General features: G+C 36.1%; 10 protein-coding genes across 14 annotated transcripts in view; 4 read left to right on the forward strand and 6 right to left on the reverse strand.

Annotated features, from left to right (window-relative positions):
• Positions 1-739, forward strand: part of LOC147539175 (uncharacterized) — a 3,610-nt gene extending 2,871 nt beyond the window's left edge. Inside the window, exons 3-4 of one of the 2 annotated variants that reach the window (XR_015225180.1) lie at positions 1-581; positions 711-739. The exon at positions 1-581 is cut by the window's left edge and continues 753 nt beyond it. Coding sequence is in view for 1 of the 2 variants with exons in the window: in XM_086640321.1 (XP_086496447.1) it covers positions 1-508 (508 nt within the window). In the remaining variant the exon portion in view is untranslated. The other variant, XM_086640321.1, reaches the window with a different exon arrangement.
• A 3,857-nt stretch (positions 740-4,596) lies between these two features.
• LOC147539176 (BTB/POZ domain and ankyrin repeat-containing protein NPR1-like) lies at positions 4,597-8,609 on the forward strand. 2 transcript variants are annotated; one of them, XM_086640322.1, is made up of 4 exons: positions 4,597-5,663; positions 6,429-7,176; positions 7,403-7,582; positions 8,131-8,609. In XM_086640322.1, the coding sequence occupies exons 1-4, from the start codon at positions 5,112-5,114 to the stop codon at positions 8,403-8,405; spliced, it is 1,755 nt and encodes a 584-aa protein (XP_086496448.1). In that variant the 5' UTR covers positions 4,597-5,111; the 3' UTR covers positions 8,406-8,609. The 2 variants fall into 2 exon arrangements, with proteins under 2 accessions (XP_086496448.1, XP_086496449.1); XM_086640323.1 differs by having other exon boundaries at positions 4,765-5,663; positions 7,862-8,609.
• A 790-nt stretch (positions 8,610-9,399) lies between these two features.
• On the reverse strand, positions 9,400-12,168 carry LOC147539177 (heat stress transcription factor A-7a-like). Its single transcript, XM_086640324.1, has 3 exons — positions 11,626-12,168; positions 9,821-10,606; positions 9,400-9,640 (listed from the first exon to the last, which is right to left on the reverse strand). The coding sequence occupies exons 1-2, from the start codon at positions 11,947-11,949 to the stop codon at positions 9,884-9,886; spliced, it is 1,047 nt and encodes a 348-aa protein (XP_086496450.1). The 5' UTR covers positions 11,950-12,168; the 3' UTR covers positions 9,400-9,640; positions 9,821-9,883.
• A 3,316-nt stretch (positions 12,169-15,484) lies between these two features.
• Positions 15,485-18,903, reverse strand: LOC147539178 (uncharacterized). Its single transcript, XM_086643631.1, has 3 exons — positions 18,527-18,903; positions 16,115-16,214; positions 15,485-15,881 (listed from the first exon to the last, which is right to left on the reverse strand). The coding sequence occupies exons 1-3, from the start codon at positions 18,780-18,782 to the stop codon at positions 15,809-15,811; spliced, it is 429 nt and encodes a 142-aa protein (XP_086499757.1). The 5' UTR covers positions 18,783-18,903; the 3' UTR covers positions 15,485-15,808.
• Positions 18,904-26,067: 7,164 nt separating this feature from the next.
• On the forward strand, positions 26,068-26,385 carry LOC147539179 (glutaredoxin-C6-like). Its single transcript, XM_086643079.1, has one exon. The coding sequence runs from the start codon at positions 26,068-26,070 to the stop codon at positions 26,383-26,385; it is 318 nt and encodes a 105-aa protein (XP_086499205.1).
• A 3,296-nt stretch (positions 26,386-29,681) lies between these two features.
• On the forward strand, positions 29,682-36,886 carry LOC147539180 (uncharacterized). The gene is made up of 4 exons (XM_086643080.1): positions 29,682-29,734; positions 34,748-34,994; positions 35,452-35,756; positions 36,340-36,886. The coding sequence occupies exons 1-4, from the start codon at positions 29,682-29,684 to the stop codon at positions 36,884-36,886; spliced, it is 1,152 nt and encodes a 383-aa protein (XP_086499206.1).
• Positions 36,887-37,894: 1,008 nt separating this feature from the next.
• Positions 37,895-40,387, reverse strand: LOC147539181 (transcription factor MYB26-like). Its single transcript, XM_086644839.1, has 3 exons — positions 39,768-40,387; positions 39,296-39,425; positions 37,895-38,915 (listed from the first exon to the last, which is right to left on the reverse strand). Exons 1-3 carry the CDS (start codon positions 39,898-39,900, stop codon positions 38,192-38,194), a joined length of 987 nt encoding a protein of 328 aa, XP_086500965.1. The 5' UTR covers positions 39,901-40,387; the 3' UTR covers positions 37,895-38,191.
• Positions 40,388-43,854: 3,467 nt separating this feature from the next.
• IQD6 (IQ-domain 6) lies at positions 43,855-46,795 on the reverse strand. Its single transcript, XM_086641913.1, has 5 exons — positions 46,448-46,795; positions 46,099-46,359; positions 45,535-45,762; positions 44,869-44,982; positions 43,855-44,774 (listed from the first exon to the last, which is right to left on the reverse strand). Exons 1-5 carry the CDS (start codon positions 46,511-46,513, stop codon positions 44,049-44,051), a joined length of 1,395 nt encoding a protein of 464 aa, XP_086498039.1. The 5' UTR covers positions 46,514-46,795; the 3' UTR covers positions 43,855-44,048.
• A 9,766-nt stretch (positions 46,796-56,561) lies between these two features.
• On the reverse strand, positions 56,562-60,774 carry LOC147539183 (IQ domain-containing protein IQM1-like). 2 transcript variants are annotated; one of them, XM_086640564.1, is made up of 9 exons: positions 60,215-60,774; positions 59,000-59,545; positions 58,771-58,885; positions 58,616-58,681; positions 58,420-58,508; positions 58,225-58,312; positions 57,595-57,825; positions 57,405-57,506; positions 56,562-57,251 (listed from the first exon to the last, which is right to left on the reverse strand). In XM_086640564.1, exons 2-9 carry the CDS (start codon positions 59,494-59,496, stop codon positions 56,841-56,843), a joined length of 1,599 nt encoding a protein of 532 aa, XP_086496690.1. In that variant the 5' UTR covers positions 59,497-59,545; positions 60,215-60,774; the 3' UTR covers positions 56,562-56,840. The 2 variants fall into 2 exon arrangements, with proteins under 2 accessions (XP_086496690.1, XP_086496689.1); XM_086640563.1 differs by having other exon boundaries at positions 60,017-60,593.
• A 3,963-nt stretch (positions 60,775-64,737) lies between these two features.
• Positions 64,738-69,498, reverse strand: part of LOC147539184 (Mitochondrial substrate carrier family protein) — a 6,314-nt gene continuing 1,553 nt past the window's right edge. The window contains exons 2-8 of one of the 2 annotated variants that reach the window (XR_015225627.1): positions 69,036-69,121; positions 68,731-68,938; positions 67,055-67,187; positions 66,680-66,864; positions 66,173-66,304; positions 65,638-65,994; positions 64,738-65,207 (exon numbers count right to left, since the gene is read on the reverse strand). Coding sequence is in view for 1 of the 2 variants with exons in the window: in XM_086641764.1 (XP_086497890.1) it covers positions 65,893-65,994; positions 66,173-66,304; positions 66,680-66,864; positions 67,055-67,187; positions 68,731-68,938; positions 69,036-69,121 (846 nt within the window). In the remaining variant the exon portion in view is untranslated. Of the gene's footprint in view, positions 65,208-65,521; positions 65,995-66,172; positions 66,305-66,679; positions 66,865-67,054; positions 67,188-68,730; positions 68,939-69,035; positions 69,122-69,498 lie in introns of those variants that run through there. The other variant, XM_086641764.1, reaches the window with a different exon arrangement.

A 69,498-nucleotide genomic window follows, 5' to 3' on the forward strand; every position in this document is an offset into this window, starting at 1 on the left:
ATTTTATGATGGTGCATTTTATTGCCTTGATTATAATGGAACTTTAGGAGTTTTTAATACACTTGATGACATGAAGTGGAAAATTCTTGCCAAGCCCCAAAAATGCTTTGATTCAAAATATCCTTCTTTCTTGGTGGAGTGTGAAGGGAAGCTTTTACTAGTGGATTTAGGGCATATCGGGAAGTCAGTTCAGGTTTTTAGACTAGATTCCTCCAAGAAGATTTGGCATAAAGTTGAAAGTTTGGGAAAACATGTATTGTTCATCAGCTATACCTCATGTTTTTCTTTAGTCGCTCCTAATAGAAGCATGGAGAACAGAATCTACTTCCCTAGATTATATGGTGAAAGAATCTTGTTCTATTCTCTTGATACAGATAGGCATCACTTCGATGGGATTGAAAGTTCTACTAACGATTTTTACGGCACAAGAGAGCAGTTAAACTGTAGTTGGATTGAACCTAATTGGTCGAAAACCTCAGTTGACGAGCTTCACTGGCCTAGAATATAGCTTCATGTCTTTACATTGATGGTCTATTATCATCCGATACTAGCTAGTTTTGTTATCTCTTCATTGAAATAAGGTGCAATTTTCTATATTTTTTTTTATGTTCTCGTCGTCAAGGAATGAAATTTCGTTCCTTTTAAATAAAAAAAATGTAAGGGGTGTTTTGATAATGTTACCTTCTGAAACTTTGAATTTTTGGATATAGGTGGTTCATTAAAAGATTATTTCGTAAAATCAGCTACGAGTTTCCCTTCAAAAGGTATTCCTTAGTTGTGTAGGTTATGAGGACCGAAGGTACTGAACTTCATAAGAGCTACACTCAAACTTTAGAATACTCAAACTGAAGGTTTATTCTCTTATGCTGCTTTTATCTTGAATCTTGTACGGGTATTATTCATTTTGAGCTAGATATGTCCAACTTCTTCGACCTCATCATTCCTATATTTTTGTGCATTATAATACTAAAGAACGATTAATCGTATCCTTAGAAGGATTCTTGGGCCTGAAAGTTAGCAGATGGTGTACTTTCAATATGAATCTTCAGAAAAAGCAACACAATAAAGCATTCATTTTGTTGTGAAGGAGAAATACCACCACTGTCCGGTGGCTCAAACCTGTGTTCAAGGCCCTTGATTACGCAGCGCGACGAGTTCGTCCAACAGATGACCAGCGGCAGATCTTGAAACGAAAAGTGCAGGTCTATGGATGATCTTAATACAGGATTTTCAGCAACCCAGTGAAGGAGCTCAGCCAAAAATTGGCGAAGGTGAGTTCTTGCTAGAAACTACTTCACTCTCTATATAGCAACACAGAACTGTTCTGCTTTTAATTATATAACACCTCCCTTAGCAGATTGGGGTTGATGGCTAGACGTGAGACACCTGGGTTCGAGCACTGGTAGACTTAGATTTTTCACTTTTTTTTTTGTTCGGCCCCCCTTGACTACTACTCCTAGTTCCGTCCCTGCAATTTTGTATATTACATTATACATGGGTTCTCTTGCGAAAGTCTGAATTTTGGTTGTATGACCATGAAAGTCCGAAACTCTCTTCTAAGACGAAGGGATTCCCTTTGACTAAGTTTATTCCTCAAGGACTCTTTTAGGTGCCCCAAAGTCGCAGCTTTTAAAAACCAATAAGTGGAACACATAGGTTTTGAAGTAAATTAGGGGCTGACATAAATAAATAAAGGGAGAGTTTGATACTGAACCCCACTTTTATATCTATATTAAGACTACAACCCTGTGTTTTTAAAACTTTTGATTTACACCCCCACTTACACGGAAAACGTTAACTTCTAGTTAAATGTAAATGTTGATTGACTAAAAATAAAGATCATCGTAAGTCAATCTTGATTGACTAAGTTTATTCCTCAAGGACTCTTTTAGGTGCCCCAAAGTCGCAGCTTTTAAAAACCAATAAGTGGAACACATAGGTTTTGAAGTAAATTGGGGGCTGACATAAATAAATAAAGGGAGATTTTGATACTGAACCCCACTTTTATATCTATATTAAGACTACAACCCTGTGTTTTTAAAATTTTTGATTTACACCCCCACTTACACGGAAAACGTTAACTTCTAGTTAAATGTAAATGTCAGTTGTGCGAATCTCACATGTGAATCAGGAAAAAAATATCCTTATTTATGATTTTGACATTGACCCTCACTTTATATAGGTATTAGGACTACGCCCTCGCTTTTAAAAGGGGAAACAATGATCCACTAATTGAACCAAATTAAGTTTGATAAGAGAAATTACGATTAACCAAAATAACAAAATCAGAACGAAACCGAGGGGAAAAAGCAAAGAAAACAAGAGCAAATGTAGATGAAGATGAAATCAGGAGAAGACTTGGGTTAAATAAGAAATCAAGAGAAAGTAAAGTAATCAAAGGCGCATTCATAGGGATGGACTAAAAAAGAAATTTTTGGGAGAGGAAGAGAAAGAAGTCAGTAAAGAAAATGTTGGGAGAGAGAGAGTCAATGAAAAGAGTGTTCGGAGAAAGAGAAAGTTGTAGGGAGAAAGAGAGAGTCAATGAAGAGATAGAATAAGGAAGAAACTAGAACTGAAAGAGTGTGCGGAAAAAGATAGAGTAGATGAATAAAGCATTGGAAGGGAGAAAGAGAGAGTCAGTGAAGACATGGGAAAAGGAAGAAACTGGAAATAAAAGGGTTAATTCCATTTTAGCCCCTAAAGAGAACCGACTCACCAAAATAACCACCCTAAAGATGACCAGATTCCAAAATAGTCATTTTTAGAAATTTTCCATCCACTTCTCTGTTACGCATTAATTACCCTCTACTTTCAATACCATATTTACCCTTGGTAATGATTAGTTTTTCTTATTTTTTTATATGAGAGGATAGTTATTGGGAATAACAAAAGTTATTGGAGGGAGAGAAAGAGAGAGAGAGTTTGAATATGAGAGAGGTGAGTTATATGAGAGAGAAGAGGTCACAGGACAGAGAAACATCATGGTTCAACATCACCAAATTTTCACCGGCGTAATTGTCATTTTCATCTGTCATTGTTAGCCGGTGAGGCTTTCTGGATGTAGCCTAAGCCTGCCCATATAGGCGGCCCAAACTATGCCACTACCGGGCACAGGTTTCAGGCAACGCTTTTGCCCACCGAACGAGTTGTTCCAGGCCAGGCTTCAGACTTCTGACTTAATTCCCACCCTTATAGCATCTTCAATGCAAAACTAAAAAAACTCGAATTGTCCTATGTATTAAGTCTCAGTTGAGATTATCTTTCGTAGATGTTACTAATGAGATCTTCAATTCATAAAAACAACTTCGTCGCAACACTCTAAAAACTTAGAAAGTACTTAAGCGACTGATAGAGATGAATGGCAGCAACAACCACAAAGGTGTATCGGAGGCGTCAAATGAAAGATTCTAAGGCCCAAATTCTGATTTGGCATGTCTTAGATGAAGGGCCCATTTGGAATCTTGAATAATGTGGGCCTAATCCAAAATGGTTCCACCTTGTTTAATGTTTTAATGCCTTTTAGTGTCTCTTTAATGTCTTATAGTGTCTCTTTAATGTCTTAAATGTCCTTTATAATGTCTTTTACTGCTCTAGGAGTTTAGAAGTTCAATAGTCTACAAGTAAAGATGACAAAGGTGGGTTTTAGGCCTATATAAGGTATGTAATTTTGTTGTTTGGGACAGACAGAGAGTATTCCAGCAGCTAGTTAAGCTTTATGTGTTTGTGTGATGCAAATACCCCAAAGGTGTGATGCCTAAGGGCTCTAGGAGTGATTCCTAGTTTGTACTGGTGTGATACTAGTGCGTTATTTCTTATATCTATAATATAATCAAGTTAGTTTCTTCCTTAATTCCAGTTTCCCATTTTGTCCTACATCAGCGTCATTCCTTAAATTGATAGTGTTACTTTTAATATTGAGTGGACAATTGAGAATCTGAGATCATTAAAAGAAATCTCAAATATTAAGTTTGGGTTATTTAGACATTGACATCAGTATTTAGCTATATCAGAATTACACCGTTCAAAGTAAAGATATGGCTGAGATTAACACACCTATCTTAACATTATATGGCGTCACATCATGTAAGACTCAAATTAATGTGCCCACTTGTTAAGGCAAACTTGCTAAAGGGAATCGATAAAATGGTTAAAGGCATTGTGTGTATAGGAGGCAATGACTCAGTCAATATTTGACCTAACAGCACAATTGACGCCATTTGGTTGTCACCCGCCACCAACCTTCACGCATTAAAAAAGAAAAGAAACGTTCATTCTTTTTTGCTTTTCTTCTCTTCTCTAGTAAAAATGAATTTAGAGAGAAAGAGAGAGAGAGACATAGAAGAGAAGAAGGAAAATAAATCGTCGGTCGGAGTTATCCGCTGAACTCCAGTTGTCGAGTCTTTGTCGAAAGAAGACAAAAAGATAAGGTGGGTGATAAACACCCTCAAATTCAAACATTGCCTCTATCCGTAATTGGTCAACTTGTTTTGACCAGAGTAAAAAACACATGCCTTTAATATGTTTGGGCATTCCCTATAAAACTTCCCAACTAATTTATGCATAAGAAAAAACTCTTTTGTTGCGAAGCAACCTCACATGGATAGTGAGACGGAGTGTGGTGCTCTTCTTAAAGAGAAGCACCCTTTCCTGGTGAAATTTTTTAAAACCGTGACCGTGAGGTCTAGGTGTGCTAAAGCGGACAATATTATTAGCAAACTAGAAGCTGGTCCGCGTCATCTATAACCTTTTTTTTTTTGTGTGTTCAAAGATCACAAAAAAGAACTCAAGAAGTCCTAGATATCTTCAAATGGAGATGCTCTTAGAAGAGATGCACCAAAATCCACTTGCTGGTCTTTTTTTTTTTAAATCGTAGATGAAAACAGATTTTTTGTTTAATAGTCGCCATCCATGTCTGTGGCTTACGGAAGCTTCACTTTCTCTCTCTACTCTCTTCTCTCTTCTCTCTCTTTCTCTCCCCCTTGACTTTCCATGAACTTTATTGAAGACTTCTCCATTCCAATTTCTTCCTCTCTTTTCTCTTCTGCAAATTCATGGAGGTTCCTCTCAATTAAAATCCCACTTTCTCTCTCTACTACTATTACTATTACACCATGAATTCTCAATCAATTTTCTCAGATTCAAATGATAACAGTGGAAGTAGCAGCATCTGTAACATCTCAAATCACGATACTCCTCCATCACCAGAAAATTCAAAAACCCCTGAACTCACAGCCCTTAAACGTCTCTCAGATAACCTAGAATCCATCTTTGATTCATCTGAGTACGATTTCTGTAGTGATGCTAAGCTCGTTCTTTCTAATTCTCGTGAAATCCCAATTCATAGATGTATTTTAGCTGCTAGAAGTCCTTTCTTTAAAAAGAAATTTGCTAATCCATCTGATGAAGAAGAAAAAGGGGGGAAATTTCAATTGAAGAATTTGACTAAGGAATTCGAAATGGGTTTGGAAATAGGGTTTGATTCTTTAGGTTCTGTTTTGGCTTATTTGTATAGTGGAAAGGTGAAACCTTTACCAAGAGGTATTTGTGTTTGTGTTGATGAAGAATGTTTACATGTTGGGTGTAGACCTGCTGTTGATTTCATGGTGGAAGTACTTTATGCCTCATGTATCTTTGAGATTTCAGAATTGGTTACCCTTTTTCAGGTAATAAGAAGGAAACCCTAATCTCCTATTTTCTTCATTCATTTGTGCCAAGTTACTAGATTAAGTAAGATTGTCAGTTCCTATTATTGGATTGGACTACTATGCTAAAGATACCCAATTGTATTGAACACCCAAGAACTGCAAATTCTTCTAATTGAAATTTAGATCTAGGATAACTTAAGCTGGAATTAAGAGTAATTTGACCCATTGATTAAGCTTCATGAGAGTGCTTGATCTCCTAGATTATTTTGCAAGTAGTTAACTGATTAGTTTGAAATACAGTTGGTACTATAGCAGTTCTGTCCTCTAGGAATTTTAGGAATCACCAATGATCTAGTAATGGAAGTTGTGTTTAGAATTTATTGTTGAACATTTCGTATCGTTAACATTTGTCTCTTATACTCAGTATTGTATACCTCAAACATGATATCACGTTTATTCCTAAATATTTCGATTAGGAAATCAGGACTACCCCTTGTAACGTAAATGAATATTAACCTAGGAAAACTAGCTGCAACCAAATGTGAGAGTACCAAACAGATACCAGTCTTTGCTATTCTATCCAGTTAGTCTGCGCTTATCCATGTTCCAGTGCAAGAAGGGAAACTTCATCGAATCAATAGTTGCATGAATTTCATTTGATTCCGTTACTGCTAGACAATTTCTCTTTATAATCCCAAATTAACATGGGTGAATCTTTTACTTCTGCTTTCTTTTAGTTAAAAGGAAAAGATCACTGTACTGAATTATTTCCTCTTGTTCCAGCGTCGTCTACTTGACGTTCTTGACAAGGTAGCAGCAGATGATATATTAGTGATTTTAGCTGTAGCATATGTGTGTCGAAAAGCTTGTGAGAGACTAGTTACGGAGTGCATTGATGTTGTTACCAAATCCGATATTGATCCTACATCTCTCGAGAAGTCATTGCCCCATGATGTTGCAAAACAAATTATCGACACACGTGCAAAACAAGGCTTGGGCGATCTTGAACCTTACACTCTTCCGAATAAACATATAAAGAGAATGCACAGAGCCTTGGATTCAGATGATGTTGAGTTAGTCGGGATGCTGCTCAAAGAAGGGCATACTTCTCTTGATGAAGCTTGTGCACTGCATTATGCAGTGGCGTATTGCAATGTAAAAACTACTAAGGAGCTTCTTGATCTTGCACTTGCTGATATTAATCATAAGAATGCAAGAGGATACACCGTGCTACATATCGCTGCGATGAGAAAGGAACCCACGATAATAGTGTCTCTTCTTACAAAGGGCGCCCGACCAACTGATCTTACAGCAGATGGAAGAAAAGCACTTCACATTGCTATGAGACTAACCAAATCTGTGGATTATATTCGGTCTACCGAAAAAGGGCAAGCTTCTCCCAATGATCGTTTGTGCATAGAGATATTGGAGCAAGCGGAAAGAAGGGATCCACTACCAGGAGAAGCTTCTCTTTCTCTTGCAGTGGCCGGAGATGATCAACGTCTAAGATTGTTGTACCTGGAAAATAGAGGTGGGGTTTCTCATTTGAAGTCCAGTTTTTGTTTTTCTATCCTATATGTGGTTGTTTTCCTTGCTTTTTGTGGATTAGAGGACTTGGGATTTTGTGATACTTCTTTTTTGAAGCCTGATTGCATTAGTTATTAAAATTCCTGTTGCTCTTTCTTGGATAAATTTTCTTCCTTTTCTATTCATTGGAAACACCTGAGGGTTTCTTATGATGATTGTTATTCCTGCAGTTTGTATGGCAAAGCTTCTGTTTCCAAGGGAAGCACAAGTTGCGATGGACATTGCAAAAGTAGCTGGAACCCTGGAATTCTCGTCATCTACTTGTTCAAGGAAGTTGCAGAACTTAAATGAAGCACCTTTTGTTATGGAACAGTCGCATCTTGATAGGATGACCGCACTTTCAAAAACTGGTAACTTTAATCTACTCCTCAGTTTCCTATTTATATAATTCTAATTGGAACTTTGGAAGTGATATAATCAAAGGAATTATGTCAAAATACCACTCGCATCGGTCCCAATTCAGGCATATCCAGGCCCATTTGTCTAAGTTCTACATGGTCCCGGGCTTTTCTTGCACAGGTCTCCGCTAAACTATCCAGGCATCCCCGCCTAACCAGCATTAACCTGACCCCAAGCCCACTCAAAAGGCCTAGCCAATATGTAATAGAAGTTCTACCTTATGCACATAGGTGTCGGAGATCTTCCTACGTGATGTGAGACCAAAAAAAGCCTTCCAACTCGCATTAAAAGGAGTCCAAGAAAGTCTTAAATATGGATGTCAATATGGCCTGAGCGGCTGAGCCTGCTCAAAGCTTGACGTAGTCTGAAATTCTGGTTAGGATGAACAGTTTGGAGCGCTTCCATGAAAACCCGTAGATATGTTACTCTCCCTTCGTCAGTCCCTTAATCTCTGTATGTTACTAGAGTTATCTAAGTAGATGTGTTTTCTGGAGAACAGTTGAGCTTGGGAAGCGCTACTTCCCTCGTTGTTCAGATGTACTAAATAAGATCATGGCTGATGAAGACTTATCAGAGCTTGCCGATACTGGAAATGATGACCCACATTATTGCTTAATGAAAAAAAGGAGGTTTACAGAGCTACAAGAAACCTTTGGAAAAGCATTCAACGCAGACAAAGTGGAATACGATAAACGTATAGCTCTTTCTTCTTCATCATCCTCAACATCCAGGGCACTTGCTCGAAATAACGGTAGAATGAATCACCGGAAATAACGAGAAAAATAAATAATTATAATGTTGTTGTATTGATATAAGTTATGTTTTCCTTTCCCACCTTAGTTTTGTCTGTATCATAGTTTTAACTACATTAACTGCAAGACTTGGATCATGGTTCTGATACCTTCTCCATATGATTATATTGTTCTTCTTTCTCTTCTGCTAATAAATGTGCAGGAAAGCAGGTGTTTTTTTGGATCAGAATCCTGAACAACTTGTTTGTTTTTTTCCTGTGCAGTTGCAAATTTAAGCACATATTAGAACTTGTTAATAGATTTCAAAGATAGCTTTAGTTCTTGATATTTTGTTTGTGTTGCTAGAAATTTGACAACCAGTTGAAAACGGCAGACACCAAATAGCTTCCTCGTTCGGGGCAGTAAACGAATTAATGGTTTCATCTATGAACGGTTAAGTATTTTTTTTTTCCTAAACTTTTTTCTCGTGAACAAGACAACCATCATTATGATCAAATCAATCCATCATTCGCCTGAGAAGTGAAGGGACGACGGTCGCTCCCTTTCCTCACACCGCTCCCTTTCCTCACACTGCTACCGGGGTTTCGTTTGTATGCGCCGGATGAGAGAAAGGAGGGCAACATCTTTGTTGAGAGTTTGAAATTCCAACATCTTTGTTGAGAGTTTGAAATTCCAGGTCTTATATGGAGATAGATAATAACATTATTTAGATTGTCTTTTATTCATATACGAGAAAGAGAAGATATAATTTGTAGAAATTTTTAAACATTTTATGTACAAAATACCCACTTCAAATTGAAATTTCTACTAACAAATAATGGGGTTTTTGTAACATACTCCTTTAGTTGTAGGCATGGTAACTACAATCACCAATTAAAGTAGGAGCCTCTCTTGTTGGTCATTCCCTCGGATCGTAAATTATGAAGGCCGAAAAAACAAATTTCAGCTTGAACTGTTTTGATCGGGTGAAATATCGTACACAAATAAGACATACAACTAGCCGAACATAGGCATGCTTAATAAATGTTGTTAGATTTTATTTCAATGCTATAAGTCTACCTCACACTTCAAAGTTTGAACTGAAAAAACTAACTAAACCATCTATCAGAAACACACAAGCTATAGCTCAGTTAGGTAAAGCATCACTGAAGTGTATGATTAAACATAATAAAGTTCAAACATAATAAAGTTCAAACATAAAACCAAAAAAAAAAAACTGTTACTTGTTGTTCCATCGATGTTATTATCGTAATCCACCTACAAAACAAAGGAAAAAAAGAACAATGTCAAAATCGAATGTAAAAGATTATCACAAATCAACAGAATCAGAGTAACACTCAATGTCCTTCATGTGGACACAGTTACAAGGATATATATATATATATATATATATATATATATATATAGAAAGTTGTAGAAGATTATCAAGATACCCACATTGAAAATCAAGAATGATAGTAGAAAACAGGACACCATTTTTTATAGAAATGGGATGTTGTTTCAGTTCTTTGGTCCAAGATATCCCATTTGCTCCACTAAATTCGATACACCGTCGACCCAAAAATCATCAATTCGAATATCAAACTCAAATTCATTTTCATCATCTTCAACTTCAATTACTTCTTTCTTACCAGTAATGAAATCTTCATTCAGTAATTCATCCCACAATTTATCATCTTCGGAGTCAAAACGAGTATTTCCATCGATCTTCTGAACCCTTTCAGGCTTCTCCGACCCATGATCCATAGTTCCCATTGGGGCTGAAATAAGTTCCTCTTGAAAATTTTCCACACTTTTAGACGGAGTAAGTCGGCGTTTCTTTCCGATTCCGCCCAACAATTCGTTCTTCCTCTCACTCGCTTGAATCAATTGTTGAATAAAAATTGGGTTCTTGAAAGCTTTAGCTAAGAAAGCCATTGTCAATTGTTGCTTTCTTTCTGTTCCTTGTAACCTTTCTTGAATAGAAACCATTTGCTCTATTGACTTCTTTTGTTTCTCTTTAAGATTAAAAACTTCCACCATTAAAGAACTTCTTTCTTTCTTTAGCTTATCGATTTCACTTTCCGCACTTAATTGTGTTAAATTGTCAAGAAACCCATCAATTCCTCCTTGTTGATTGTTCTTTTGTTTCCTTCTCTTTATGTTCTTCAATAGATGTTTTTGTCCTCCTAGAAACCACTCATTTGCAAACTCCCAACGATCCGAAACAACCTTTCTGAATCCCTGTCACCATCAAAATAATCCAAACTCATCAAAATAATCCAAACTCACCGAAAAATACAATCATCTGAGCAACCCATATATAAAACCATACCTTTGACTCACTTTTTACAATTAAAAAACCAAAAATTATACTTTGGGGGGACCAATACCCTCCAGCTGAAACGCGGAAGGGGCCAGCCAATACCCAGCCGGGAAGCCAATATCCTCCGGCTGAAACGCGGAAGGGGCCAGCCAATACCCCAACAGGGATATTGGTTTTTTTTTTTTTTGAGAAATCGACTACGATCTACGTTAGTCAAGGCATTGATACATCATGAAGATGTGATGAGCACCGAGACTCGATCCCACGACCTCATGGGCTTAAGAGGGATGTCCAACCGCTGCACCAAAGGGTGGTGGACTATTTTAACCAATGTGGTGTTCTCGCATTTTGGCTTCTTTTGTTAAGGTCAATTTCCTTTGACTAATGGTCAACTCTCACAGCCCTAGTAAATCTATTCTTCACCTGGGTAGTTCGATTTGTCTAACAAGTAAGCTAAATTGATGGGTTGTTTAGCAGTTCCAAATATACTAAACCTACTAAACTGCAACTAGTGTTTGGAAAGAGGAATCATAATTTCGAAAACTTGAAGTAATAAATTGTTTTAAGAAATTATTACAATTACCATGAATAATATAAAAAAAAAACTACAAGTCAAAGCCTATTAGAACTAAACAAAATCAACCATCCTCGTTTCTTGGTCAACCCTTTATCTTTCCTAGACTGCTTAGCAGCTTAGGTCTGGGAAGGATGGTTGATTCCTAGTTAGGTCTGGGATAGGTCTCCATCATTTTTCTACCATTATGATAGTCAAATGACTACCCAAAATGGTGGTGACTAACAAAACTAAACATCATATAAGATACCCAAAAACAAATTCACCAAAATATAAGAATTAATTAGAGATATCAATCAATTTCATGTAAAAATAAATAAAAAGTGGTTAAGTTGTTGAATAATAATTAAGAGAGTAACTTACATAAATGTTGAGTTGACGAATGAAGCTAGAGAAATTACTATGTTTGAAATATTTGGGAAGAAGAGTAATAGAAAATATATGAGAATCCCAAACAATGAAACTATTACGATTATTACTCCATGAAACAATTGAATTTGTTTCACAATTTTCTACCATTTCAAATGTTTTTGTAAGAAATGGTGGAGGACCCATTTCATGAAGTCCTTCCATTGGTTTTGGTGAATTTGAAGATGATGAAGTTGATGGTGATGAACTTAAACAATACCCACCACCATCAACCACTACCATTACTTCTTCTTCTTCTTTAATTCTTATTTCTTCCATGAACTTCACACTTAGAGAGAGAGAGAGAGAGAGGGAGATTCTTTTAGTTGTAGATTGAGTTTGGTGATTTGAAGCGGTGAAGAGAGAGAGAGAGTTAAGAGTAGGTATTTGTGTGCCACATATCAAAGTTCAAACATGCCACCTTAACCTCTTAATTTCTCTCTCCACCTCTAACAAGACTTTTGTACTTGGTTTTATTTTTATCACACAAATGTCTCCAAAAGTTCTTTAAACCGACTGAGATTCTTATCATGCAATTTTTTTTTTTTTTTGGTGAACTTATCATGCAATATTTCTTCTCAATCATGTTTATTATGTATAGATAATAGACCTACATTTACTATCATGTTCACTTTATGAACTTTCAACTCATAACTAATTAGAAATTAACCAAGAATTTTACTTAAATGTGATATAACTAAGGTTGCTGGTGCAAGTCAACCATAGTTGACTACTTGACTTATTCGACCTCGCCTTTAAATGACAGACGCAGTTATAAGGACTCGAACAGTTAACTAACGGGTTTAACAGAAAGAGACTAATTCTGAATTTACGAAAAACAGAGGGGCCAAAATGACAGTTGGTTACAAAATAGGGGGCCAAAAAGAAATAATTATTTTTTATTTATTTTTAAATCCTCTCAAATTCAAAACTCAACTAAGACCTCAAAGATGACGTGTCGAGGGTGGAATAGAGATTTCTCTAGAAGACACTCTAATTCTAGAGGAGAAATTTTATTCATCCCTCCATTTTGTCCCCACCACCCCCAGCCCGTCACCTGATGTGGCAAAATATCACTTGAGCGTGGAACAAATGGAGAGAGAATGTAAGAGTAATGGTCCAATTAGACGTTGCCACATCAGGTGGAGAGTCGGGGGAAGGACTAAAATGGAGGGATGAATAGAATTTTTGTTTCCAGAGTGTCCTCTTAAGATATCTGTAATTGTTCAACTCTTCAATATTTATAGGGTTAATTCCGTTTTAGCTCCCATATTGTGACCAACTCACCGTTTTGGCCCCCAATTGTGTCCGCCAGTTTGGGGCCAAACTTTTTACCAAATTATCTTTGGGGACCAAAGCAGAAAGATTTCTGAAAAAAAAGAGAAAAACACAAAAGCCACATAACCTATTTCTTTCTCCTCCACTTCACCTTATCTCTCCTCCATCACACCACCTCCTCTCCACCTCACATTTCTTCTCCGGCGAATGGTCGCCGTCCGGAATAAAAATTCCGGTCGGTCACCTTTAACATAAAAAAAATCTCTCTCTTTTTCTTCTTCTTCTTTCTCTCTTCCCTCTTCTTCTTCCTCTCCCTTCTCTTTCTCCACCACTCTCTTTCTCGCAACTGTCTGGCGAAGGGGAGGATCCCCTTCGCCGGACGTCTGGAAACCAGGCCGTGAAGGTCTGGTTTCCAGATCCAGATTCGTCTGGAAACCAGACGTCCGGCGAAGGCGCCGGACAGTTGCTAGAGAGAAAGAGAAGGGAGAGAAAGAAAAGGGAGAGAAAGAAAAGAGAGAAAGAAGAAGGAGAAGAAGAAAAGAGAGAATTTTTCTTTTTTTTATGTCAAAGGTGGAAATTTTATTCCGGTCGGCGACCATTCGCCGGAGAAGAAAGGTGAGGTGGAGAGGAGGTAGTGTGATGGAGGACAAATAAGGTGAAGTGGAGGAGAAAGAAATAGGTGATGTGGATTTTGTGTTTTTTTCTTTTTTTTTTTCAGAAATATTTCCATTTTGGCCCCCGAGGATAATTTGGTTAAAAATTTAGCCTTTTGGAGCCAAAACGAACAGCCGGACACAATTGGGGGCCAAAACGGTGAGTTAGTCACAATATGGGGGCCAAAACGAAATTAACCCATATTCAAAATTTAAACCAACAGAGATGAAGTATTCACATATTTAAAAAATAACTAACTATTTCTATACAAAAATAACCATGTCATATAAGTAAAAAAACAAGTTTAGAGTTTGCACCGGATATATACAAGAATTGAAGATCTTTATTTGTGCCACTTAAGAGTACAGAAAATGACTGTTTGGGTAGAAAAACATTTCATATAACTATAAAAGCTCCCATCTATTACTATTTCCTGTATTAGTTATTAGTCACATAAATATTAGGAGAAATGATACATTAAAGTTAAAATAATATGGATAACTACTAATCAGGTCATTTTCTATTTAATGTTTTCCAAAATTACCCCTTGATTAAACATCTCCTATTTTCTTTCTCTAAAATCAACTGATTCTCTCGCCCCCTCTCTCTAAACTAGGTCGGCTTCTTCTTCTTGTTCTTCGGTAAACTATCATCTTTACCTCTCTTTAAACTCAGTCGATCTATCATCCTCTTATCAACACTGATTCTTCGTCTTTGATAACCACCATCAGCAATCGATTTGGATTTCGCCGCTTCAGTTCATCTTCTAGATCTCATTGACCATTTGGGTTGGTTATTACTCGAAATCGAGCTCCATCATCAACCGATTTTTTCTAGATGGCAAAATACTTCAGAGTTCCTAAGAAAGGTAAGGATGAAGAGATAGAAAGCTTTCTTCAATCATTTGAACCAGGCTTGTCTAATAGTGATTTTGAAATTTTCGTAATGTTAAGAAATCAAGAGGATTAACATTGCTAATACATTGTAAACAATCAATACATAAAAATACAGAATCGACATTAAAGATTTCTCCATTTCTTCTTCTTTCAGTAGAGAGATAAACAACAAGATCTGAAACCCTAAAAAAACCAAAACCCTAATTTAATTGATGAGGATGATGAATTTTATTTTGACGTTGATGATGATGCACAATCAGATCTGGAACCCTAATGAGTTTTTATCTAATGATGAAGAAAAAAATTTGGATTTGAAGAAGAAGAAAATTAAAAAAAAGTTCTCGATTTGCAAATCGAGTTTACAAACTCTACAACCGGAGATTACATTTTACGATGCTTGCAAATTCAGTTTGCAAGCATTGCACTTTACATTTTGGGTTTTTTGGCACCGCAGTTTGCAGTTTATAATTTGGGTTTTTTTGAGTTTCGTATTAAAGAAACTCAATTACAACTTGACAAATAAGACTAACTGAGATTTTTTGAGTTTCGCATTAGAGATGCCCTTAAAGTACTTCGGGCTTTAGGCCTCTTTGTTGTCGGGCTTCATGCCTCTTTAATCATTTGTGTAACTTAGACGGTTATCGTGCTTACCACATCTTGATGATGTATCAATGCTTTGTAACGACTAACGTAGATCGTAGTCGATTTCTCAAAAAAAAAAACTCCAAACTTCGGATTTGACTCCAAAGAAAACACTACATCTTCACAATCTCTATGTATTTGACTCAAAACTAACGTTACACCTTCAAAATCTCTATGTTCAGATCAGACATAGATTGTGTCATCAATATATTGACTTAAATCTTAGTCAAACTCTAATCTATTTCAGCATTTCCTAGTAGGAAATAATCTGCCTGCACATACACACCCGTCTCACCAAGAACACAATGCTTAACTCTAAAAAATGGATTCCATTTCTCGCATTATTGACAAATTCATTTTATTGAGACATTAATCAAACATCTTGTTCCGGCTTGACTCCATGTTCACTTCAAAACTCTGAGCAAAATAGTCCATCAGAAGCTATATAATCTTTTAAGAAAATATTAAAATACATTAACATGTGAAACTAAATTTCGATATGAAAAACACAATTGAGAAGACATGAAAAGTGAAAGCCTTAAGAAGAGTGCTAAAACATTAGACATCATCATCGTGGTGTGGATCGTCTTATGCTGAGTTTCAAGAACTTGTTCAGTAACAACAAAAGAGTGGATGTCTTTCTCACTCTATTAACCACGACCTACAAATTACGCTGTTATCCTTGCTCGACCTTTTGCTACTCTACGCGCAATGACTCTCCTGCCCCCCTTTGTCGCTTTGCTATTGCAAACATAGACAAATTAATTATGAACTCGAATTTTTCCAAATGGGATGAAACTTGTTCATATAAAAAAAATGAAGTTCTCTAAGTTTTAATAAATTAACCATCAACTGGTATACAATTGACTTTTTTGAGATAACGGTGATAGTTTGAAGTGGGAAGTTAGATGTTCTTTCCAGTGTGAGAATGATCTAAATCGTAAAAAAAGGAGAGAGAGAGAGAGAAGAGATACCGAGCAAAGAATCCATGAGTTCTTTTACGCTTGAGGTGGCTAGGTTGGTATGTTCGTTTTGGAAGTAAAGAAAGCGGCTCATCAGAGGAAGAAGCATTTCCTGTGAAAAGGATTGACACAATTAAATAATTAACATAAAAAAGAAAGCGTAAGAGTGCAAAGTGAACAAGGGAAAACTATAAGATCACTTAAATGAAGCCAACTAAGATTCCGTAACTACACAGATGTTTTGGAAACATTAAGGTATCAGTTTCAGATTGGTGATTGCTAAAAAAAAGTGCAAACTCAATATACTATGTAACACGTAGTAGTTGATCCATAAAAATGTTAGTGGAGCAGCATAATATCTTGACCTAGAAAACTTTTTACCTAATAACAAAGCTATGTTGGAAAAGTCGGCAAGGGGGACTAGTCGGCGGACTTAGGACTAGGCATAGTCGCTACTAGTCGTATTTACACGGGACTAGTCGTAGAATATAAATATATAATTATATATAGGTATAAATATAAGTATTTGGTCTTAATGAAGTATAAACACTAAAAATTCATCCCTAAGAAGCACACATATAATTATCAACAAGTTCTACAACATTAATGAAGTATAAAACACTAACAACTAACATTTATTTGAGTTTATAGAGAAAAAGAGTAGAATATGGGTTCTAAAAAGAAATAGTAAAAAAAGATTGAGAAGATAGAGAAACTTGGAATCTTGTTTGAAGAGCAAGAAAACTTCAAAATTACTTCAATCTGGTTATAATGATATTTGGAGGGGAGAGGAAGGGTGAAAAGCCGAATGAGCAAATCCTACACCACCTTTGTCGATTTGTGCAAAAGAAAAAAAGGCTCAGCTAAATAATCCCGACTGGCCCGACTAGTCGACTTGGTCCTAGTCGGACCAAGTCGGGGGTTTACTCGGAATTCCACGGGACTAGGATTTTGGCTCCTAGTCGAGTCGGCAAGATGGGGACTGAGGACTAGTCGGGGTGTACTCGGGGATTAATCCCGACTTTTTTTTCATAGTAACAAAGTAGGCCAATCCACTTCGTTTCCAGTGACTACTGCAATCAAATTTATGTCAATTCAAGCACTCTCACGCACTCATTGGTTTATTCATTAGCACTGTCTTGACGAAATATACTGATCGACTCGAGAAGTACGTCACCAAGTCACAACGGAATAAAAGCAAATACTTTCTCCACCATTAGACCTCTAGCCTCATAGTATGTTATCCAAATTGTGCGTTATAAAGCTGTAGTTTTTTGACTTTGAGACACAATGCAATAACATTTCCTCAACCTTATCATCGTGGCCTTTCACTTTGAACTAGTAACCTAACACATTTTGATAATCGTCTATCAAATCCTCAGACTAAAATATAGCAAACAAAGATAAATGGCTTAAGCACCTATCTGCCTTTTTCCACAAACTAACTAACGGCAGTGAATAGCATGAACACGTTTTGTAACTGTGAATATGTCACATGCAAATTTTAGAATCAACAAATTATTGTCAAGAAGAGAACATTATTTTATTTTATTTTTGAAAACAATAGTGCGCATTTACTAAAAGACACGCGTAAGTGTAAGTTTTGTTCTATTTTAGTACTTATTGACTTGTAGTATTGTTTTTGAGAAATATCTTGGTTACTATGTTATTTCCAAATCTCTATAGTCATAACACATATACCAACTCCATGGGTAATATAGGCCCTAACGGCTCATTACATCATGCAGGATTTAGCTCCAAATGGCCTAACTCTTCTTTTCTTGAAAACAAGGATATATCTACTATCCTACATCTATAAATCAAAGGGAAGTATCATATTCAAGCAATCACTGGACATATTACGCAAAATTCAATCTGTAACATTTGGATCATCTTTGACTGCAGAATTCCTTTCATCATCTAATGCAATTAAACAAATACAATTCTTTATAAAGTATAACCCTTTTTTTTAAATCTAGAGAAGACTAACCTTATAATTATCATATATAGAAAGGAAGATAGTGACTAGTACCCGTAACCCCAATGGGCTAATACTTAAATCCACCGATTGTGCATTGGATGTGTTTTGATTTCGTGGAGAAATGGGTTGTCATCAAAGATTTATCCACTGATCAATAACTCTATATCCATTGATTATCGAAAACTAAACCTACCCACAACCAACAATCAGCTAAAGTGGCTTAAGGAAGTTTGAAATGCTAAGATGGAACAATCTTGCATTCTAAACCATGCCAAGACAATTCCCTGGCTTGGACCTAAACCAATTTTGACGATTGAAACTAAGAAATCTCATTCTAGGTAAACCCTAAAACCTTTAAAAACAACTAATATGATAATGTACCACAAAAACCTGAAACCAAAATGAACTGACTGAAAATGGAGAAATGGGATGAGTAAAATTACCATCAGGTAAGAAGAACCGCAGTGAAGGAAGGCCACAGGGATACATGAATCCTTCAGATGAAAGCTTCTTTAGGGTTTCATCATCGTTATCCAGTGAATACAGAGATGGTTGAAACTTAGAATAAGAAGGGAATAATTTCGGAGCAATTTCAGTACCCTGAGTTGAAATACTGGTATTCTGGAAATTAGGTTTCTGAAGTGTGGAAGGTTTGAAGAATCGATTGATCAATGATCGAGCTAGGGTTCTTGACGCCATTTTTGCAAATCTCGTTTAAACCCTAGAAAGAGTAAACAGTGTATCGTTTGAAGTGGCCAAGTGGGATTTGGGTATAACCGAATAAGAAAAGAACCCGCCTCGGCACAACAAAACAGTATCCGCTTAGAGCGGGTTAGGCTACCCGCATTAGTGGTGTCAAATGGGTCGGGTGACCCATTCCCGACTTGTTTCTTTCGCCCCGGCCCATCCGACACTTTGACGAGCCAGGCAGCCTTAACCAAATTCCAGGCCCAACCCACATATGGGCAAAGCCCGACCTGTGATCAGAAGGGCTGGGCCATTAAAAGGCATGTCGAGTCCAACTACATTTATTTATATAAGATAGATATGTACCATAAGGTATATGTAACAACATATTATATGATTGATTAATGTGTGTAAGGTACGCCCCGCCACTTTAGGTGGGGTGGAAATAAAAGTTCTTTTAAAATCTTTTGTCCCTAAACCTTGTTGTTTTTCTTTTCTTGAACTGAAGTCGTGAATGATCAAGCGAGAATTGTGAGAGTTCTAGAGAGAGAAAGGTAGGGCAAAGAGAAGAAGAAGTAAAGTTAAAAAATTTGGTGATTTTCTTCGTTGTCCTATGCGCGGGATTTGTTTTTCTTTGAATTTGAGGTAGGTTCTACTTCCCCATAACTTCAGTAGTCTTTTTTTAATAGAAAAATCAAGGGATTAGATAGTATTCATGAACTCAAAACTTCACATAGTCCAAATTAGAGTTAGGATTTATAACATAGATATTTTATAGGTTACATTTAATCAGAAAGATTGACCACTTTGAAGCATAATTAGATGCTTATTTATGGCATAAATATTAATTAGTCTTAATGTTTAAGACATCAAATTACCCAAACTTTGATGATGTTTGATATACATTATATACATTTAAACTCATATTGACATGGTAAATAGTAATTTTCAACAATTATATTTACTTGTACTCCCTCCGTCCAATTTTGTTTGGTTGTTATTCGTTTTATGGATGTCCCAAAATGTTGTTACCTTTCCTTTTATACTACATTCATTCAAATAATAAAATCACGGGACTTCCAAAACTACCCTTTGTTTTGAATACCAATAAAAGGTTCTAATTGGTTATACACTTCTACCAATGATATATTTAACGAAATACTGTATATTAAATGAGGGTAGTTTAGGAAATTGCATCTTTTTTGTCAACAATAAATAAGGTCTTCTTAATAAGTTAGATTCCCCAAAACTACAAACAAAATGGGACGGAGGGAGTAATAATGATAAAAATCACTTACTTATCATGTCTAATGTGTATGACTTTCATAACTAGATCTCTTTAACTGGTTAACATGATTAGTGTATAAATAACATAATTTGATGATTAAAATTCAGCAATAACATATATTCAAGAGTTAATTCCCTTTTCCCCCCAATTTGTGATCAACTGGATGTTTTGGCCCCCAATTTTTGTCAAATGTACCAAATCTGCCCTTGTGGCATTTCTGTAAATCCTATTTTTTTCTCTTTTATTTCAATTCCTGATTATTTTTCTCGTACTCTTTCTCTCTCTTCCCCTCTCTCTTTATTTCTTGATATGAAAAAATCTCCACTGCCACCATCTTACCATCATCAACATCTTCATCATAAAAAAAACTAAAAAAAACTAAAAAAAACGTTGCAAAAGAAAAATTCAAGAAGAAAGATATAGTTTTCAAGAAGACCAAATTTGAAGAACACATCAAAGAAGAACAAATATGAGAAACATATCCTTATTCTAAATCATCATCAACATCTCCATCGTCATTTAAACTTTCTTTTTCTCTTCCTTTCTCTCGATTACTTCAACACATCAATCTAGTATCACATCAAAGAATACCAAAATTGAAGAACCGATCTTTAATTTCTTACTGCCTCCTGGGTCTCTCGACCTTTCAATCTTGTAAATCAAGCCACAAAAGAAACAAAAAGAAGTAAAATCAGAACTAGAAATAGGAGATAACCATGAGAATTTCAAGCCTAATAGATCTGGTAAGTTTGAACCAAGTGAATCTCTTAAATTATGAGTGGTTATTTGCCTTTTTCTTATTAATCAGTTAGTAGCAGCCATTCTTCTATGTTCGTTACTTATTTTCATATTCTTTGACCCGTTCTCATCAAAATGAAATAAAGCACCTATTAACTTCCACTGAAAGTTTATCCATCAACAGATCTCATGTTTGTTGGAGATTAGAGGTATAGATACTTCAATACACTCAAATAAACTCAAAAGATTCACATCAACATACTTTCATATAATAAAGTTTCTTTAGATCTACACAATCTCATAAACAAGAGACGCAAAGTTTTGTCACAATATTAAACTAGATATTGAAGTTAGTTCTTACCTTAAACACAATATTCATATTAGATCTATGTCTTCTTCTTCAAGTTTCTTGTATACTATTCTCCTTTTACTTTCTCTCTCTAGATTGTTCTTGAACTAGTCAAAGAAAAGAACTCTCTACACCCTTTTAATTAATTTCATGAGGCTTTTACTTTTTTATCCCTTTTAGTTTGGTAAAACCATTTACTCAATCCCACACTTTTATATTGGGCCCAAACCCAAATTTGGTTTAAAAGCCCCGTTTTCAACACTGTTAGATTATGATGATTCTCTCATCTTTAATTCACTAGAGAACGAAAGATCTTAACTCTTTATTGGCTACAGGAACATAAATATTTCCAAGTAGAGAAGGAAAAACACTAGGGTTTTTTTGCTTATCTTCTTTCTCTGGTCATTCTTCTCATCTCTCTCTCTCTTTTTATTTAGTGACGACTTCTCTTTTAAGGATTTTGTTCTAGAGAGAGACAACACTTTCTGTGGCAATGTCCACAGTTTTTGACAGAAATTTTGGCTCATTCCTCATTCACTTTGAAGAACACTCACAAATTTGTTCGGCAAGGAGAACAATAATGGTGGTTTGTGGTGGAACAAATTTAAGAGAAAATGATATTGAAGAGAGAGAAACAATACAAAACCTGAGTATCAACGTAAGGATAATGGTGGTGGAACAAATTGATGGTGGTGGAATAAATTGATGTTGTGGTTTGTGGTGAAACAAATTGAAGAACAAATCTGAGTTTCTACGTGAGGGTGATGGTGGTTTGTGGTGGAACAAATTGAAAGAGGGAAAGATATACAAGTTATAGAAAATAAAATAGGGAATCACTAAGAAAAAAAAACAAATGAAAAATTACAATTTTGTCACAAGGGTAAAATGGGTAACTTTGACAAAAGTTAGGGTCCAAAACGAAATGTTAGACACAATTGGGGGGCAAAACGAACTGTCGGACACTTATGAGGGCCAAAACGGCCAGTTTGTCACAAATTGGGGGTCAAAACGGAATTAACTCAGTATTCAATGTTATTTTGGTCATATAATGCATGATTAATTGTCAATTCCTGTTAAATTAATGAATCTGTTATATGTTATTGTTGAGCATGAAAGCTATATTATTTGCTATAGTAAATGAATTTTATGTGTGATGTGGTGAGTTGGTGGAAAGTTGATGAGTTTGGTGGTTGGTTCGACCCTCTTTATTAAATGTTTGTTGCGATCAACGAGTTCGCATGATAAGGTGTACTGAGTTATGACATAGGCATGGGGTGCATGGGTTGGCGGTAACACAGAGACAACATTGTGGACCATAACTCTCATGCAATGTTGGTCATAGGAGGGGTCAGATGATGGAACCAATTTCTTTGGATGACTACCAACTTACCATATCCCGTGTGTTTGTTGTTAAATGTCAATTGCTTATACCTCTCTTGTCACAATTACTTGTATATATAATATATATTGGTAGGGGAACGTTGTAGTGCTCGTATCCGAGGTCGAGGTGGAGGCAAAGGACAGGTTGAGAGTCTCCACTTAAGAAAGATGATCAGTAAGAACTGTGGGTGCAGCGATGCAGGCTGAGAGCAATGCGACTCCAGTTCAAAATATGAATGGAGAAGCGATTGTGACCAATGACTCGGCTAGATTATAAAATTTTACTTATATGGCGGCAGAGCTAGAGTGAAGGAACATGCTGAGATGTAGAATCCAACACAAAAAACAGTAGCGGCAGGAAAAAGCGCCGTAACAAGGTCCTAAAGTGAATCAGAGGCCACCGAATGAGATGACTTTGATGCATTATTATCACAATTTCAAGAAGATGGGGCCATCTGTATTTGACGGAACCGCGGGACTTACAGTGGCACATGCATGGTGCCAGAAGATGGATAAGATTTTAGAGTTTTTAAAATATCAGAGATTTTTAGACCTCACAAGTTCTATTTGAAGAGTTCTTTTCTTTGTTCATCTATCATTTGCATATTTGAGGAGTTTTCTTCTTTGTTGTAATCTATCACTGTAATTAGGGTTAGTAGCTCATATGTTTTGTTGACCTTGAATCAAAACTTGAATTTGATTTTGATGCATTAGATATTATGACCTTCAATGCTTTGGGGCTTAAAATTTAGAATTCCTAGTATTAATTTTTAGAGGGAAAAGAGGAGCACAATGAAAATTGATTGAAAAATTCTAATTTCTGTTACGCATCACATATGAGTTTTATAAGAAAGAAGAGAACGACAAAAATCAACTTGAGAAATACCTATACGTCATCCTGTTTCCTTTCTGTAAGAATTCAGAATGATAATTCAAAGAGTAAAAATCAATTAAGAAATCTCCAAGTTTATGAATTGTCAAAACTCCGAGACAAATTCTTATATAAAAGTGCGAATAAGAACTGTTCCAAATTCCTTATCTCTCAAGAATTTTTTTTAATGACAATTGATTAACATCTTCTTGGTGATATTTTTTTGCCAAATAGGTTGTATTGCTTTTTCATTACGGAAAACGATTTTTGAGGATATTACCCAACATCTACGATTAACTTTTTTTAAGCACTTTTATTAAAGTGCTAAAAGAAGCATCTGCAAAAAAAAATTTAAGCTTGTCAAATTGAGGCGTAACCCAGTTCGCTCTGTTATCTTGCTCTCTGACGTGTTGGTAACGGAGGTGCTACCGCTTTCGCCTTAGTGTGCATGTGTTACCTTTTCGGATTGAGTAACTTTTTGTTTTTTTGAAACCAAGGGAACAATTTCCTTTAATAAGTGAATAAATCACAATGTTTACATGGATGAATTCTTATTTCTCTCCTCTGAAAACTTCATGAGAATTACATACCTTTAAATGCAAAGTGTCTCATGAAGGGAAAGAAATTGGACTGGACACATACACTATTGGGATCCTACAGATCCGAGAAAAAAGACCCTAAAGGTCTGACAAAAAGGATCCTAAAGATCCGTGAAAGAAGACCCTAAAGATCAGACAAAAAAAGAAACATAACCACCCTAGTCTTCACCGGAAAATCGTTGTGGTCACCGTAAAACCGCTTTCATCACAGGAAAACCGTCTTCATCGCCGGAGAACCGCCGCCATCCCCGGAGAACCACCACCACCGCAGAGGAACCACCGCCTCTGAAAGAACCACTGTCCCGGCGTAATATTATTATATCAGTTGAAGAGGAATTAACTGAATTGATCATCTGGGTGAAAAAATGAATCTTTTTTATTTCATTGCTTTACTTCCGGTATTTTTATGTCTTTTCCTTTACTTTGGATTGGGTGTAAATTTGGGTTAAGCTTCTCTGCTCTGGGTGTTCGAGGCACTATGTCATAACTTTTTCTATCTTCGGATACGAGCTTTCTACTCTCCGATTTTCGGACACGAACCAAAACTTGTCTGACCTCTGCTCCGACCGAGTAATACTTAACAATAGTGTTAGATAATTACAAAAGATATCTTAAATATATGAAAATATATCTTTTGAGAAAAAACATTGACTTTTATATATCGTCAGATCTCCTATTCTCGATACGTCTTATATCATTGCGCGTACCTCATTAATTTGTAGAACCAACAATGACATGATAACATGTGAATGAAAAAAAATATAGTGGTACTAAATAAAAGTTTAAAATACAACAAATTGAATGTTTAAAGAGATTTGAAGGATGTTTTGGGCTAGAATCATGCACTTTATTCATGTCGTTAATCTCAATCGAAGAAGGAATATATCGTGACAATGTCCGCGTGTGCTACTCTTGTTACTCGGTAATCTACTTTGGTCTGTCCCAATAATAAATTCTCTTACTTCCATTTTGTAGCCTAGGTCGACATTTACCACTAAAAGAGATTAGGGTGTATTAGGTGATTTTGTGATATCCTCAATATCCTTAACTACTACAAAATAGTGATTGCCATTCAAAGATATACTTTTCGAAAAAAAAATGTTTCGAAATAACATTATTATCACGTTAGAATAAAGTCATTATTGGTACCCATAAACATGGCAAGTGCTTACCATGTCATCAATATAGTGACACTTTTTATGTCTATAGAAGCACTACAAGTAGACTTTATTTGGGTACAATCGAAATAAAAGTATTTTCAGAACAGATCTCTCAAATATGTAATGTTATAAATGGACATAACTTAGTTGTATTTTCAGCCAAATTATTGAAAAATACCGACATAAAAGTAACAAATTAATTAAAAATAATTAAACAAAAATGAAATACATTTTCATTTGTGTTGTTTTAACCACTCCATTGGGTGGGGATTGCATTAGGGCATTAGAGCATTAGTGCATGGCAGACATAATCTTAGCACCACCAACGGATCACATTCAAACCCCAACTTCCCATCCTAGCGGTGGATCCCCACCACTCCACAAGTGCTGGAACATTCCACGCTGGCACTGCTTTTCTCCACGTGGCCAATAACAACTCTTTAAAATAAGTCAAAACACGGACCTCGAGGGCCTCCACTGTCTCCACGTGTAAGAATCTTACCTTACTATGACGTGGTAAACCTTTATGACGTATTGTTCCCCATTAATGGCCCCACCCCACCACCCACCTACTTTGCTTTTTCCACGTCAGCTGACGCCACTACCCTATAAAGCCTGTAATTAGCTGACCCACTTGCTGACATAAGCATTCACAGGTTATGTCTATGTCTACGTCATATGAGGTCAAACCATTAAAGTCTACTCCAAAAAATAAAATCAACGGTTGAGATCTCACTTAGTTTCTACCCACTAATATATTACTTGTATAAATTCATATGAACTTTATATAATACTTAGAACCTCCCCACCAAGGTGAAGTCTCTCTTCTCTCTCCAATTATTCTCTTCTCTCTTTCTCTCAAGAAGGGTAAGTGGTGGTGGTGGTGGAGAATTAGCTAGGGTTAGATCGATAATGGCGTTAACGATCGATGTCGAAGAAACCGAAGAGAAAAGGATTGAAAGGTTGATAAGAGAGAATAAGGTGATAATATTTAGTAGACCATCTTGTTGTATGTGTCATGTGATGAAGAGATTATTGCATCAATTAGGGGTGAATCCAACGGTTATAGAATTAGAAGAAAGGGAGATGAGTGAGTTGCCTGCGCAGGGAAGTAGTGGTGGACCGGCAGTGTATATAGGAGGAACAAGGATAGGTGGGTTGGAAGGTTTATTAGCAATGCATCTTGGTGGTGATCTTGTCTTAAAGCTTAGAGAAGTTGGTGCAATTTAATTAGTATTCTTTCATCATGATGATGATTTCTTGCCTATGTTGATGTATTTTCCATGATGATGATGATGCAGTCTAATTTCTTGCTTGTCTTGGTGTAGTAGAAGTGTAATTAACAAAGAAAAGAAGGTAATTTGGTTAAATTCCAATATGATACCAAGATATTTAGTTTCAAATAGTTTTTATTATCTTATAAATTTTAATTTTTCCCTTTTGCTAAGATACTAATTGTGGCAATTCATGTCAAATTGCTAGTACTTCTACTAATATATCATCCAACTTGAAATATATTCCATTAGACAGAAATTCATGTGTACAAAAATGTAGATGCAAAGTCCAGGGATGCAATTGGACCTTTTCTTTGAGAGTGGCCACAAGACTAAGTATCAAATTTAGTCTATACACAGATGCTACTCCCGGCCGAATGACCCATGACTGACTTAGTACGAGCACGACCACATCAAATGGAGAGGAGAGGGTCAGATCATACGTTATATGTGTTGGAATCCGAGTCATTTTTGAATTGGTTATACTCTTCAAAGTGAAGAGATAGATGCACTATTGCGTTCCTTTCATCAAACTCTTAAGTTTAGAGCCAAGAATCACTTAAATCCGATTCTTGAATGACTAAGATATTCTCGTTTGAAGTTTAGACCAAAAATTTGTTAACTTAGGGACTAAATCACAAGGAAGAAAAGTTAGCTAAAGGGTTGTTATGCAGTAAGATAGCATCCAGATCGGACGGATCATGCTGCACCAATCTGACGGCTCTCGTTCATTATGTTGGGCTCGTTTCGGGCAACCTTCTAGAAGGTCCCTAGCGCCCCGATCTGACGGATAAGATTGATTCCTAATTGGGATCTATTTAGGCCACGTGAAAGAATCCAACGGAGCACTTTCTTCTCGCGAGTTTTCTTCTAATCCAATGGTCCGAATTCCCGAAAGGCAAGCGACATTTGCAACACCGAAGCGTTGCGTCTCTTGGCCCCAACGGTCCTACATGCGTCTCACTTGTTTGGTTTCTATAAATAACTTAAATAAAGTCCGATTTCAGATCCAATTTTTCCAATGTTTAGAGCATAGATAAAGTATCATTTCGAAATAGTAATATTGCTTCAAAATTTCTAAATTACTCCAGAAAAGTTTACCCATAAATTCTATTGGTTTTATAGTTCTTTCGAAACTCCGAATTTCATAATATTAGTCAACGGTTGCAGTATTCTTCTTCAACATACTTGGAAAGGAGAATGAAAGAATTCAGAATGAATCAACGAAGTCGTTGTATTCTGGAGGCGAGACGCCATTGATTTGTAGGTACACACAGGCACAACGCGTAATTCCTCCTATGTTAAGAGTATCCTGCCTCGAATTTCTTTGTTTTCTATTTCGAAATGTTTTCTTTTGTTCAACATTTAAGAAGTAAATTTGACTGGATCTTCTTTGAATTTTATATTATACATACACCCGAAATCAAGAATACGAACCTAAACAGATCTTTTCCAGTATTTCCACCATATTACATCGTCCAGTCACTCTTGTATTTGTTGCAAGACATATATCAATAATTTACTTTCTAGATTGAAATTAATACAGTCCTAACAAAACAGTTTCATCGTAAATCTTTAGGGGTGGCGGAAAAATTTTAAATGACCAGAAAGCTATAATTATACTCAACTTCCAAGATAGCACACTCCGACGTTGTTCAACTTTGATCTTACTTAGCCGCCATTATCGACGAACTTATATTCGGGTGAATATCATAAAACTATAAGGGGTTTTGCATTGTTTTGGTTATGTTGGGAGCCCAAGGTTTAATTAGGGTACGAGTTTTGTGAATGGGTGTTGGGGTGGAGCGGTGGAGGAGAGGGGCCCCAAAATTATTTTGCTTCTTATTGTTCCTTCAACACAGTGAGAAGGTGTGCCCGTCAGGGGCGCCAGGGCCAGCGTAGCCTACACAGCTCCCTTAATTAGATAGCCATAAGCCCTAATAGATGAAATCTGAAGTAGTAGCTGTTGGAAAACGACGGGCTTGGAGGTTCTTGGAAAAAATATATGGGTTCCTTTAGATGAAAACCTTGGCTTAAAGTTTGAGGTGCCTCCGGACATAAGTTGTAAGGTTTCGTGGTGAGTAAGATGTTGCTGCTGTATGATGAAAGTGTATCCCCAACGGCCAGTCTCCGTGTTATGTGGTTTTTGGCTCTACCTTAAATCTTCTCCGAGTTCCCAAACAAGAAGTCGACGATTCTTTTTTGATCATGTTGTTCTTACAAAAAGGGTTATCAAACTCTATGATTGTCCTATTTAAGCATATGACAGTTGAATTAAACTCTTAACATATCTCTATCTAATCTGACCTTTCACTGATAGATCCATCTTAGCAGTAAGAGAAGATCTCGTTCAAAATTCGATGCATGTCGAAAGAACCGTCTCTATAATATGATGGTAAATATAAATTGAAACCTAAGTAGAATTGTACCACTTTGATGTCTTTTTTTTTTGTTGCAAAGGGCACTAAATTAATAAACAAGTGCATTATTACAATAATTGTGCCAAAGAAAGGATGGAACTATCATCCAAATATAATTGCTATTATGGGTACGAGCCCATTTAGACTATCCGCTTGAGTGTTTCTTTTGCGAGGTATATGAGTGAAATTGGCGCCTTGGAACGAAGAAAGATGGTTTCTGATTGCTTTGACATGAGCTTTCGACTGCAATCATTTTACTTGGGTTTTGAAGATGCCTCATGATTGCTTTATTGTCGCATTCAACATGTAAGAAATTAATACTGTTGCTAGATGCCCATTCGATTTCCATTAAAATAACTTGGATTTCACATTCTTCCTCGTTTCCTGATCTGATGGTATTGGCCTTTGCACTTATGAATTGAGTTATTATGCAAGTAATTCCTGCAATTTCATTAGTTTTGGTAAAAGATATATCAGTTTCACTTTAACATAAGGGTTAATTGGAGGTGCCCACTTAATCACTTTCACTTGAGAATTTTTAGTAATTTTATGAACAATATCTTGGGAAAAAAACCAAAATCTGATTGATAACCTGCATAAGTGAAATGTTATATTGCTGAAAACAATGGTTACATCGAGCTTTCCAAAGAAACCATAGAATAGTTGCATAAAGCGTGTCTAGATTATTATCGTGATGGTACGTGTTGTTCCAAGAAGTTATTCATTCCTTTAACGATAAAATGTTACTCGTCTGGATATTAAAATAAAATCAAATATTCCTAGCAAAAGTGCAGTGAAGTAAAGCGTGATCCTGAGTTTCAATTTCATGACAATGAGAGCAATTCAAGATGTTGCCGACATATTTGCCAATACGATGCCGAACAGGTAAGCTCTTCATACAACATTTCCATAGAAAGAGTGAAATTCTAGGGATAGTATTAATGTTTCAAGTAAAGTTCCAGTTGATCACATTATGGTTATCAGGAATGTTCTCCTTTATCATCTGATGCTACATCGAACTGACATTGTAGTTACCCGATTTAATAAGATCAACTATATATATTGAAATCGAAGATGGAAGAGAGTAAGGTATCATCCCAGTTGTTGTTTTGGATCAATTAAGACACGGTGGTATACGGGAAGTTGTGGGTGTTGACTATCGGGTTGGTTGATTGGGAATCCAATAATCATTCGAGATATTAATCTGCATGCCATTGTGAACTTCCCACATAAAGTATGCTTTGACTTTTGCTATTTGCTTTGTGATGGTTTTCGATATCCATGAGTTCTCCTGCTTAGCCGGACCCGGGTTCTTGGTATTGTTAAAATACTTAGCTTTCAGGAGTTGAGAGCAGATAGTGTTAGGCTCAAAATAAAGGCGTCAGGCTAATTTGCCAAGAAGGGTCTGATTATCAAGATAAGGATCACGAAGACCCTGACCTCCAAGCTTTTTGGGCGACAGATGGATGATCAAGTCACAATGCACAAGCATTTAGATTTTCCCCACCAAAAAGACCTCTGAGATGTCTTAATGCGATTGCATACACCTTTTGGAATGACAAAGCATTGCATTTGGTTTTGGAGAACGGTCGCTACAATTGCCGAGACAACTACAGTACGACCAACTTGTGACAAAAACTTATTTTGCCACTTGGATAATTTTGACTGAATTTGATCAACCAGAGAGTTAAAAACTTTTGTTTTATTAACACTAATGAAAGTTGAGCCCCAAGGTATTTATCTGAAAGGGAGGCCTGTCTAAACCTGAGATTTCTAATAATCATACATTTGAATTTGGGGTGAGAATTGCAGGAAAAAAATATTAGATTTGTTATAATTTATGATCTGACCAGACAAATTGCAGAAACTGTGGAGAATTTGCTTCAGATTATGAATGTTCTTTGGGGAGTTTTGTTCAAAAATGATACAATCATCAACAAATAAAAGATGTTTGATTATTATGTTAGGGTTTTTAGTTGGAAATTCGACAAAAGCGTCGGCCTTAATGTTATCGTCTAACATTCGGCTAAGACCTTCCATAGCCAAAGTAAACAGGAAATGAGATAGGGGATCACCTTGCCGAATACCTATACCTGCGGTGAAAGTTGGTCGGGCGACCATTAATGAGCACTACCATCGTAGAGGTTGAAATGCATGCCATGATCATCTGAATCCAGTGATGGGAGAAACCTAGTTTTCACATAATATCGGCAAGACATGACCATTTAATTCGATAAAAAACTTTAGACATGTCCAGGATGAGGTCACTACAAATCCTCTCTCTCTTAAAAATCCCTCTTTCCCATCTTTCCCTCAAAGACTTGGTATCCCACTTTGATGGATTTGGCACTAGCTAATACAGACTTCAACAAAAAAATGATAATACAGGACGCATCGAAATTAAGTGATAAGCTATCTAAGAATTGAAAGACATTGAATGATAAGTTATCTAAGATAATTAAGAGTCCATTTAATACCTGTGAAAATCAGGTTGTAAAATCGATTGTCCTACTAAAATTGATTTTACATTGTTTGGTACAAGCAAAAGTGTGTGAAAACCTAATTCATGTAAGAAAAAAAAGTTACAAAATCAAGTGAAAGATTTTACCATCTAAAACATAGGAAAATCATTTTTCCTACAATCACACTTTACGTTCTCTCTCCCCCCTCGCTCTCTTACTCGCTCGACTCAGACTATCTCTGTCTACTCTCTCTCCCTTGGGTATGTTCGCTTAACAGAATGAAATTAGAAAACTAAGAATAGATTTACGAAATTGAATATCAATTCCAAAATGGGTTACTAAATTTGATTAAACATGAACTAGAAATTTAAAGGTAAACCAATTACTTGTCCCCAAAATCAAGGATATAACTTCACAAGTGTTATGCATAATTTAGGAACATGTCAGGATTGTAAGATTCCAAGCAGAAGAGGAAGAGGACGCCGATATGTTGCTTGATTTTGTTAGAGGTTCGATTTGATGCAATTTTGGTCATTGATAACATCGGTTTGCATATCTTGGCACATAAATTCGATCATTGATAACCTTCTAAAGTTAGACAAAATCTTCAATGCAATCTTTTTTGAACTCTCTCTCTCTCTCGATTGTCTATCTCGATTTGGGGGAGCTTAGGATTTTATTTCTTCAAAAACAAAGGTTTCAATTTGGGGAAGATAAGGGATATTAGGGTTCAGGAAATTTGGAGAGATGAGATTTAGAGAAGAGAAAGAAGATAGCAAAATCTAAAGGCACCCCATAAATCCAATTAATACATCATTTTGTAAAGGCACCCCTTAGTTTTCTTACCTTTCAACCAAATATTGATATTTGATTTCACATTTGAAATGATGATTTTCTTTCCCATGAGAAATACTAGACTTTCACATCTAAACGTTTTCCCACGTACCAAACGAACTCTAACCCTCGAACAACCAATTCGTAAAGTAAATCTAACTAGGTTGTTATCCTACATTTGAAACAAAAGGGAAACCCTATATTTAGGTTCGATAAGCCTTCACGAAATGGGCCCTTATTACGTAAAGTTTTTTTTTACGAAATCAGTTTGAATCTGACTCAAGGGCTAGATTGTCTCGAATCAGATTTTAGACTAGGTATTAAATATTTATGTCTAGTGATGTCTGAATGGTTGATTTAGTTTAATTTTAGGTCAATTTGATCTAGAGGTTTCAATTCAAATTCTAGACAAAAGTGAAACAAAAACTCCACGACACATTAACGAATATAACCACGACATTTGAACCCTTAAAGTCATATAAAGACCTGTAAAGGACATCCTTATGGGCCTTAAATCTCATATAGTTTAACTTTACTTGCTTATAATTATATTGGATACTCGAACCTAAAAGTTCGGAAACGTAAGAGGAGGATGTGAACCACGGGACCAAAGGCTCTTTGGCGAAGTTACCAGAGGGTAGGGCCCAAGCAGGCCCGTGCGGTGCCCATTGCTGGCGCGGCGCCCGCACTGGCCCCCCACCCACGTGAGCCCAATTTTTTTTTTACTTTTCATACTATTTAGTCTGTTTTCAATAAAAAAAAAAAAAAGAGAGAAATATTGAAAAAGTCAAAATTTACAAAAAAAAGTTAGGGGTATATTTAGGTAAGTAGGGGGCCCACTCTCCACTGAGAGTCTGACGCATTTCTCTTACTCTCTCTACTTTCCTTTCTCTCTCTAGGCTATTTGAAGGTGTTGAAGGAGATGTCCTTCGACCAAGATGGCAATTCGAGCAATATGTCGGCTAGGACAATTGATGAAGAAGATCATCAAGTCCGATTGATTTAGGGGTCATAGTGTTTAGCTAGAAACCAACTACGATCGTCGAATTACGAAGTAATTCGCGTCTAACTTCGACCGGATCCTACATCGGGTTACACATAAGAATGGGTATTTAACCAGATGATATGACTAGTGGGAGTGTGATATAACATTGGGAATGTCCCATAAACATATCTCACAGGCCTAAATAGAATTTGGGCAAAAGATAGCAAAAAGGCCCGAAATAAGGGTTTTGGGCCTAGGCCGGTTCGGGTACTTCCGGGACTCGGATTGGGCTGAATTTTCGAGGGTGGGTTTTTGACATACCCAGTAGTATGCACGCAAAACTTCGTGGTGTTTGGACACCTCCTACTTAGGGAATTGAGAAAATATCATTAATTGCTATTTTCGACTATTTCCCTAAATCTTATTCTAAATGGTGTTTTAGGAAACCTTTGAGGAGGTGTATTCTCATTAGGGTTCTATATAAACACTATTAGGACAAAGAATAAGGTGTGGAATTTCTCTCTAAGCTTTCTCACTCTACTAGATCAAGTAGAGAGGAGAAAGTGAGCTAATTCCCAAGCTATCTTCTAGTCAAGCAAGAAGAAGGTCTTCTTATTATCAAACCACCATTGGAGTGCTAGCGAGCTTTCAAGGAGGGATATTAAATACACCGTTCGGTGTCCCAAGTAGAGGAGCTACGTTTGAAGCTCTTGGTCTTCTTTAATCTATTGAACTAGCTCGAGGGAAATAGCGATTAAGGTAATCTACTATCTTCCTATTAGTTAATTACTAGTTTTGCATGATGATTTTGGGGATACTAGTATTAGACATTATATGTCGTTATCCGCTATAAACACTAGTATAAGGGTATAATACCCTACGCTATTAATCTATTACTCTTCTCTTTTTACATTCCTTTCTCTCTTCACATTATAACTTTTTCTCTCTCTAGTTTCTTTTTTTGCACTTTTCTTTTATTCTCTCATTTTCTCACAAGGAAATCACTTTCCTATATACTAAAAAATGGGTTAGTCGGTTTTTTAAGAACCGGCTTAGTCGGTTTATATTTGTTGTTTGTTTAGTTATTTTTTTTATAAATTGTGGGTGCAACAATTTTTTCATTATCCTGCCCAAGTCCTCTTCCAAATTACTACTAGTATCTTGGTAGTGTGTTCTTTATGAGTGCATTGTTCTATAAATTTATACTGAAGTTGAAATAATTGCATCAATATCACCGAGTAATATATATTTTTTCTATTTTTATTTCTCTTCTTGTCGTTATTTAGTTGTTATAATTTGTTTTTGATGAAACTAGGCAATCGCGTTAATTTATTAGCTACTAAAGCAATAATTTATTGTGGTTACATCAGTCGCTTTAATTTAGTTGTTACAATTGCTTTATCAGATTAAGTCTTTAGTATTTTTTTTAAGAAATATCCAACTAGGATTACGATTTTATATTTCATCAATTTATATTATATTATTACTGATAAGCTATTTTATTCATGTAGTTATAATATATGGCACCAAAAAAATACAAATTTGGAAATTTCAAGAGGTTAGAGAAAAAAAATTGATTTAATCACAAAGAGGAGTTCTTGATAAATTCATTATAAGAGAACAACGCCCAATTTTGACTGAAGAGGCAATAGCTGAGCAAAATAATGAAGAATCAACTGAAGTCTGCGCTGAAGACGAAAGTAATGGTGATCATAATATGGTTTATGGAGGGAGTTCTGAAAATGTGGATGTTGATGAAGAGTTTGACGGTGGTATTCCTAATCATGATTTGAATGAGTCAGTTGACGAACCAATTGATGAAATTCAAGATAATATTTATGATCCGAAAATTTGGGATTGTCCTGTTGGAAAATGGAGAGATTTATTAGTTAAAAAAAGGTCCAATTAGAGACCTATCATTAAAGAAAGGTCCTAAAGACAAGGCAAATAGATGTTTTTCGTCAAAATTTTACACTAGACAATTACCAAATGGAGAAAAACATGATAGAATTTGGCTAGTGTACTCAAAAGATGACGATAAAGTTTTCTGCTTTTGTTACAAATTGTTCAAGAAAAAACTCTCAAAAAATCAGTTAGCAAATGATGGTTACGGAGACTGAAGACATCTTAGTGAGAGGCTTAAAGAACATGAGCTTAGCAGTGACCACATATCTAACATGGCCACCTGGATTGGATTGCAATTTTGATTTCAAAATAAGCATACCATTGATCGAGCTATACAAGACTCAATTCAAAAAGAAAAAGATCATTGGAGATTCTTGTTACAAAGGTTGATTTCAATAGTAAAATATCTTTTGAAGTATAATCTTGCATCTCGTGGAACCAACCACAAGATTGGTCAAGAATGCAACGGAAATTTTGTGGGTCTTGTTGAGATGTTGCTAGAACATGATCCATTGATGAAAGAACATCTTCGTCGAGTTCAAGACAATGAAATTCGACATCATTATCTTAGTAATCGTATTCAAAACGAATTGATTAAATTATTATCTTCTAAAGTTAGATATGCGATTCTTAAAAAGGTGACAGAAGCAAAATATTATTCCGTTATACTTGATTGCACTCCTGGTGTCAATCACCAAGAACAAATGACTTTAGTTTTGAGGTGTGTTGATATGTTTGGAAGTCCTGTGAAAATAAAAGAATACTTTGTACAATTTTTTATTGTCAATGATACATCTGGACCAGGACTCTTTGAAGAGTTACAAACATCATTAAAGAGTTCAGATCTTAAGATTGATGACGTGTGAGGTCAAGGATATGACAATGGATCAAATATGAAAGGGTGCAAACAAGGTGTACAAAGAAGACTTCTAGATATAAATCCGCGAGCATTCTATACTGCATGTGGTTGTCATCGTCTGAACTTAACTCTCTGTGACATAGCTAATTGTCATGGTAAAGCAAAAGACTTATTCGGAGTAGTGCAACAATTTATTCTTTGTTCGCAAATTCTACAAAGCGTTGGCAAATTTTAGTAGATAATTTGAAAGGTGTTACTCTGAAATCATTGTTGACTACAAGTTGGGAGAGTCGTGTTGATAGTATTAAGGCAATCATAACGCAACCTCTACAAATTAGATAAGCTTTACTTCAACTTGCAGAAAGTGATACTGAACCTAAAACAAGTAACGAGGCAAGACCAATAGCAAAAAATTTGAATATGATAATTTTGAGTTTTTACTTAGTCTAACAATTTGGTACAACTTATTGGTAGTAGTTAATAAGGTGAGCAAACGTTTGCAGACAAAGGACATACATATTGACGTTGCTATAGAGTTAATAAAAGGTTTGATTGATTATCTGAAGATGTATAGAGAAACTGGATTTGAAGAGGTCATGCTTGATGCTAAGAGAATGACTATTGAAATGCAAGTTGACCCAGTTTTTTCTGATAGGCGTGAAATTCGTCGAAAAAGACATTTTGATAAGACTAGTGGTGGATCATCACAACTAGTTCCACTATCAGGTAAAGAAAATTTTAGAGTTCATTATTTCATCTTATTAGTAGATCAAGCTATTGGTTCATTAGAGAGAAGATTCGAACAATATCAAGAATATGAGAAAATTTTGGGCTTTTTGTTGAGACCGGAAAAGTTAAGTGGGTATGGAGTTGACGAATTGAAATCTTGTTGTCATAATCTTTCAAATAGTTTGAAGAAAGAAGAACATTTTGATGTTGAAGCAGATGACTTTTTTGTGGAGTTGAAACTCTTGCAAACTATTTTGCCATGAGAGATTACGAAAGCTACTGATGTATTAGATTTTTTGAAGAAAATGAATTGTTTTCCAGCTAGTAGCATTGCTTACAGAATTTTATTGACAATACCAGTCACAGTTGCGTCAGCAAAACGGATGTTCTCAAAGTTAAAGCTCTTAAAATCATACTTGAGATCAAGCATGTCGCAAGACAGACTAAATGGATTAGTTTTGCTCAGCATTGAAAATGAGTTCTTAGACAAGATTGATTACGAACATTTAGTTGATGATTTTGCTTCAAAAAATGCAAGGAGAAAAAATTTTAAGGTAATATTTTTTGCTTCACTTTAAATACATTTTGTGTTGATAAATAAACGATCAATTATCTTTATAGTCAAATTATTTTGAATTCGTTATCATTTGATGTGTAATTTTTTTTATTTAGATCATACGAAGGGCTCAAACTAAATTTTTGCACTGGCCTCCCAAATTCTCAGGCACGGCCCTGGGCCCAAACCCACGGTCAAATGGGTCAGGCTGGACTCGGCAGCTACAACTTGGCATGGTCGACGACTACAAGCTAGGGTTTTGTATCTTGGATATCAAGTTTAGGTATCTTAGAAATCAAGTTAAATATTGTTACCACAATATAGTATTTCTTTATTTTGTAAATTGGTATAATGGTATCTAAAATCCATTATATAAACTTGTATAATAAATCATAACAATTATTTATTCCTCTTCTCTCGTTCTTGTTGTTAAATTATTGATCTCTAGACTATCTCACAGAAGTAGTTAAGACTGTGGACTAAAGAGTCTTTGACTCTTTGGTAAGATCAAATAGCAGTCCACATTGATACAAAAATAAAATCACAAAAATAACACTGATGGGGCCACCAAAATGAGGATAGTTCTTTGATTTCATCTTGCATGATTTTTGGGTCACTAGCATTTTTCCAAAATGTATTCATCGGTCTGCATTACAAGAGAGAATTGAACCTGCCCCTCTGCGTACTAATATTTATTACTACTAACAATCCATCATATTAAACATACCCACTTTATAGTTAATTAAATCCTTGTACAAACCTAAAGAACCCTTTTAATAGCTAATGATAGGTTAGGGTTCATATAATTGAATGATGTTAGGTAACAAGAAAAATAGGGTAGATTTCGGGCAGAATTTATTCCTTCGCTTATTGTGATTCGCAGTTCAGTGTATCAGATTTATTGGAAACACGAGTCACAACAAGCTATATAAGATTTCTGCTCTTATTCTTTCCTAACATTTTTCCATATAACATGTAATAAAGTCGATTCGTAAAGATACTCTAGTCTTGTTTACGATGACGAGGATGATGATAGGTTGACCACATCAATGTTCTCAGTTTGATTGTTGGAGAATTGAGGATCATATAGATAAGATGGAGTTGGGTAAATTGGAAGAATTCCACCATTTTCATCTGCTATTTTATGTGAAGTAGAAATAGAAGAAGATACTAAGCTAGATTCATCAACATTTATAATTGTATCATTGTAGTGCATCATGATGAACTTCGAATCAATCGCTATTGGCGGTTCGTTGTCATTAATTTTTATGATTTGGTGATCATGATCTTGATGATGGTAATGATGATGTTGTAGATCCATGGATGACCATGTGGGACCAAACAAATTTGAGAAATCAAATGGATGGGAAGGAGGTGGTGGTATAGTAATCCAATCTATATTGTTGAAATGATCATGATGAACTGAATTTTTTCTAAAATCTGGTCCAATATGAACATCAAAACTTTGGGTAAGTAGTGATGTTTCACCTTGGGCATAAAAATGGTGATTATGTTCTTGTTGGGAATCAGGCAAGATGAAATTAGGGTTTGTATAGAAGCTCTGGTCATTGGAACCAGATGGGTTCATGGAAAAAACAGGAACAAGGGAGCTTAGATGATGATCAGTAGTTTCTTGATGATTACTTGAGAAGAGCTTCTTCTTGATGCTTGAGTTCCAAAAATTCTTCACTTCATTATCTGTTCTTCCTGGTAGATGCTTTGCTATTTGAGCCCATCTGCATGTCAATAAATAGATAATTAAGCATCCACCCGATGTCTCTCTCGCGGTAGAATGTAAAGTCCGTTCTTCCATGGGAGACTATTATCACACGCCCTTTTACTATGGCGTTCTTTAAGTCTAACACGTTTTTTATTTCTCATTCTAAGTAACGTGGAGCATGTACTTCTTCAGAACCTATCAAGTGAGGCTTACTTCCGATACCATGTTAAGTTGTCTCCGTCTAATTCAAAACCAATTGGCACTGAGTGGAGAATATATATAATTATATTCTTGGTTGTCAGATCGTACTTCTCCAATGAGACTATTCTCACATATAATACGTGTGCAAATGAGATAAGTAAGAAACTAGAACAAATTTTTCTTTTTGTGAATTACCTGTTGCCAAGAATTGTATGAAGTTCAATGATGAGAGATGCTTCTTGGGGAGAGAAGCTTCCACGTTTTAAATCTGGTCTAAGGTAATTAATCCATCTAAGTCTGCAACTTTTTCCACATCTTTGAAGTCCTACATAAAATAATAAATAAAATAAAATAATGTATATGAGAAATTGAAATGATATAAATGTGTCTGAAACAAGGAAGATTAGAGACAGGAAGCATTGATGGAGAAGAGAGAGAGAGAGAGACAGAGAGAGAGAGAGAGAGAGAGAGGACATGGGTAAAAATAAATGAAGGATACCTAGATAAATGAACATAAGTTTTGTTATTTTTGGGTACATATTGTAATATACATTTGAAGGTAATAATGGCAGATCTAGGTTGGTGATCAAGAAAATTGACATTAATACTATGAAGATTGCCATTTGTAAGAAACCCATGAAGAAGATGAAGATGGGTTTTTGAATACCTGCAAGTCTAGGGACTGAGCTCCAACAACCATGACCATATTTGGTAATGAAGTTGATGAGTTTTTCATCTTCTTCAGGTGACCACAGACCCCTCCTTACCTTCTGTTTGTTGCAGCATGAGTGTTGTCCCATTTCTCCCTCCCTCTAAAAAATCAGTGAAAGTCTCACCAAGTGGACAGGGAAACTGGTAGTACTTTGGTGGTGAATTTAATGAGAATGGTGTAGTCTGATGACTTCATCTAGGTCTTGGGCCTAATAATATTGAAGTACCCTCTCTCTCTCTTTCATGGTTGTGGGTCCAAAGTGTTGCAGTACCCTTTTTCTTTCAAGGTTGTGTAGGTCCTTAAGCTTTTGATGGTGGTAAACATGCCATCCTTGGAGATCATCTCTTTTTCAATTCTTTCCCCGAAAAATAATGGTTGTAAACATAGTTTTTGATTAACGAAAACATCCTTAGCAAATGAAAACATATAACTTTCTTTTTGTCAACAATCCCTGATTTTAGTGGCTATCAAGTTGGTTTCTACTCTCTAGCTCTCGAGTTCGATACACGAATACTATATTACCTTTCTACAAAAATGTTAGAAGAAGAGAAATCCAACATGACAATCACAATGATACATGTACACCAAGTATTCCTTTATAGGCTACCTTAAATAGGACAAGGAGCAATTTTATCGTCTAAGACCCTTTTTTGTGTGAAAAATCAAAATTTCCCTTTGTCTTATTAGCTACGTAGGATGTGTGGTGCACAAGAGTGTACACGAGAGTATACTTAAACATTTTCGTATGTAAAACCTAAAATTCCCAAAAAGCGTCTAGAACCTAGATGAAGTTTTTGGAAATTATACTACATTCAGTAACATTAACAAGGTAACAGACCAAGATAAGAAGGAAACCTAGAGGAAGAGAAACCCGACTCCATAGAAGAAACAAATATATCCTAGATAACAATTCTTTTTACTTTTACATTTTTCTTTTAGCGTTTATCCATTTGATATGTTTCTATTCTTGTAACCTCCTAAATATTATACATAGAGTTGAGTAGTCTTAGAACTCAATCTATTATTCATAATCTATTACGGTATCTGAGCTTTAGAAACTCTAACAAGTATTGATCTATCCTATTACTTATTCTTAACCGGCAAAGGTAGTCGCTTCAGTGATTATTGTTTGTCGGGGTTGTAGTTATTCATTTTTGGTTTTTTTTCTATTTCACTTCCAATTACATTTAAATCTGGATTTCTTAACTTTTTGTTCTCTTTTTTTTATTGTCTCATGTCGATTCGTAAATATCAAAATTTGAGTCGTCATCTTAACCATAAGTCGATTCTCTAAAATTAGGTTTGCAAATCGACTTGTGTTCTTCCGTCTGCATTATTAGAACGAACTTTGCGTCAGGGAGTTATCGGGGTTTTGGATCTTTCTAAATAAAATTTTGAATCACTTTGAATTTGATTAAGTAGACTTCCCGCTTCTTGCTCTGAATTTGATTAAGTAGGATATTTTTGTAATTAAAGAGTTGAATTCAAAGTCTGAGTTTAGAAGTTGAACCTTGCATCATCGATTAGTGCGAATTTGTTATCTTTATATAAAATTCGGCTGACGGACTGTGATGGTCGGTTGAGATGATGCGGTGGTGAAACGCTGGCTCAGATGAAACCGCGGTTTGATAACCGTCAAAATGGTAACTTTCCTTGTTTGCGTCTCTATCGGATTTGATAGATCCTCCTTCGTGATTCTCAGATCGAATATAGAATGTTGATTTGTGGCGTGTTGTAGCCTTCACGCCACCTAGCTTTGTTCAAGTTTCATTAGAGCTCGGGCGAACCTTGCTTCTTTAGTTAATCGTTATTTTCTGTTTTCCAGGCCTCAGATCGTGTCAAGGCTTAGGTTGGGTAAATTGTAACTCTAACTCGTCTTCACGTGCCTTGAGGTGAGACGGACTTAAGCGTCGAGTTGATTTCCACAAACTTTCCTCACCAAGATCCAAAACAAAGTTTTGACCAAAATTGACTTGGTTGGTTTTAGACCTAGAATAGGGTTTAAGGCTCCTAAGAAACTAGTGTCGACCTCTCAGTTTTGGGCTTAAGTGTCGTTTGCTCTGTCAAATTCACCTCCTAGTGACTTGGAAATGAGCGGACCCTGTTTTTTGATCTTTTGTTGACATTTGGACTTGGTCAAGGTTGACCATTATTTGGATCAACAATTATGTTGTTTTTCATTTTAGCAGGCCATTGCGCCACACACTAATTAAAAATGCACAATTGTAGTTCAAAATTCGTGAGCTTTGATAATCTGGTTGTTTCACTTTGCATTTACCGGCCATAACACTTAAATAACCCAATAGAAATATATATGCACCATATAAGAGATAGCAAAAACAATCACAACGGCAAAAAAAAAAAAAAGGAATTGCAACTAAAACCAACGCTACTATCTTTTTTCTTACAAACTAATTAAGTTGACCGAAATCACAAAATATTATTAATGGATAAGACAATCTATTATTGGTTCACTCATACGGCCATACCGAGTTGTAGAGGGAATTAAGAAAATGGTGGATAATTATTTTCTATATTAGTTGAATGGGATGAATAAAAAAATATAAGTCCCACAATATAGCTAGAGATGTAATAGCAAGAAGATAGCAAATTCATATACCCTACATAAATTCCTTCTCTTCATGGCAATACCCTAAGGGAGAAAGTCCTCAGACTTACTCAACAAAGTTCATCTTTATATCATTTTCCAATTCTCTTCACATTCTTTCCCTCTCACATTTCTTCACAGTCTTTCTCTCTCTCTAAAATCATTAATGTATATTCTCTCTCATCATCTACTTATTTGCATAGATTTTAAAGCTTTTTGGTGGTTGTTGATACTATTGCTTTTTGTAGAAAATTAACATGCACATGTAAAACTATACGTACCCATGCAGTTTAGAGTAGTCAAACTTTAAAATAGACATTGAGCCACCCAACTTTTTAAAATCTATTATAGGCCCAAAAAATTTACTCAATTATGAAATTGACCCATGAAACATTATTTTGCCATGGAAAGTTTAGTCATTTTTCTTGTTTCTCTACGTTATCCTTACTTATTTTTTCCATTTCTTAACAAGGAAACAGTTTGATAGTTTTCCACATTTTAGATTACGATCATATATGTAGGGTATTTTGGTTAGGAAAATAATGAAATCGACAAAACAGCATTTATGACTATGGTTCCCACCATTTTGGATTTGCAATTGACTACTTTTTCAGTAAAAAGGCAAAAATGTTTATAACCAATTAAAGGTTACATGTTAAGCCAAAGTCTATTGTGACAGAAAATATTGTTACGTTTTAAGCACCGAGTTTTTCTACAGAGAAAAGGTGAGGACTAGGGTGAAGTCCAAGCACACCAATTGTTCGAATTAGTCGCACATTGTTTGTGGGAAGGCGGTGGTTGTCACCTTCTAAAATGTGAGGAGAAGCTAACCTCTTGAACTAGTTTTGGATGTGAGAGAGGGCCATTACCGCTTAGGGGCAATGAAGGCCCAAGACCACACTCACAAATATAAGTAGGCCCAACAACGCCCAACAATACATCCACGAATATAAGAAGGCCCAAGAACACAGCCATAAATATAAGAAGGCCCGAGAGCACACCATGAATATAATCCAACTGTAGACTTATGGAAGTCTTTCCAGTCCTGCTATGGAGCGAGGTATAGTCTTTCCACAACCCAATGAGTGGAGGCAAAGATTGTTGAAGTTAGCTTTTTGGGTGAGAAAGACCCAACACTACTTGGGACCTTGGAAGGCCCATGACTGTATATATATTAGGCTTATCGAGGATTCTGGTCTCCTTAAGCCCACTTGATTTTGAACAGCACTACCAGAATCATAAGCCCAACCACTTTATAGTATTCTCCCCAAAATCTTTTCAGAATTTGGATTAAAAGTCTAAATTAGAGATGGTGATGAAATTTCTAGGTGTCCACAGATGTACTTATCCACCAAACATAAATAAAGCACTCAAATAAAAATTGCATTTAGATTAGAATAAGATCACATAATTAAAACATCGAAAAACACTACATTTTCCCGCAAACATCACATATATTACAAAAGAAAGGGCATCATAATGTTACTTCGACTCGTTAAGGTGAATAACGTAAACCAATTGATACACAATCCTTTCTTCAAACCTTAATTGTTCTTTCTCTCAATCATACAAGACAACAACAAGATGTTGAATTCATAAAACAAACACGTAAATTATAACAAAGGGTTTCAATCGTAGTAGTAGTCGTTCTCCTTCTCCTTAGTTCTCATTGTTTTCTTATCCAATCTCATGGGTAAATTGAGTGGTTTAGAGAAATAAATTGAAGGATCCGAACCTGCATTACTCTTCGAATCTCCATTAGAGAATGCTCCTGACTTCGAAAATGCTCCTGACTTGTTAAACTGAAACTCATCTAATGACTTCTTTGGTATTTTCTGAGAAGTGTAGTTGATTGGTCTTTGTTTTGCCTTAATCGATTGAGTGAGATTCATGTAACTAGGCCTACTGTTATTACTCTCCTCTGTTCTGCTGTTAGAATGAGTTTGACCAGACATTTGAGTCGTCGATGCGTAAAGAGAAGAAGATGATTCTGAGCTTTCTTCATATCGACATTCAGAACTTGGGCCCGAAGATGAACGAGGACAACTACCCATTAATGGAGGTCTTGCAGAAATTCGGGTACTGATATTGTTCTTCCTTACTTTCACTAAACTAGGTTCTGAAGATCTCGAACGAGACCCACTTCCACCAGTATAAACTTCACATTTCTTTGAAGGAGTCGTCTCTATCGGATCGACATTGCTTTGCTCCATTAACCTGTTTTCCCATGGTTTCGCTGCCATCCATCGTTCTAACCAGCTCCATCCCCAATTGCTCTTGTCAAGCTCATAGTTCTTTAGAGAGGTAAGAGATCCATTTGGTTTTGAGTTCGAATGATGATTCGGTCGCCATTGCTGAAATCAGAAACAATAGATTATAGGTTTAGAACACTAAAAGATAACATGATAAAGGAATATTAAGTAAGCTTTTAGAGTCTGCTGAAGATACCTGCTGAGAGAGAGCATAGGCAATCGCTCGCTCCCTCTTGATAGCTCCTTCTTGCCTCATTTGTAACTTCGATCTAATTTCATCAAGTGTTCCTTGACTATCACACCATCCTTCCTGGAAAAACAAATAACTGCCCCATTAATTTCTTGCAAGTGAAATCACAATCTTTGTTCTACGTACCCATCTATGGAGAAGGGATTTCGCTTGACAAACCAAATTAAACCCCCCATTCAACGAAGGGAAGTGCTAAGTTTCACTCGAAGTAGTCCTCAAAGTCTTACTCAATGCATTGATGGCATTGCCTGTACCTTTAGTTTAAATTATTGAGATTTCTAAAGGCTGATGAAAGATCATGAGCAAGAAGATGACACATCAACTTCTAAGACAACCTCTAGGCAAGGCTCTAGGAAAAAAATACAGCACTTCTCCTTGAAGAAAACAATTTCCTTAAAAGTGTATGATCCTTCTTGAGTTTCAAGCATCTAGTGAGGGTTCTCGAAGGTTTACCAATGCTAAATGTGTAGTGCCTTGACAGGCTTCAAGTGTTTAAGATGGTTGGGTGAGTCCGAGACATCAATGGATTCATTTTAGATGAAAGGAAATCTAGAACAAGTTCTAAAAATAGGTAATTTCAACCAAGAGGTCCAAGACAATAGTAAATGATACCTCGGCTTGTTTCAAAATATCCAACTTGCTACGTCGTTCATCTAGTAACTGCTGCACAGCTTGACCGTCCATGGACATACGGACACGACGAGCCCTAACTCGGGCTTGAACACGAACAAGAGCCTGCATACACCTTAATGTCACAGCAGCTTGCTTCCTCACTTGTCTCCCGCGAACAAGAGCCTGAAGTCTCACTATCCCTTTCAAAGCCCTTAATGCTCTCCTTGACTAATAATACATAAAAAACACATAATTTTTAGAAGCTAACTCAAGAAGAACAAGTTGAACAGAAAGAATCAACAAAACAAAGTAAACCCCTTTCTCATGATGCACCCTGATGTTAAACCCTAATCACCAAATGATGAGATACTACTAATCATAAGTTTATAAGAAAACAAATTGAAGTTTGGGGTTGACATTTCATCAAACAGTTGAGATATAAGTTAATTTACTCTTAATCATAAAGTTGAAACAACAAAAGAAAATTTCAGATCATCAAATCTTTGAATCTAACAGTGAAGAAGACTAAGAAGAAGAAGAGTGAAAACAGAGAAACCCATTTACCAAGAAAGCACGAAAAGCAGTTTGAATCCGAATAGCAGCCCATTCTTGTCTAACAACCCTAAAATCTTTAGGTTGAGCTCTAACTACAGTAGCAACTGCTGCATTAAAAACATCAGCAACTGATGAAGAATCAGATCCTACTTCTGATGTTGCTCTACTTCTTCTTCCTCCTTTAAATCCTTTCCATCCTGATCCTAAATCTCCTGATGAACTCCTCCAAAGCTTCCACTTTTTACCCTTATTATTATTACCCACTTTCTCCTACAAAACCAAAATCAAATATTTTGAACAAACAAATCAACCAAAAACAAGACCAACCCAAATCAAAAAATGAGATTTTTAAGCTAACCTGGTCATCTTTTTCAGGTTTTTTAACTCCTACTAGTGATTTTAACCATTTCCCTGAAGCACCCATTACTATAACTATCTTGTTTAAGCAAACACAACTTCAAACGAATCTTCCAAATAAATCTCTTACTTCTTAAACAAAATACAAACTCACCCAGATCTTCCCTCTGGTAATATCACATAAATTACACTAGATAGAGTCTGAGAGTAGAGAGAGAAAGAGAGAGAGTGAGAGAGTTCTATGGGCTCTGTTTTTCAGGCTTTTCACTGCCCTATCACAAGTAACCTAGCCGTTCGATCTGTCTCTTTATTTTTTGAAATTCAAAAAATTAAACCAAAAGAAATCAACGGAACTTTAAATTCTTTCCCCGCTCAATGTCTTGGGTAGTGATATATAATTACCCTTATTTTGATATAATATTTACATGATTTACCATTGTTTGAAATTTATTGGAAAAGACTGGATACTTTTGTTCATCAAAAGGTCCAAAAGTAAAGACAAAAATCTCATGAGTCAGTCAACTACTGATTTGCTGTACAATAATACTAAAATAATTTGGTATCCAAGAATCATGACCCCACATTTTTATTAAGTGGACCACATTTAGAAAATGAAATGAAGTTTTGGATGTGAAATCATATGGGAATAGTTTCTCATGGAAGAATATGATACACCTTATAAAATTTAAAATTTTAAGATATTTGTAAGGATAAAGGATTTGTTTAAGGGTGAAATTGGGTGATACTTTACGTGGGATAATGGATAGAAACTGATGATATCGATCCGGAAAATCGTTCTAAAAATCTCTCTTGTACTTTCAAGCTATTGTTCTTTAGTGCACGCAGAGAGGGGATTAAGATACGTACCTGCAAAGACACTCTTATACTCCAATTAGTTTAGTGTTTTGAGTTTTAAATCAACAATCGAAAGGTAAGCTTCAACAACAAAAAAAACGAAAGGTAAGAATCAGATCCCTTTTCTTGTAAAACATGTATTGTTTATACATCACCGACTTAAAGGAGGTCACCTGACAGAGTTGTTAATAGAATCTTTTCGATCAAAACGGATATGATTGTCCCTTGAGATAAAGGCAAGAAGATATTTGGTACTAGCTGGCCTCTGCGTAAACAACATTTTTCTCAAGCATAGTAGAGCTCAAGGTATTAAGAACTTCTGCAAACCTCTCATTCTACAGTTCAGGTTGTAGAGCTCACTCAGATCCACCCTTTTAAGGCCTTTAAGTCATATTAGAGCTCAAGGTGTCCAGGGAGACTCGTGTCGACCTCCCATGTCAGGGTTCAAGTGACAGATTTCTTTTGGGTCCACCTTTTTGTTGGGTTCGTCAAGATCTCACCCGTGCATATTCATGGGCTCGGCACGTGTCGTCGAAGTTTATCATTGACTTGTCAACATTGATAAATATTTGGCTTAATACAAATCCTCCAACTCCTTAGCAGTGTGCGGAGATGTTAAGGAGTTAAAGAACTAAATATTTTCATTCAAATGTCATGATTAATCATAAGCAGCATTTGCAAAATTAATAGTTCTAACTTTTAAAGAAGATAAGTCAGGGAGATGTAGCTCTACGTATTTGTTCTGACTCTTCTTCGGGACAGAGCATCCTAAGCCTCTGACAAGACAAAGCGTTGGTTGGCCCCTTAAATTCGAACTCCATTAGTCTTTTTTTTGCTTCGCCACATTTCTACCCAATGATCCGTGCATCTCTCTTCTGTAGAGCAAATCCTTTGCTCTTTACGTCTATCTGTATTATGACGAATCAGAACTTGTATCAGCCAAATACCTGCTTTGGGATAGACTTAGCACTTAATGCGTGTGTTTGAACCGTCACTGAACTGGTTGGTGCCTTTGCTAGGAGGACCATTCCCTTATAAATTTTCAAAGTTGTTCCTTCTTTGTGTTGTACGGTGACCATTTCTCTTTTCTTGAACTTTTATCATCCTTCTAATTTTTTTCCCTTTTATACATCTTGTAAACATTGATCATCTTTCATGGCGTTCAACAAAGAACCACTGTATGGACCTAACCTAGTTTTTTTTCCACTAGTGCTACCGCCTGTCGTAGATCATGCCTCTCCACTAACGGATTCTTCTACTGGAGATTGTGCTTTTGCAGCAGTGGTGGTTGTGGAAGAATTAACTTGGGACTAGACTCCGCCTTTGGTCTCGTTCACCTTCTCTCATGTTTGTCTTCTTCATTTTTCTCTTGTTTTTTTTTTCCTCTAACGGGATTTGAGGCACGCTTTTGAGGACGGTCCAAGGTCGCAAAAGGGTTTGCTGACAAAAATCTTCATCCACACGATGTGTTTATCACAAGACGCAATCCTTCCAGGGCCCTTAGGTTTCCTCTATTTTCGTTTTCTTTCTTGCATGGGAAACCCCTCTCTGCATTCTTCTTTTGTTCCAGATTTTTGCTCGTTTATTTTCTTTATTCGTACCTCATTTTATTCTACTTACTAGTATCATTTCTTTTTGTGATAAGGTCCTCCTTTGCTTGTAACTTTCAGAACTCAGCCTATTAATAAATCTTTATTTCCAGTACCATTTTATTTTGCCTTCATTTAATTTATTTCAATTGCGACAATCATCATGGCAACAACTGCGCCAATTGTATCTCCATTATTATCTCGCAATATAGCACCAAACCCTCAATATGAAGAATCAAAAGTGTCATCTGTATTTATAAGAATTTTGTCATGTTTAGGACTCTTACATTTGCACGCAGTTGAAATTTTCGTGGTAAGTGGGAGTGCTAGATTCCACTGATCTATGATTAGCTCTGCCTCACTTGTTTTGGTTACTTTCCGTTTCCATGATATCGCCTTGATTTTAACTTCGCTTATCACTTCCCTTAAGATCTCCATATTCGACCTTTCCCCACCTCTAAACACCCTGTTATTTCGTTCCTTCCATATATTATAATTATATGTTGTAAACACCAATCCTCTCATTCGCGCAAGGAGTGAGTTACCACGAAATGTATCTACACAACAATCAATCTCCTCTAACCAATTATCTGAGTGATTGTGGTGTATACCCATTATAAGCAATAGTTTTGTCCACACAGAGATCGAAAAGGTACATTACTACTCCGATTGACAAAATGGGCAGTGCTCATCCATCTCTAAACCCCAGCCCCACAATTTTTCTTTTGTTTCAGACCTCGCTTAAGTGCGATCCATGCGATAAATTAGTGCTCCTGAACTCCGTCTTTACACCACACTATTTTGGACCACCGTTGTCGATTACCATTCACCCCGAAGATGTAACCTCCCATACTACCATGTCATGCTCTAAACCCCCTCACATCTATAGTCTGCAATTCATCAAACACCTCACGGAAAACACGGTTGGTTCGATCAAGAACTACTAAACTGTCATTAATAAGAAAATCAGACACTCGGGCATCTTCTCGTAGTTGGGATGCAAGTCACTGATTCGTTCTGAAATACTCGACTAAGGACCCTAAAGGGTACTAAATATCTCTCCAGAACTAGGTGTTGCGGCTATCATGAATAAGGTATAGGACTGATTGCTCAATCAAACCTCTACGGTCCAAAATACGTCTCAAACAAAAAAAACTAATTGGAATCTTCATGGTCCATGAATTCTTTCCCCTCAACAAATATTTTTTCACCCAGCTAACCGAAAGAGTATTCTTTTCACTAATTTACTACAATCGATAGAGAAAACACATCTTTGTTCAGTTCAGGTTACTAGTTCAAAAAAAAAAAAAAAAATTTAAACTCAAGAACCAAGATCAATTTATTATGAATTTTGGAAAAAACCAAAACTCATGTGGAACCTTAGTCACGCCTCATTATTGAAACAATAGTACTTCAAGAATTCCAAAACAAAAAGAAAAAGTAAAACAAGATACTGCCACGAATTGACTTTATCTGCTACCACTCCTAGTTATCCTCAACCATTAAAAAAATGTTAGTTATAGATATACCCATTTAATAACAATTCCATCTAATCTCACTCCTGATCCTTTCCTCAACAGATCGTTCCAATCATCTTACAGTTCATTTCATCGTTTTAGGTATATCTAGGCCATTCTTAAAAGGGTAGTGGATTGAGACTTTCACAGACATTTATAGACAAAATGTCCCGTAGAGATTTCAAGATATTTCAGATGATTTATTATAGATAAAATGATAAAAGACATTTTCAAGACATTGAGTTTGTAGATAAAATGTATTTACAGACATTTCAAGACATTTGATCCATACGCAAAATGTCCTGGAGGCATTTCAAGATTTTGAATCAATTGACAAAATGTGTAATGCATATTAGATTTGTACTAATCAAAAATATATTTTTCGACTTTCGTAACATCTATAAATATCTGCAGACATTGATAGACATTTGGTAGATATTTATTATTTTAATATTAGTATTATTGTTTAATCACATGAAATAATATATTTTTACTAACATTTCAAAAATATATTTTCGACTTTCGTAGACATCTGTGAATATTTGTAGACATTGATGGACATTTGGTTGACATTTATTATTTTAATATTATTATTATTGTTTAATCACATTAAATAATATATGGGAAGTTTTATAAGGCCTCCCCAATTTTGTTAAAATTCCTCCCCATGAACCATTTTACTTGCTAAATTATCATTGAGGGGAGGCCTTTTAACAAAAATGAGGGGGCCCTATAAAATTTCCCTTAATATATTTGTACTAACATTTCAAAAATATATTTTTCGACTTTCGTATACATCTGTGCATATTTGTGGACATTGATGGACATTGTGTTAGACATTTGTTATTTTAACATTATTATTATTGTTTAATCACATGAACTAATATATTTGTATGAACATTTCAAAAGTATATTTTTCGACTTTCGTAAACATCTGTAAATATTTGTGGACATTGCTGGACATTTGGTGGTCATTTATTATTTTAATATTATTATTATTGCTTAATCACATGAAATAATATATTTATGAACATTTAAAAAATATATTTTTCGACTTTCGTAGACGTTTGTAAATATTTGTAGACATTGATAGACATTTAGTGGTCATTTATTATTTAATATTATTATTGTTGTTTAATCACATGATGGACTCCAAATGTCTCTTGTTTTTGTAAAGACATTTTGGGCTCCAAATTTGTCCCAAATCCTTCACAAAATCCATCAAACTATGAAGTCTACCAAAGTCGCAGACATTTTGTCTATAATTGAATGCTACAAACATTCGGGGATTTGTGAATGTCTAGATTTGAATGACTCAGACATTTCAGGATTTTCAAATGTCCGGATTTGAATGCCTCAGACATTTCAGGATTTTCAAATATCCGGATTTAAATGCCCCAGACATTTCAGGATTCTGAAATGTCTGGATTTGAATGCCACAAACATTTGATTTCAGATAACTTTGATAATGAAATGTTGGATTTAAGTGAGATGATAAAAATGATAGAGAACTAGAGATATTCGAACTATGCGGCCAAATCTACGAATTAGGCCTTAACTCAATTGACTAATTAAGTTTGATGTGAGAGGGGTACTCAACGCAAATATTAATGAATTTTTAAGGACAAAAAGTTTCGAGTATTTCAAAGTTTTAAGATTTTTCAGGATGCGTAATCCGTGGACAAAATACCTTATGTATATTTCATGAAATTGACTTTTTAGATAACTATATCGTAGAAGTTTCAAATGTGGAAATTTCAAACTATTAAGTTCGTAGATAATATGTCTAGTAGACATTTTACTATTATTATTATTATTATTATTATTATTATCAGTGTTATTAAAATAAAATATCATTATTGTATTTTTCAATCAAAATATATATTGGTGTTATAGGATGATGCAGACCAGTGTTCTGGGCTGCTAGTGATACTGTCCGCTTTGGCACACCTGGACCTCACGGTTTTAAAAGACCTCACGAGAGAAAAGTGTTTGACCTCTTAAGAGGAGCACCACACTCCATCCTACCATCAATGTGGGATTGTTGCAACAACACACCCTCCCAAGACCACATCATAGTAGAGCGAATTGTGTTAATCACGTGTAATAGGATAGTGCGGAACAACCTTCTGGGCTGCTAGTGATACTGTCCGCTTTGACACACCTGGACCTCACGGTTTTAAAAGGCCTCACTAGGGAAGGGTGCTTAACCTCTTAAGATGAGCACCACACTCCGTCTCACCACCAATGTGGGATTGTTTTACAACACACCCTCCCAAAACCACATCATATTAGAGCGAATCGTGCTGATAACGTGTTATAGGATGGTGCAGACCAACCTTCTGGGTTGCTAGTGATACTGTCCGCTTTGGCACATCTGTGCCTCACGATTTTAAAAGGCCTCACTAGAGAAGGGTGTTTAACCTCTTAAGAAGAACACCACACTCCATCTCACCACCAATGTGGGACTGTTGCCACAACAATTGGTAAATTAATATCTCTAACATATGAAATTTATAATGTTTCAAAATATAGTTATAGACTTCTATTATCATCTAGATATTTATGGACATTGATCGACAAGGTGGATATTTATTAATATAATAATACTATTATTATTTTAATTGCTATGTTAGACATCCGTGTCCATCTATATCCATAGACATAGATGGACAATTGGTGAATTTTGTAATTATTATATTATTATCTTAACATATCGAATTTAGTAATATTTTTATAGTTTCGTGGATATTTTGATGCTCGTAGACATTGGCGGATAATTGGTCGCTATTTGTAGTTATAATATTATTTTAATTATCTTATCATATAAAATAACATATGTTTACTGATATTCCAAAAATATATATTTTTCTTTTACTTTTGTAAACATCTGGATATCTGTGGACATTGGTTGACCGAAGTAATCATATCAGCCGAAGGATCATGTAAAAATTTCTTCTTACCTTCAACCCTAGAATTCCCTTATATTCCAGTATGTAAGTATAAAGATAGTGGCGAACAAGAGGCTATTCGTTTAAATTTACGATTATCATCATTTGTTCTCTGTCATTACTTACTAGCCCTTTCACTTGTAGTAGGAGGAATATGTGATGTCATAGTTGCTAATGCCAAAAAATGGCCTTTGGTTAATCAGCAAGAAATCGAGACTTGATGCATGACAACGTCTGTTGTGAATGAATATTCCATCTGATTGATAGATACTCTTCTTCTTGGCCCCGCTCCTTAGAATTCTGGGGAAAAAACCTGCAAAGGGTTCAGAAACCATTTCGACGCTCAAGACAGTCAGATTGCTCTTTGCAGTAAAAAGGTTGAGTATTGAGTGAACCTTTTGGAATGTATTGATTTGACTCAACGTGCCTTGAAGAAGGCGATACAATGCCCTTTTATTGGCTGAACTGGACCGACTGTGATAGACGGTGTAGATGAGGCGGTTGTGATCCACCGTTTTGGAAGTTTCCTACTGTTCGTAGTTATGGTTTCCCTTTTGGTTTATCTCGTATCTAGGATAAATAGAAGTTCGTACGTTCAAGGATATTGCGTAGACATCCTGCCGAGGTGATCGATCTTCTAGGAGATGTTTCCTCCTTTGAGACTCTTGAAGTCCAAGTTTGCTTAAACACTTAGGATCTTTAACCGTTTGAGATCTTTAGGAAGATTCATGATTAAGTCGGTAAACGTACAACGCGCTTTTGCCTTCCTAGTATAGGAGTAAGACATCAGTCTTGCTTACGTATACCCCCCCTTATTTATTTAGAGAACTTCAGGGCTAATCTGATTGTCTTTTAGGCGAAGCATGACTGGAGCCCCCTAGTAGACCTTTGCCGACCTCCCAATTCTAGGCGTAGATGACGGATCGTAGCAGGTTCAATATTCCTGTTTCCTTTAAGCCAGGTTGATCCGTTGGACTTCTAGTCTATTCTTGACTTATTGACGTTAGTCAACGACTGAACATTTTGTGCATCATCAATGGTCACCTATTTCATATAGTAAGGTAGAAGTATAACATCGTAAAAAAACTCAACATGTCAAGTATTGCCCAAGGTCACGTACCAGACAGTCCGTTCAGTTTGCGTAGGGCACAGACTGACCAATCCAATTGGTTTTGCATAGGGCACATACTGACTAGTCGGTTTGGTTTGTAGAAGTCACAGACCAGGGGTGGGAATCGGTTATGACGGGCGGGAAACGGACACTAACTCAACCGGTCCGGGCGGAACGGACACAAGTCCTAAGTGTCCACTCGGACATCCGGACAAAACGGGCGGACATTTCGGATTTTTCTCCAACAAAGTGCCCGTCTGTGACCGTTTTGATAGTCGGGCAAACCGGGTCTCGGTCTGGCGGACGCCGGTCACTAATGAACAAATAAAGAAACTTTTATTCGAAATTAAAAATGTATAGTCGCTAAGTACAACTTTCTAGAACTCCCACTTTACAATTTTATAAAGTAAATGAATTCAAAATCGCAAGATAAGTATTAAGATTTCTCATGGATTATGATCGGTTTCTATGCATCTTCTCATGGATTACGATCGGTTTATTGTGAATTCTCGGGTTATTGATGAGATACTGAGATTTTGGAGGAGATAGAGACTAGAGAAGTAGAACGACGAAGACAAGATTAAGAAAAGTGATTTCTAGGGTTATTTATTTTTACTCTTGAAATCTAATGGTTGTAGCTAACTCTACAAGTCTAAAGGTTTAAAATCAATCATATAGGCGGGCAGGTATAACGGGTAGGATAAACGGACGGGTGTGGACGGGTTCGGTCGGGCGGACGATATAAGTGCGCGGACTCGGTCGGACCACCGGGTAAAGACCGATGCCCGCGTCCGTCCGCTTAAGATCTTTCGGTCGGGCGGGTACGGACCGATTCGGGCATCGGACGGTCACAGACCCTTCGTACTTGGACGGTCGTGGGCGGGTTCCGGGCCAAAATCCCACCCCTATCACAGACTAACCAGCATGTGAGGAAGAATTAATGAGGCTTCTTGAGCCAATCTTTCGGACCAACCAACTCGTCACCATTATAATCCGGGCTTGTTAGGCCCAGCCTAGAGCCCAAACTTACCCGATAAGAACTACTACCTGTCTACCTCCAAAAGTCATTGTGTAGTAAAAGAATTTCGGGTCAATATAAAAAGCCATATATTCATTCCATCAGCTTGACCAAAAAACTCAAAAGAGCACGTGTATTACTGGCGTTGACTCAAATAATATACAACAAACAAAGTTCTTCTTTCTTTTCAGGTTAACTTCTGGGAAGGGAGTCTGACAATGACTATGGAAAATAAATGGAAATTAATAGTAAGAGACTCAACCATCAATAAATTCGCCTCCCATGCTTTTCTGTCCAACGATGGAAATTAATACAGTAAGACTACTCAGCCCGCCACTTTTAAACCCCTACTTGAACCGTCTAGAGAAAAACTCTTGTTTCTCTCTCCTCTCACCTGTGACGTTACTTGGAGCAAGAAACAAGAGTTCTCTCTAGACGGTTCAAGTGGGGGTTTAAAAGTGACGGGTTCGGTAGAGTTTTTGAAATTAATAAGAGACTCAAACATCAACAAAGTTCTCTATTTACACTTTAGATGAAATAGTTCACCAACAATGGTATTCTGTCCAACAACCATGTACAACTTGGGCGTGCATGATATATTTTCTCTCTGAGTATTAATTTTCTCAATCTAGTTTTTGCCGATGTAATTTGGTCATCGAGATTTCGTCCCGCCCTGTTGTGTGAAACAGTAGCATTTTGTGTAACAACAATGGTAAACGATCCGACAAACTCGACCCATCATAGGCTTTAAGTTGACGTGATTGATTGCAATTGGACGAATCATTTCTTTCTGACTACAGTCTGTCTGATGGGAGATGACCATATGGTTTCCAATACGGGATCAACCTATTTTTTTTTTATTTGTTAGCATTTTTCGTTGTATAAAAACAATGTTAAATGGCAAAGAAATAAGTTTTAGGGACAAAAACAACAAAATAGTATTTAATGACATTAAAATGTTAAATTATTGAGAAATGGGGAAATGGGCATAATTTTGTAGTAATTCCCAAGTAAATTTGGAGATGGGGGAATTGGGCATGAGATAAAGTAATAGAAGAGAGTGGAGTTTGTAAGTTAATGGGAAATTAAAGGAGGATATAAATTTAATTAAAATAAATTCTGTTAAATTACATTTTACATAAAGAACATAAAAATTAACAGAGTATTAACCCAAGAAAAAAGATAGGGAAAAAAAATGAATTTAGAGAATTGAAGTAATTACAAAGTCAACAAAACAAATAATGGAAGAATGAGTTATTCTTGATCATCTTCCTTAATTTCCTAACTTTGTTAAGAGAACCTTTAACAAGGGCACAAGATGAGCCCTGAAAAACCTAAACAATTACTACCAACTTAGTTGGTACTTTTAGGACTAGGTAGGCCCATATATGCAAGTCTAGGAGAGAGTCGAATCTTCGGGCTTGGCCTAGGTGAAGGGATCGGCCCGAGGGTTCCAAAACTTTTAGCCGAGATCCTTGGTGATAAATTTACTTGCTCTAGGGCACGGAATCGTAGCTCAGTTGGATAGTCTTTAACACATCCGATACGAGGTCCAGTACCTGTAGTCCACTTGCATGATAATCGTTTTCCTAAATCAAACCCTGCTAGTTTACAATTATTGTTCTCTTTATGATCATCAAATGCTGGTTTGGTGATGCTTTCAGCAGGTTCAGGGACTTCAGCTGAACTCTCAGGCTCCTCCGAGTTAGGCTCAACTTCATCCGTAATTTTGAATGATGGGCTTTCTTCGTCTGCTGCACATCTCTGGAGATAAAAATGGCGAATAAAATCAGCTATTTTGTCCGATTCTGTTATACTTAGAAGGTTCATGTCATGATGTTTTTCGAGTTAATTTAAAGAACAATAATACTAAACTTCGATATGTATATATAGAATAAGATGGTTTTGAAGAGTTACCTTTACATTGGTGAGATCTACATGGTGCTCCTCAAGGAAGCTTATGAATTCTTTGAAATTCTCTTCGGTTGGGAGGTAGTGGCCGCTGTATGGCCATATTGCCTGAACGAAATCAAAGAGCTATATCAGAATTATGTAAAAATTATATATGTGTACTTGATTTACGTAAAAGTTATTGACGTTTGTATACCTCAAGAACTCCATCGTGGGCAACTAATCTTCCAGCCGCGGTTGTAGCTCCGCCAGAAAGAAAACTCGAGTGCTGAAATACTCCTTTCTTTTTCTTCCCGACATACAATGACCTCGAAGTGCTAAGAACAAAAATCCATTTATGACCCTCAACAGTATCCACATAAGTTCCGCCATGTTTATAAACAAGCTTTCCATTTTCAACTACTACTTCATAACACTCTCTCTCTTTCTGAAAAGATAAAAATAAAGAACAGAGATCAGATTCAAATGGTTAAACCCATCACCTTTATGACCACTAACGTGCATCAAAATCGATATCTTTAATACCATTTTCATTTTATATATATATATATATATATATATATATATATATATATATATGTTGCAGAGGATGTTACATGTACACACAGGTGGTATGTATGCATATGTACACCCCCCACGCGAGGGTGGGCAGGCGGGTTGGATGTGACCAGCCCGCCACAACCCGCCTCTCACACTTCTCATGTTAGAGGTGTAAGTGTACGTACGGGTCAAACAGATGTATATTATTGAATGGGTAATTTTTTTGTGGAGTAACACACCCACCAAAGGTTAGACCTATATTATACAAAAGAGGGTTAAGACTTACTGGTCCAAGGTATTCGATGCATTGGCGTTGCAAAACATTTCTTGGGCACTTTTCAAGATTTACATCTTTGCCGTCTCCAATATCCAACCTTCAAATACACAAAAAGTTGGCAAACCGTAAACAATCTATTGGAGATTATCTCCTCACTATTCACTAATGAAAGTGGATATGGTTAGTGACTATGAAATTACTCACCAATAAAAGAACGGTTGAGCACTCCCAGAATCGAACCAAATATCGTAATAGAAATGTAGGTTGTGACCATATCGATGTCGTGGGTCAATCTGCATAAAGCATTAAGAAGTCAGCAAAACTCGACTCTGTTCAAACTCAAACTGATATTCCCACCAATTTTACTAAAATGTTCAAATTTTGTTGTATATGAACTTACAGCTTCGAGCCAGTGTTGCAAGGCAAGTTTCTGAGCCTTCTCATCCTTCGACAAACCTTTCCCAACCTGCAAACAGAAAATGACTGATTTAATATCTAATTATTTTCTAAACCCGAAACATGCATATGAAGGTTCACATGGTATGGAAAGAGTACCTTGGCAGCTCTTGTTCTTGCTCGTGCCCAACGGGAAATGGCAGTTTCATGTTTATCAATGTTAAAAAATGACACAGAAGATCGCTTAAGAGCTGCAAAATCTAACGCCTTCCACCTAAAAATACCGAAGAGACCACTTTATTAGACACTAAATTATAAAATTTTGAAATTTTCTATATGATACAGTAAGAAACCCATTAACGAAATTAGAGAATTTTTGGGTACTAACCAGAGCTCCTCAACAACCACCGCACAATCTGCAAGATTCCTTCGAGTTCGATAACTCTTATAAACCTTTTGAACCTTAACTGCAGCTGCATCAAGCTCACTCAAGGGTCTAGGAGAATACATAACTTCTGGTTCAGGAAGTGGACTCGATTTATGAACCGAACCCTCTTTTTTGTTCTTCGAACTAACTGAGTAATAGGTATCGTCGTCTAAAAATGGATTCTTGAAAGAAAAAACTGTTTTGAGCTTTAACTGTCGAGGATCCCAGTTCTTAAAGCTGATTGACTCTTCAATCGTCTTTGCGTTAGCTTCATCGGGTTGGGAACTGTTATCCATATCCTTCTTAAAACTAACACTTCGGACGATTACTTCGCCATCCTTCCTGTTGAAGCTAATGGACCTTACAATAACTTCTTCCCCATTATTGGTTAATCCTAAAATATCGCGGTTTATGATTTCTTTCCAAGCTGATAAAAGTAAAGAAAGTGATAGACCCATAGGATCGCAACCGCGAATCAACTCCAATAACGATCCAAGAATATTCAACCTGCTCAATATAATCAAGAAATTCACTGTAAGTCCTAATGGTCAATGAGTATCCATGGATTAAATGAAAGGGAATAATACTTATGGTCCTATACAAATAGGAAAACCCCATTACTCCATTAGGTTTTAAACAGAGATAGGATAAGGAAATGAAGAATTTAACCAATAAAAAATATAGGATTCTGACAAAACCCCAATTCATAAACTGAACAGGAAACAAGGAACTGGGTAAAATTTCAGCAACCCATTATTGATATTGATCATATAAAACTTAAAGTAACTAACTAATGAAAAAACAAAAAACCCATGTCTAATCAACAATCAAATGTCACAATTTCTCAAAACCCTAACAAAATTAAACCACATAATAATAAGTTACCCACAAAGAACAATCAATAAGAAAGTTCAAATAGTTTATCAAACAATCAACATAAAAAGAAGAGATTTAAAGACTAAAATGAACAAGTCTAACCTGCAAATATTTCCCTCTCCTAAAACAAATCTAAAAAACAGAAGAAAGAATAAGAATTTATTCCAAAACCACACAATCAATGAAACAAGGTCATCTTGTGTTATATATAAGAATGTTATAGCAGACAAGATATAAATAAAAAAATAAAAATTTGATAAATGAAAAACTGTAAAGGGTAGAAATGAAAGTGAAGAGAACCTTCAAAGATGAATAAAATCTAAGATAGCAGCGCACGAGTGACGTGGGGAATAATTTTAAGGACTAAACTAGTAGTGGGTTTTGAAGAATTCAAACTCTTTTTTTTTTCAGTCACTGTTTAAAAATAATAGAGTAATATTTTGGGAGTGTTTTTGAAGCAAAAGTGATGAAACAGATGAGGTTTGTTCTTCACAAGAGGGAGTAAAGAAATGACCAAGAAAGAGAGAGAGAAAGGGGTGGGCGGTCAAAAGAATGAATTTTTTGGTTCGAGTCATATGTGAGACTTTGTAGATAGACACCATAATCCATGAATAAGAAAACAAAATCTGTTGAGAGGACTCTAACTACAGACCTTCCCCCTTGATAGTGACATTGTCGAGGGCTTTCACAGTTTGAAAAAAAACTTGATACAGATAGGGTGTTGTTGCATCATATTAAATGTTCGTATAGGTCTGAAGTTCGATTTTCATGGAAATTAAATTTATGATTTATTGAACTCATGTATAGACAAGGTAGAGGTAGGAATATATATGTTTTTCTTGCCCAATAAGATAAGATCCTTAGGATCTAACTTTGTGGTGATATTTGTAGAGTTTATTCAATGCATAATGTAATGTATTCATGATGTATCAAAATCTATATGAAAAAGGGGCACACCAATACTTCATCTTCCGCTGACTTGGGATTTGTTTACCAGCCTCTCAAGATTACATTAAAACAAAAATTATCGTATTGTTAATGTGTTACACGATTGTATATATTATTCAGATTACTAGTGATATTGCTTCTTCTTCTTCTCTCTCACATTCCCTCTTCATTTTTCCTCGATCTCATTCTCTTACTTTCACAGTTTCATTCACTTGAATCTGGGGGTTCCAAATCCAGACATAACTTCATCTGGTTTTCCAAACGCGACCCCCTTTGCTTGAACACATACGAGAGAAAATAGAGATGGGAGAAAGAAGAGATGGAGAAATATGAGGATTTGAGAGGGGATGAGAGAGAGTAGAAAGAGAGAGGAAAAGGGAGAAAGAGAGATAGCGAGAGAGGAAAAGAAAAGCGTGAGAGAGGGGGGTGGGGGGGACTGGGGAGTGTTTGTGAAGGACGACAAAGAAAGAGATAGGGAAGCGGGGGTAGTCGTGCAAGTTAGATGACAAAAAGATGTAGTATTCCCTAAGTCATTGGGGTCAAATATGATTGACCAAGTCTTGTATTAACATTGGGGGTAATAAAGCCCTAGCTTCAGCCTTCAGCTTCCTCACAGGTATCATCTTTTAAGAAGGCCAGTGTTTTGGAGAAATAAACAAAGTTTCCGGGGCAATAAATTTTGGGTGGAAACAAATATTTTTTTGCTTCTTCCAAACATCACCCTTTTAGTTCTTTATTCGTTTTCCTCCATCTTCTTTCACCACCATCGACTCCGGCCACCATTAAATCCGATGACTACGACTCTGGCCGTCTCCTCTCTCTTTTATCTTCTCTCTCTTTCTCTCTCTTCTTGGCGAAACATCTCCCTTATATAGGCGTTCCTGAAGTTTCTTCCTTGGATAAATCCCCACCAAGATTCAATGTAAGATTTTCACCATCTTCCTTCCCAGAAATCGTATTGTGATAAGAGAAGTTAGGGTTACTGGAACTATACTTCTCTTTTCTGAATCTCCAACCCCGTATTTGTAACCTTTCAAATGGTTAGTAATAAACATCACTCCTCCTGATTCTCTCCATCATTAGAATTCCAATTACTTTTCGGGTTTGAAATTGTTGTTGGTACTGTTGCTGTTGAAGAAGATTAGTGGGTTTTTCCATGGGAGATCTTGCTTTTTCGTCATGGTTGATGTTCCCATGAATCAACCAAGAAGAGACCGATGAATATAGTGCATGAGCAATTTGTGTACCCATTTCTTCCATTTTTTGATGTTTAATCTCACAGTACTTAATAGAAATCTGAACTGACCAACTTCAATCTATATGTGCATCAAATATTGATAAGATTGAATCAAGATGATAAGACATTAAAGTTGTACGGCCAAATTTAGAGAGAGAAAGGAGAGAAGATAGAGAAACGGAAGAGAAAGAGAGGCAGAAGAGAGGGAGAGAGGGAGAAAGAGAGAAGAGAGAGAGAGAGAAAGAGAGAGAGAGAGAAAGGAGAGAGATAGAAGATGATGAAGTCGCCAGCCGTCGCCGGCAACATCCGGCCGACAACTTTTTGCAGGCGACTTCTAAGGTGCGTTTGGTTTGTGTTTTTTGGGTTTTGCACCGTCTTCCCCGAAAACTTTTCTGATTTCCCCAAAGCGCTGGCCTTTAAGAAAACTATTTTTTGCGTTGCAACAAATTTTGCATTAGAATTATGAATAACTATATCAATCCCTTGATCTTCTTAAAGGCATAGTTATGCATGTGTTCGTAAATGAAGGTGTTTGGGCAAAGTCTAAATCAAATGAAAATGCTACACAAACGTACAAAATTAGAACTCAAACTACTATCAATATTTCTTTTCTTTACAAGTCCAAAGAACACCTAAAGGGAAGCATTTTCATTTTAAGATGTAATATAGGTTTTTTTGCATTTATCTAAATCAAATAGATCGAAATTAGGGATATATTATCTCTAAACAACTATACCGCCCAATATCCTTATTTGAGACGAAGATATAGAAGGATTTACGACAATTGGACCTCTTACTACCACCACGCCTTATCACCAAATTCCCCATGTTCTATTTATAAAAGTCATAAATAGCACATAGTTTGATGTTCTTTTCTTTACAAAGATTACTTTCATCAAAATAACTAATAATAATAGACCTCTTCCAGATCTAGTTGAAACTTTTTAAAACATAATTTATAAAGCTTGAAATTTGACCTAAAAAAAAAAAATCAAACGTTGTTTGATGGATCACTTATAACATAATAATTGTCACGCACGATACGTTATCAGTATTACATTATATGATATCGATACATTTAAAAAAACAGTAGAATCTCATTATCTGTCATTCGAACAACTTGAAATACAACAACTCTACGGATAACAACAAAATGATTATAGAAATCTCCAAATTATCTTTATTTCATTTAATATATACACATGTATGTTATATATATATATCAATTACATAAAACGAATCTAAAACTCAGAAAACAAATTGTTCGTAAAGAGATATTTCCAAACAACCGTAACGCTAACATAAAAAATATTTTGCATTTTATCAACATGTTATTCCATTGATTTCATATTAATTTATAAGACACAAAATAGGTAAACATTGGGTCCACAGAATTAATGTAAAAGACTGGTGGTTGTTATTTATGACCTCCTTTTTTTGGATATATATGTAACAATAACATAGACCCACAAAGTTAATGCAAAAAACTGGTGAGTGTTATTTATGACCTCCCCTGGCCCTGCTACAACAATTTCAAACGCATCTTTGTCATCCATATACGGATATACCAACCTACTTCAATTTCTTTTGTACAACTTCTCAATGCACCAATTAATTTCTTTTTATTTTCTACTTCAATTGGATGGAATCTAAACCTCCGTGTTGCTGACCGGGCGTCCAACCACTACGCTGAAAAGTGTTGGACAATTGCAAGAATTTGTTACGAGAGCAAGTGAATATGAATATAATTTCTTCATATTATCTGGTACCCATGCGGTTAATTTATACAAAATAGTTATAACCGACATCTTTGTATTTCAATTATAATGGCTGCCATAGGTGAAGTCGTGACATGTTCTCAAAAAGTAATTGTTGAGTATGGCTTACGAGAGTATAATTTGTGCCAGTCGAAAGTTCTATCTAATTTTGAAATTGAAAAGAGAAGTCAGAGGATTGAGTTTGGCATAATTTTGTAAAAACAAAGAGAGATGTTTTTTTGTAAATTTGAAGATAAATTTGTAAAATATATTTTCGACTCTTGAAAATAATCTGGGAACTGTAATCTTAGTCACTGAAAATGAGTGTATATTCTAAATAAGATACTCCTCTACGACTATTGATATTACACATTTGATAGAACTATCTGTATTCGATTGACACGAGTTTTACCCTTGTTACAGATTTAACAGTTTCTCAAGATGGCGAAAATGGCAACACCTAACATGGTGATAAAGTTGTCATGACCCTCGAAACCTCTGTTTACCCTATTTCATACGTAAAAGTGAATCTACTACTTTTCTTGTTGAAAGAAAGAAGACAAGAAACAATTCACTTGCTCACAAACAAGTGAATTGACTACTTTCTTCTTCCCATAAGTTGCAACTTCTGAATCTGACTACTTTTCTTTTTGACTTGCTCACAAACAATTCACTATCTTTTTTTTTTTCTGTTGAAAGAAACAGTTCACTATCCGGTCACCCACTCCCTCTTTTTCCTCAAAACTTCTCATAATCTCTGTCAATGAGAAAAACTATAACATCATTTTCGAAATTGGAATTACGGACTTTATTGTCGTGCCAGAAGGTGCAACTGTAAAGTCACAGTCATATTGAATTATACTACAACCATTTTTAACAAGTTTTTCTAAATATTTCGAGAATACGGAACATTATATTATATTAACATAAAATTTGTTCAAAGTCAGAAGTGGAAAATGAGAACCTCAAAACCACCCATCTTGACAATCAAAATAGAAGAATTTCAAAACAAAAGTTGTAGATTCAGACAAGACGGGAAGAAATGTCAAACATTTGACAATCAGAGTAGACCAAAACTGGTCTTGAAGTATGGGTTCCTAGTATAAAGGAATATGATAGTCCAAGATTGTATAAAAACCATCCCTCTGAGCCTGGGGCTAAGGGTCCGAATGGGAGACACTCGTACCTTAGAGTGCTCAAGGCCTCCGATGGGCGCACACACCCGTATGTAGAACTCGAGACTACCGATTTGACCTAGTGAGGTATGATATCGCATTGGCTTCACCCTCACAGCTTTTAACCCTCTCTCCCCATAATCATCTTCATGGTGTTGCAAGCGTTAAAATCATACCTTCGACGAAAAGAAGAAAAAAAATGTCAGGGTTTAAATCTGACTCGTCTAAACCTAAATCTAACATGTCATTATCTAAATACCTTCGACGAAAAGAAGAAAAACAAGGTCAGGGTTTAATCTGACTATTCTAAACCTAAATCTAACATGTCATTATCTAAATAGTGATTCAAATAGACCCGAAATCAGCACAAAATTAATCATTTAGACGGATTAGACATCAAGAGTCGGACAATAACAAACATTCTGAAATGTGACTCGAGCGAGTCAATTTAAACCTCGAGCCAGATATCACATCTGACTTAGAGAAAACAAACACTAAAGAATTCTGACATTCCTTAAAATCGAATGTTCCCGTTTAAGAAAAACCAAGCCATATATGTTTTAAATTAATTCATACTATTTCCCATCACAAAACTACAAGAAATACCTTTTAAACAGCGAGGCGATCATGGATATTACATGTAACCCCCAGAGGGGAAGAGAGCTTAGAGCCTCTCTCAGAGCATTAACTCCACCGCCTTCATGCTAGTTTCTAGTTTTTTCACGGAATCATATATGATTTCTTTGAATGAGAACCATGAGCCATGAACTACGAAGAGATGAATCATTTTAGCCATTTGAACTTCAAACAATTTCTGTAGTTTCTCGATTTTGAGCAATTTGTGCTTGTCATGTTGGCCCTTCATCCAGTAGATACTGACGGAGACTTTTGTCGTGGAGGTACTCGTAGCCATGACTTCATCATATCATATGCTGTGAAACCAATTGCAACTGAAGGAACAATCTGCACCAAACGAACCCAACCAGTCAGAAACCTCAAGATGTTTTTTTCCTCAGTTAAACTCAAAATCAATGAAAAAGGGTGTCGTTTAAGCTTTTAACACGAGATTACTTCTCAAAATGAAGAAAATTTTTGAAGCATCGGAAAGAAACGGCTCAAGGAGAGGAATCTGATGCTATACCTTCACATAGTTTATGCTTAATCCGGCAAACAACTGTTTAAATCCTTGATTACGGAAAATGGAGGAAAGTCCTTCTGTTGTGCTCCTATATCCAGTCTCGCCTGCATGATTAGATGGTTGCATACTTTGGACCTGAAAATATCATGAAGCAGAACAGATAAATTTCAAGACAGACTGGAAACTCCTACTACCCTAGAACTAAATCAAATTTTCGAGAAACTAACTTCGTTTTTATGTTTCTAAATCTAAATTGCTGTTTGAAGCTTCAAATTAACAAACTTTCAACTATAGTCCCTTGAGGGTCTCTTCTCTATTTTGAATTTTTTTCTCGGGTTCAGATATGAAAATGACATTTCGCCCTAAAATTAAGGTAGTTGATAAGACTACTACACTATGCACTTGTGATAAATTTACTAAAAAGCCAAGTATGTGGGTTGAGGCCTGGATGGGAGTTCCGGGACTGGAAATAGTTCACAAAGAGGCAGAGTTATCAGGAACTCGGAATACCTGCATCTGTCTTCTAACAACGTCTAATGGGTATGTGAAAGTCTGACCAAATAATCCAGCTAAAGCTCCACAAGATAGGCGCATCATTACGGAACTTTGGTGTTCTTCAGGGACATGCCTCTTGAGTTCCTCGTATACATAGAACTTCAGACCAGCATATGGTAGGATTCCAATGAGGGTTGGACCTGCTCAATGACGGAAAAAAGAAAGATTTGTAAGTCAAATTTACCAATGGATGAACCATACTAACAATCCATATATATGTATGACTTCTGGTAACTGGTAGTCTGCAATCATAATGAGGACTTGAGGAGTCAAGTAGTTGGCATCACATTATGACATCCAAAAGAAAGGTAAAAAATGAACAGTACATACCTACACCTCGATACAAAGAACGAACTCCACCTTCTCTGTAAACACTCTGAAAGACGTCTTTTATGCCAGTATATGCAGGCTGTGATTGAAAACCACTTGTACCGTTCCCAAAACTTCCTCTTCTGCCCATGACCTATAAATGTAACACCAAATAATGTCCTGGGTAAGTAAGAGAATATAACAGGAAAGACTTGATAGTTACTCAGACAAATAGAAATGTTCCCTAAGGTGGGAAGATGAGTTACGCAGATGTGGAATATGATTATTAAGTTAGATATGGCGTTGTTTTTTCTCTTTGCTTACTAAGTTCCAGAAGAAATTTATTTCCACGTTGAAGATTTTACCCAAGTAGTTTGGCTCGAAGATTAAATTAACATGTATAATATTTATTGTCTGGCAACAAAAACACATTCCTAACAAATGCTTGTTGTTCCAACTTCCATGTAAGAAAGAGAAAAATTGTACGTAGAAACAAAAAAAAATATCGAATCGGGCTCAGGATGCAGCTGACTAGCGAGTCACTCATGAATCCAACTACTTACCGTAGGGTATATGTTAGTGGTATGACCTTACCAGTTCTAGTCAGAGGACCAGCCGAGCCGTCAAGAACTCAACCCTAGAATTAGTACTCGCTAAGTAGTTGGAATCAACTGACCCACCGAAATAACCACGGGATAAGATTGGACAAGGGGTAGTCCGAGCCAATCCCATGCTGATACCCGAATTAGTTATTTTGTATCAAACTTTGAATGGTCCGACATACCTAATGTGCGGTCTCACACCTGTCTGATGTCGAGCGAATCCCGGGTGCAATTGTTTAGGTTACTCGAGAGTAAGACTACTTAGCATTACAGGCAAATGTTTGTGGCATGACCTAAGCAGTATTACAAGATTGGTTGATTCGTTGAGAATAAGAGTAAGAGACTTGAATCAACATGTTACTCAGGAGTCGGGAGTCTGATTACTTAGAAGCTTAGCAAGTTACAAGGGTCGTGTCATGCCCTGACCACAACAGTAGGATCAGCCAATGTTATAACACTGCTTAGGTTATGCCTCAAACAGAATATGAAAGGTCGAACAAGGGTAGATAACAATGGATGTGTAGATGTGTATCCAGTGTTTTAAACATCAGTCAAGGTGCGCGCCTCAAGGCGATCCGCTCACCTCCTGCCTTGACGGATACACATTTTTTCAGCTCAACAAAGTGTTTTCGTCTTTAAATTTTGAGGCGTACGCCTTGATCACAGACTATCCTTTGTATACCAAAAGAAAGACAAGAATGGCAAAACTTGACTTCTTTCAACAATCAAAAATGCAAATATGGGAATCCCTCTTTGTCTAATAAATAATAAAAGAAGATCATAAATTGTTATACTTCTTTCATAATGCAACGTTAATATATGTTTATAAAACACTTAAGACTTTAGATTTTATAACAAAGTAATATAGAAGTATGATATGTTATCTTTATATAGTTTATATGAATATATGATTTTCCTTTTATAAAATAAAGTACGACTTTTATGCATCGAGGTGTATGAAGGCACCACTTTGTCTTAGGAATTTTTTTTTTAACATTGTGTATCATCTGTCATAAAATGTAACTGAACTAGCATGTTCTTTTCCTATGTCTCAAATGAGAAATTAAGGTACAGAATTCACTTGAACACATTTACCTGATATGCAAGTTTAGTTCTAGCTAAATCGAGTGGGTATGTGCATAAAACCGCTGTTCCTCCAGCAGCTGAACCAGCTACAAGATCTACCACAGGTCCTGTTCCTAGTGCAGAATAGTTGTTCAGGATCCAACATCGATATTGTTCATAAGTCATAAAGTGCAATGCTGCATATGGAACAATCCGAAGAACACTAGCACCATTTCCCCTGGAGAAATAAAAGAAAGAACCCTGAATTTGATTATCTCCTTTTAATAACTGAATTGTTCTTAACTAGAAAATTTTAGAACTAATTTTGTTCATACTTATAAAATCCTCGAACTCCCTCCTGCTGAAACAATTTCTTTAAGGCCTTGCACACTCCAATAGAGTGATACCCTTCTGTTCTAGTCTATTTAACAACAGAAAGAAGATTTAGATTATGAAATGATACAGGATGAATAAAATATGTAACATAGTTTTGTTCTGTAAAGCATGTGAATCCGACTGCATGTATGCATTTTACATATTCAAACATGTGTTGGTACATGCTTCTATATCTTTAATAAAACCAGTACTTGAAACAAGTCTTTTTATCAGTCAGACATCATATAGCTGAAAATTTTGTGTTTGAGATGAAGACTTGTTTTAAGATCTAAAACAATTAGATATAAAAAAGAATGCAGAAATCAATTTTTGAATTTCTAAATTTAGAAAAAGTGAGAAACAAATACTAGCTAAGATATCTAAGCATTATCTATAAATCGGGTTTTAACTTTTACGTAGTAC

Source organism: Eschscholzia californica, unplaced genomic scaffold, assembly GCF_041429995.1.
Source record: "Eschscholzia californica isolate CP2 unplaced genomic scaffold, dmEscCali1.0.p SCAF_5, whole genome shotgun sequence".
Taxonomy (NCBI): Eukaryota; Viridiplantae; Streptophyta; class Magnoliopsida; order Ranunculales; family Papaveraceae; genus Eschscholzia; species Eschscholzia californica.

Coding starts and splice junctions, on each gene's coding strand:
- LOC147539176 (XM_086640322.1), top strand. CDS start 5,112: ATGAATTCTCAATCAATTTTCTCAGATTCAAATGATAACAGTGGAAGT. Junction 5,664..6,428: donor AATTGGTTACCCTTTTTCAG/GTAATAAGAAGG, acceptor CTCTTGTTCCAG/CGTCGTCTACTTGACGTTCT. Junction 7,177..7,402: donor GTTGTACCTGGAAAATAGAG/GTGGGGTTTCTC, acceptor TTATTCCTGCAG/TTTGTATGGCAAAGCTTCTG.
- LOC147539177 (XM_086640324.1), bottom strand. CDS start 11,949: ATGGAAGAAATAAGAATTAAAGAAGAAGAAGAAGTAATGGTAGTGGTT. Junction 10,607..11,625: donor TTCGTCAACTCAACATTTAT/GTAAGTTACTCT, acceptor TGATGGTGACAG/GGATTCAGAAAGGTTGTTTC.
- LOC147539178 (XM_086643631.1), bottom strand. CDS start 18,782: ATGGCGTCAAGAACCCTAGCTCGATCATTGATCAATCGATTCTTCAAA. Junction 16,215..18,526: donor GCGGTTCTTCTTACCTGATG/GTAATTTTACTC, acceptor TCCTTTTCACAG/GAAATGCTTCTTCCTCTGAT. Junction 15,882..16,114: donor ACTCATGGATTCTTTGCTCG/GTATCTCTTCTC, acceptor TGTTTGCAATAG/CAAAGCGACAAAGGGGGGCA.
- LOC147539179 (XM_086643079.1), top strand. CDS start 26,068: ATGGCGTTAACGATCGATGTCGAAGAAACCGAAGAGAAAAGGATTGAA.
- LOC147539180 (XM_086643080.1), top strand. CDS start 29,682: ATGAGAGCAATTCAAGATGTTGCCGACATATTTGCCAATACGATGCCG. Junction 29,735..34,747: donor GCCAATACGATGCCGAACAG/GTAAGCTCTTCA, acceptor ATTCATTATAAG/AGAACAACGCCCAATTTTGA. Junction 35,757..36,339: donor CAAATGACTTTAGTTTTGAG/GTGTGTTGATAT, acceptor GTTTTTACTTAG/TCTAACAATTTGGTACAACT.
- LOC147539181 (XM_086644839.1), bottom strand. CDS start 39,900: ATGGGACAACACTCATGCTGCAACAAACAGAAGGTAAGGAGGGGTCTG. Junction 39,426..39,767: donor CTCAGTCCCTAGACTTGCAG/GTATTCAAAAAC, acceptor TATTTTATGTAG/GACTTCAAAGATGTGGAAAA. Junction 38,916..39,295: donor CATACAATTCTTGGCAACAG/GTAATTCACAAA, acceptor ATTGACATGCAG/ATGGGCTCAAATAGCAAAGC.
- IQD6 (XM_086641913.1), bottom strand. CDS start 46,513: ATGGGTGCTTCAGGGAAATGGTTAAAATCACTAGTAGGAGTTAAAAAA. Junction 46,360..46,447: donor AACCTGAAAAAGATGACCAG/GTTAGCTTAAAA, acceptor TTGGTTTTGTAG/GAGAAAGTGGGTAATAATAA. Junction 45,763..46,098: donor CTGCTTTTCGTGCTTTCTTG/GTAAATGGGTTT, acceptor ATGTATTATTAG/TCAAGGAGAGCATTAAGGGC.
- LOC147539183 (XM_086640564.1), bottom strand. CDS start 59,496: ATGGGTCTATCACTTTCTTTACTTTTATCAGCTTGGAAAGAAATCATA. Junction 58,682..58,770: donor CAAGAACAAGAGCTGCCAAG/GTACTCTTTCCA, acceptor TTCTGTTTGCAG/GTTGGGAAAGGTTTGTCGAA. Junction 57,507..57,594: donor CCCACGATGGAGTTCTTGAG/GTATACAAACGT, acceptor GATTTCGTTCAG/GCAATATGGCCATACAGCGG.